The sequence below is a fragment of the Lolium perenne genome, chromosome 5 (assembly GCF_019359855.2).
Source record: "Lolium perenne isolate Kyuss_39 chromosome 5, Kyuss_2.0, whole genome shotgun sequence".
NCBI lineage: Eukaryota > Viridiplantae > Streptophyta > Magnoliopsida > Poales > Poaceae > Lolium > Lolium perenne.
In genome coordinates, this window is record NC_067248.2 from 212,003,092 (window position 1) to 212,073,856 (window position 70,765).

Genomic DNA, 70,765 nt, shown 5'->3' on the forward strand with positions numbered 1-70,765 from the left:
GGTTAATTAGCAAGCATAAGAGTCGAGGGAGACAAACAAATATACATGTGATAGAAACAATCATGCATCTTCCTCGTAAGCACAAACAATCTTGACTTCAGAATAATAAGCTATGAGCTAACAAGAAAGAAAGACAATGAAACAACTACATGTATTTCTCTTTTCTATTTAAACCTCAAAGTGTTGTTGCTATTGACCAATGCTAAGTTTGCCAAAACCAAATAGATTTATTCAGTGCTCCCAAAGTGATACCAATACTAACAACAAGGTAAATCATATAATAGAGATTGCAAACTAAAATAAGATGTGCAATATGTAAATGATAAGACTTCTCATTAATATTCCATAATGATAACTCACACCAAGGGATACATAGATAACCAACTAAAGGAGAGACACTTCCAAACTGCAACCCATCTTATATGATAACTTCCCTACTCATGATATGACACTACTTGACAATAAAAAGTAAAAGATAGTGATAATGTGATACCGCGGCACTCCCCCAAGCTTGGAACAAACCAAGGGGATGCCAATACCGATGATGAATTACTCCTTCGGCGATGGTGGTGATGAATTTCTGATAAGCTTCTCAACGAGCTCCTTTAGCTTCAGTTTCTCAGCTTGGCAATTCTGCACTAAAACTCGAAGATATTCATTGTTATCTGAAGTTGGCGATGATGACCTTGTGATGCGGATCGAATGGTATTCCAGTATTCTTCGGAGACGGCAATTCTCCTCTTGGAGTATCTCCACTTCTCTTCTCAGAGCCCGATATTGATCACAAAACTCATCGGTAGACCGTAGAGCTTCTTCCGACACAGGGAAAGAGTCGAGGATACGAGCGGGTGGTAAAGGTCCCTGCAAGTTATGAGAAAAAGAACGTCGAGTGTCAACAGATCCCACCAAGATTTGCTTGCTCCCTCCAGCTTGCTGCTCTTGTCTTGATGGCACCTTCTTCACTTCTTCCTCCGAAAGTCCCTTGCCCTTGTTGTTGGAGGCCATGGTGCTTCTAAACCGAAAACAGATCCTGGCAGAAACAGCTCGAAACAAAACACGTCGAGAAAATGATATACGGACCTCCAGGGGTCCGGGGGATTATATAGCAAAAATTTTCATGACAAACGGAAAGTACCAGATCGAACTAGAGTCGGAAAGGGGCGACGAGGCGGCCAAACCATAGGGCAGCGCGGGCCCAGGCCAGGCCACGCCGGCCTATGGTGGCACGCCCTCGTGCGTCCTTTCCACTCCATTTCGAACTCGTAATTTTTCATATTTTCCAAAAACAGTGAAAATATTGTTCGGAAGGTAAATTGCGTACTTTTCATTACCAGTACTGTTACCTATTCAAAGTCGAGTTCTAGCGGACTGTCAATTTGCCCTTTGATGAAAGCCTCCGGTGTTTCCACTTGAATAATATCAACATCAACATTATAAGAATCACCCGAGATATAATGCTTGAGTCTTTGTCCATTCACCACTTGCGTGGCATTGCCTTGGAGAGAGCTAATTTTGATTGCTCCTGAACGATACACCTCCTCAACAACATACGGTCCTTCCCATTTTGAGAGTAATTTCCCTGCAAAGAATCTGAGACGAGACCGATACAATAGGACTTTATCCCCAATATTAAATTCTCTTTTGATAATCCTCCTATCATGCCATTTTTTAACTTTCTCTTTAAAGAGTTTAGCATTTTCATAAGCTTCGCTTCTCCATTCATCTAGAGAACTTAATTGCAACAACCTCTTATCACTGGCAAGTTTAGGATCTTTATTTAATTCTCTAACAGCCCAATAAGCTTTGTGCTCTAGTTCTAAAGGTAAATGACAAGCTTTCCCATAAACCATTTTATAAGGTGACATTCCCATGGGATTTTTATAAGCAGTTCTATAAGCCCACAGTGCATCCTTCAATTTACTAGCCCAATTTTTTCTAGTTTTATTAACGGTCTTTCCCAAAATAGATTTAATCTCTCTATTTGATAATTCTACTTGACCACTAGTTTGAGGATGATAAGCGGAAGCAATTCTATGATTAATACCATACTTAGCAAGAGTTTTTCTAAAACCTCCATGAATAAAATGAGAACCTCCATCAGTCATAATATATCTAGGCATTCCAAATCTAGGAAAAATAATATCTAAAAGCATTCTTAAAGAGGTCTCACCATCAGCACTTTTTGTAGGTATGGCTTCCACCCATTTAGTAACATAATCAACAGCAACAAGTATATGAGTGTTACCTTCCGAAGACGGAAAAGGTCCCATGAAGTCAAATCCCCAACAATCAAACGGTTCAATAACAAGAGTATAATTCATAGGCATTTCATTACGTCTGGAGATATTACCAACCCTTTGGCATTCATCACAAGATAAAATAAACTTTCTCGCATCCTTGAAGAGAGTTGGCCGATCAAAACCTGATTGTAGAACCTTTTGCGCGGTTCTTTCTCCGGCGTGATGTCCTCCATAAGCACTACCATGACATTTACTCAATATCTCTTGTTGTTCATATTCGGGAACACATCTTCGCATAATACCATCCACTCCTTCTTTATATAAGTGTGGGTCATCCCAGAAATAATGCCTCAAGTCATAAAAGAATTTCCTCCTTTGCTGAGCTGAAAAGGTTGGAGGCAAGTACTTGGAAACAATAAAGTTAGCATAATCAGCATACCAAGGACTGTCTCGCGAGCTCACCTTTATTACAGCCAATTGTTCATTTGGAAAACTATCATTAACAGGAACAGGATCATAAGCAATATTTTCCAATCTAGACAAATTATCAGCAACAGGATTATCAGCACCTTTCCTATCTACAATATGTAAATCAAATTCTTGCAAAAGAAGTACCCATCTAATAAGCCTCGGCTTAGCATCTTTCTTTGTCATAAGGTATCTAATTGCAGCATGATCAGTATGAATAGTAACTTTTGAATCAACAATATAAGATCTAAATTTATCGCAAGCAAATACTACAGCTAATAATTCTTTTTCAGTTGTAGCATAATTTCTTTGAGCAGCATCAAGAGTTTTACTAGCATAATGAATAACATTCAGTTTTTTATCTACCTGCTGTCCAAGAACAGCGCCTACAGCAAAATCACTAGCATCACACATAATTTCAAATGGTAAATTCCAATCAGGAGGTTCAACTATAGGAGCAGTTGTTAAGGCTTTCTTTAGAGTTTCAAAAGCTTCCTTACAATCATCATCAAAAACAAAAGGTACATCTTTTTGAAGAAGATTAGTAAGAGGCTTTGAAATCTTGGAGAAATCTTTAATAAATCTCCTATAAAACCCAGCATGACCAAGAACACTACGAATACCTTTAACATCCCTAGGATAGGGCATCTTCTCAATTGCTTCAACTTTAGCTCTATCAACTTCTATACCTCTCTCAGAAATTTTATGTTCCAATACAATTCCTTCATTAACCATAAAGTGGCATTTCTCCCAATTAAGAACAAGGTTAGTTTCTTCACACCTCTGCAAAACTTTATCAAGGTTTCGCAAGCAACTATCAAAAGAATTCCCATAGACGGAAAAATCATCCATGAATACCTCTACAATACTCTCACAAAAACCATGAAAAATAGCAGACATGCATCTTTGAAAAGTAGCAGGAGCATTACATAAACCAAAAGGCATACGCCTATAAGCATAAGTTCCATAGGGACAAGTGAAAGTGGTTTTCTCATGATCTTTAGCTTTAACAGCAATTTGTGAAAACCCAGAATAACCATCAAGAAAACAAAAATGAGTATTTTTAGACAATCTTTCTAACATTTGATCAATAAATGGTAAAGGGTAATGATCTTTCTTAGTAACTTTATTAACTTTTCGAAAATCAATGCACATTCTATACCCTACAACTACTCTTTGAGGGATGAGCTCATCATTATCATTAGGCACAACAGTCATCCCTCCTTTCTTGGGAACGCAATGCACAGGACTAACCCATCTACTATCAGCAATAGGATATATAATACCAGCTTCAAGAAGTTTTAATACCTCATTCCTTACCACTTCCTTCATCTTCGGAATTAGACGACGCTGAGGTTCAACAACAGGCTTCGCATCGTCTTCCATATTAATAGCATGTTGGCAAATAGAAGGAGAAATCCCCTTCAAATCATCAAGAGTGTAGCCAATAGCTCCTCGGTGTTTCTTCAATATTTCCAATAGCCTTTCTTCTTCAAACTCTGAAAGCTTAGAACTAATAATAACAGGATATATTTTCTTATCATCAATATGAGCATATTTAAGATTATCAGGCAAAGGCTTTAAATCAAAAACAGGATCTTCCTTTGGTGGCGGTGTTGTACCCAGATCTTCCACCGGTAAATCATGCTTGAGAATAGGTTGGCGAAGAAAAATTTCCTCAAGCTCATCTCTTTCTTTCCTAAAAACTTCACTCTCGCTATCCTCCAAATGTTGCTGCAAAGGATTGTTAGGAACAAGAACAATAGATGCACATTGCTCCATTTTAAAATCAGCACTAGGCAAATCAGCTTTGTAAGGAGTTTTGGTAAATTTAGAGAAGTTAAACTCATAAGATTCACCAGGAAATTTAGTCAAAATTTTCTCTTTTTTGCAATCTATAATAGCTCCACAAGTATTTAGAAAAGGTCTACCGAAAATAATAGGACAATAATCACTAGCAGCAGAACCAAGTACCAAAAAGTCAGCAGGATATTTAATCTTACCGCATAAAACTTCCACATCTCGAACAATACCAATTGGAGAAATAGTTTCTCTATTAGCCAGCTGAATAACCACATCAATATCTTCAAGTTCACAAGAATCAATTTCGTGCATAATCTCCGTGTAAACCTCATAAGGGATAGCACTAACACTTGCACCAATATCACATAATCCATAATAGCAATGATCACCAATTCTAACAGATAGCATAGGAACACTAGCTTGTTTGGGTTTATTAGGATGTGAAACAATATTAGAAGCATCTTCACAGAAAATAATATGACCATCCTCCACATTTTCAGTCACAAGATCTTTAACTATTGCAAGAGCAGGTTCAACTTTTATTTGTTCTTCAGGTTCTACAGGTTTCTTTTCACTTTTATGAACCGCACTATTTATAACAGAGTACTCCTTCATCTTCGCGGGGAAAGGAGTTTTTTCAATATAAGCTTCAGGAATAACATGATCAGCAGTTTCAACTACAACGCATTTATTAATAGATGAATCAATTTTATCTTTATACGGTTCATGATACTTATCAAAATTCTTCTTTGGCAATTCATAATGAGAGGCAAAACCTTTATAAAGATTTGCAGCAACTTGAGAATCAAGACCATATGTAGCACTCATATTACGAAATTTATCAGTATCCATAAAAGCTTCAATGCATTTATAATCATAAATTATACCTGATTCTCTATCCTTGTCGTTCTCCCAACCTTCAGTATTTTCTTGGATCCGATCAAGAAGGTCCCTTTTAAACTCTTCCTTGTTGCGTGTAAATGATCCAGAACAAGAAGTATCCAGCAAGGTCTTGTCTTGAAAAGAAAGTCTTGCATAGAAATTATCAATAATAACATTACCAGGAAGCTCATGAATGGGGCATTTGAGCATTAAAGACTTCAATCTCCCCCAAGCTTGGGCAATACTCTCTCCATCATGAGGCCAAAAATTATATATGCGATTCCGATCCTTGTGAATTTCACTTGGAGGATAGAACTTAGAATAAAACCGGGGCACAATATCATTCCATTCAAGAGAGTCCCCATTATCCAGTAATTTATACCAATGCGCCGCCTTACCAGACAACGATAAAGAGAATAGTTTCTTCCTCACTTCATCCATAGCAATACCTGCACACTTGAATAAACCGCATAATTCATGCAAGAACAATAAATGATCTCCGGGGTGGACAGTTCCATCCCCTTCATAGCGGTTATCCATAACACGTTCAATAATTTTCATAGGTATTTTATATGGTATCACTTCCTCACCTGGCGCCTCATCCACTACCGTTGCAGTAGTAGTAGATTTCCCAAATAGAAATTGAAGAGAAGATCTCTCCATAATGACTTATAGCAGCAGGCAGAAATAAAATAAGCACAAACGGTAAAGGTTTTCCTTACCAATTCCACTTACCAATAGCGCTTCACTCCCCGACAACGGCGCCGAGAAAATAGTCTTGATGACCCACAAGTATAGGGGGTGTATCGTAGTATCTTCGATAAGTAAGAATGTCGATCCCAACGAGGAGCGAAGGTGTTGACAAGCGGTTTCGATAAAGGATTCACTTTGTAAATGCTCACAGACAAGTATTCAGGGGGTTTTGATGTAACAGTTGAATAAAGTACGAGTAAGTAAAGTGCGAGAGTAACAATTGCAGCGAGTGGCCCAATCCTTTTTAGCACAAAGGACAAGCCGGTTTTTTTACTTATAATGACCAAACGTTCTCGAGGACACATGGGATTTTAGTCTAGTGCTTTCGCTACATACGGCTAAATAATCTTCATTGTTATGATAAGTGTTGTGTGGGTGAACCTATGCTAATGTACCGCCCTTCCTAGGACTAATACACACTTGTGATTATACCCCTTGCAAGCATCCGCAACTACAAGAAAGTAATTAAGAATAAATCTAACCACAGCCTTAAACTGTGAGATCCTGCGATCCCTCCTGCATCGATATACCAACGGGGGTTTAGGTTTCTGTCACTCCGGCAACCCCGCAATTGGCAAACGAATACAAGATGCATTCCCCTAGGCCCATAAATGGTGAAGTGTCATGTAGTCGACGTTCACATGACACCACTAGAAGAATAACACCACAACTTAAATATCATACCATTGAATATTACTCAACCATAGTTCACTACTAACATTTAGACTTCACCCATGTCCTCAAGAACTAAACGAACTACTCACAAGACATCATATGGAACATGATCAGAGGTGATATGATGATGAATAACAATCTGAACATAAACTTGGTTCAATGGTTTCACTCAATAGCATCAACAACAAGTAGAAATCGATACCGGGAGAGTTTCCCCTATCAAACAATCAAGATCAAACCCAAATTGCTACAGCGGTGATGAGGTGCTGCGGTGGAGATGGCGGTGATGATGGTGGAGATGATGGTGATGGCGGTGGAGATGATGTCCAGCTCGATGACGGTGACGATGGCGTCGATTTCCCCCTCCGGGAGGGAATTTCCCTGGCGGATTCCTGCCCGCCGGAGAGCTCTTTTCTCTCTGGTGTTCTCCGCCCCGCAGAGGCGGCTGTAACTCTTCGTGAGGAACCCTCTGTGGCTTAGGTCTTCGGGACGAAGGGTTTCGCGAAGAAAAGGAGGCGAAAGGGGCTGTGGGCCCCCCACACCACATGGCGGCGCGGCCAGGCCATGGGCCGCGCCGCCCTAGGGTGTGGGCCCACCCTGGGTCCTCCTGGCTCCTCCTTCTGGCTTCCTTCGTCATCTTGAAAAATAGGATTTTTGGTATAATTTCCTTCCATAGTTGATCTTCCGAAATATTGCGTTCTGACGGTGCTTTTTCCCGCAGAATCCTGGCTCCGGTGCTTGATCCTCCAATAATGATGAAACATGCAAAATAGATGAAATAACATAAGTATTGTGTCCCAATATGAAATATATCAATGAATAACAGCAAATTATGATATAAAATAGTGATGCAAATTGGACGTATCAGCGCCTCGTCGCCCCACTTCGTGATCCTTTCGGTCTTCTGGAAGCTTCGTGGAAAAATAAGACCCTGGGCGTTGATTTCGTCCAATTCCGAGAATATTTCCTTTGTAGGATTTCTGAAACCAAAAACAGCAGAAAACAGCAACTGGCTCTTCGGCATCTCGTCAATAGGTTAGTGCCGGAAAATGCATAATAATGACATAAAGTGTGTATAAAACATGTGAGTATCATCATAAAAGTAGCATGGAACATAAGAAATTATAGATACGTTTGAGACGTATCAATGGTCGATGGAGAGGCGTCGGTGGCGATGATGGCGATGATCTCCTCCAATTCCCCGTCCCGGCAGGGTGCCAGAACGGAGTTTCTGGTCCCGAGATTGGGTTTATCGATGGCGGCGGAGTTCTGGATGTCTTCTGGAAAAGTGGTCGAACCCCCGTGCGTTTTTAGGTCGAGGGCTTTAAGTAGTCCAGAGAGGAGCGTCGGGGGCTGGCCAAGGCGTCCGCACCATATGGCGGCGCGCCCCCCTCTTGGCCGCGCCGGCCTATGGTGTGGAGGCCGTGGGCCTCCCCCTGGCTTGCCCTTCTGGCTCCGTGTGTCTTCTGTAAAAATAGGCCCTTCGCAATTATTTCCGGGGATTTCCCTGAAAGTTGATTTTCTGCACAAAAATAAGACACCAGGGCAATTTTGCTGAAAACAGCGTTAGTCCGTGTCAGTTGTATCCAAAATACACAAATTAGAGGCAAAACAATAACAAACACAACATGTAGCATTACAAATAGATGATCCTGATCATGATAGGCAACTCACAAGATCTAAACATGATAGCACAAGAGGAGAAGACAACCATCTAGCTACTGCTATGGACCCGTAGTCCAAGGATGAACTACTCACGCATCAGTCCGGAGGCGGGCATGGTGATGTAGAGCTCTCCGGTGATGATTCCCCTCTCCGAGGTAGGGTTGACGGCGGTGGCGTCTCTGGAACTATTCTCGTATCGTGGCTCTCAGTGATAGGGTTTTCACGACGGAAGGAATAAATAGGCGAAGGGGCAGAGTCGGGGGACGCCCGAGGGGCCCACCCCATATGGCGGCGCGGCCAGGGGTGGGGCCGCACCCCCTATGCTGTGGCCGCCTCGTGGATCCTCTTCGTCTCTCCTTCGGACTTCTGGAACCTTCCGTGGAAAATAAGGCCGTGGGATTTTGTTTCGTCCAATTCCGAGAATATCCGTAAACTAACTTTTCTGAAATTAAAAACAACAGAAAACAGGAACTGGCACTGCGGCATCTTGTTAATAGGTTAGTCCCGGAAAATGCATAAAAATGATATAAAGTATGACTAAAACATGTAGGTATTGTCATAAAACAAGCATGGAACATAAGAAATTATAGATACGTTGGAGCCGTATCAGCATCCAATCACCGCGGCGCTTCCACTGGCCACTGCCTCCCGTGCCGTACGAATACGTGCCCCAACTCCCATGCCTAAGCCCAAAGGTGGACACGAAGATGGTGCCTGTCCGTGGATGCACGGCATGCGTGGTGATGCTCTTGGGGTCAAACGGGAAGCCAGGCGGTTTGTTACTCCAGGTCCACAAGAATGGTGAAGCATAGGACAAGGATCGCCAGGTCCAGCTCTCCTTACCACACGCATCCGCAGCGAGGCAGTGGAGGCCTCCTTTTTTTCTTGTCTGTAGACGATCCAAACATGTATAGCCTCGTCTCCTCCGCTATGGCTACGTCGTAGCCGTGTCTTTGCAGGCCTCGCGGTAGAACGTCCGAAATACCGATAGTAAGCGTGGCGGTGTCGTAGTAGGTGATGGTAACGGTGGTATCGTGACGCGGATTTGTGGAGGGGCATGTGGCGATGATGTAGGTGCCGATGGTGGCAAACTGCGCGCCATGTCCAGACTCCAGGCGGAGGGCGGGTGGGTCGGGGAGGGGGAGCGGGGTCTCTACGGAGCCGGAGCCTCCGACATCCAAGGGCGCGTTTGGTAGCCCGCATCAGATTCCTGCACCACTGGCGTAGCGGGAAGAAGTTCCCTGCGCGTCGTAGACGGGCCATGGGCCATAAAAGCCACGTTGTTTGATGGCCTGCACAAAGTTTTTCGGGCCCCATGGAGATTTGGGCTCTGCCCGTTTGGTAGGTCGAATTTACGGCTTGTAGCAGCCCAGACCGGCGCCCTTGTTGTTTGGTTGCAACCCAGAATCTGCTTCTTCTTACCTGTTCCCTTCAGCGGTGAGGTTACCAGCGATCAACAGAACAAGCAAGAACACAATCACAATTCAGGCAAACTTAGCACGGATCATAGTTCAAACACGGTCATAGTTGACGACACAGGACGATCATAGTTCAGGACACACCAGAGATGATCATAGTTCACGACACACCAGATACGATCGTAGTTCAACACACGACAGGAACACCAGCTACACACAGACATGGTAGCAGCGACACAAAACCAGGTAAGCTTCATACATGACTTTGGAGGACGACACACCTGGTAGCGTCGCCATGGTAACGGCACCTGGTCATCACCTCACTGCAGGTGTGGTCGAAGATGACCACATTGTACTCGAAGGTGGACACCTTCTTGAAGATGAGGAACTGGCCTATCTGCAGCTGATGAGCCACGACGAAGCCCGCCCACCCCAGGTCGATGTATGCGTCATCGCCTTCTCTCACCGTAGTCATCCTCTAGTTGCAGCCAGTGTTGGTGGTGACGATGATGTTCGAAGGGATTTCTCCGAACCACCTAACGAAATCTTGAGGGATCCGTAGCTGGCTGAAGGTGGGCGTGAAGACGATGCGCAGGAACTGGTCCGACCCTACATTCGGCTGGAATTGGCCGACGTTATCCGCCCTTCGCTTCTTCAACGATCCCTCCTCGGGGGTCTCAGGTGACCCAAGCTTGAGCTTCTCAGTCTGCCACAAGAACACATGCCATTAGAGATGTGCCTGCTCACAAGTATATAGATGAAAACGAACATCGAAAACATGTGATGCCTCATACATTGGATCACACAGCACCTCAAGGGACTGCCCTCAAACTAAGTCCAGTGTGCGATTAATCAGACACAGACGACTAAGTTTAAGGGCAGCACCTTACCTTCCAGTATGTCATTGTTCAATCATTGGCCAATGCACTACACACAAAAAATGAGGCCTCATAAATTGAATCACACGACAGGCAAAGGAATTGTCCGCAAACTAAGTCTAGTGTGCAAAAATATGGCACACATGACTAAGTTTGAGGGCAGCACCCTGCCTTCCGTTGTGCCATAGTTAAATCATTGGCCATTGCACAACTGAAGAAGTACAAACATGGAAAGCAAGGTAGCATAGATCTCATACAATGAGCACATATGGAGATTTTGATCAAAACCAATGGCATGGTGATGTTCAGTCATGTCATAGGTTCTGATCAATCATCTCCTCACACTATGATTCCCGGTTACAATCATCGGCCTAGTTCAATCAGAAACAACATAATCTAGAACAAACGAGCGCGACTCATTCCGAACAGCAATCTGAACATGCTAAATCCCATCACAAAAAACCCTTCCCCTCTTTGCATGCACAGTAAAATCTGGCAGTTTCAGCAATCCACGCTCCGATCTAGGAAGGATCTACCGCAATCCGATATTAGAGTAACAGATATAAGCAAATCGAGACCGTGAACAACAAGAACTGGACAAGAATAGCAAGAAATGGCGACGAACGCCTTGCAAACATCAATCCGAACGCTATCCTAATGGAAACACTAGCAGATCTAATGTGCATATCGTTGCAAATGCCCGAGAATGGCATGTTCTGGAAGAACGAGTACGAAAGTGAGAAGGAGAGGTCGTTACCGCCATTGTTCCGGCCGAGGACGAGCTCGAGGTTGCGGGCGACCTCGAGATGCCGATGAAGACTACAAAGTAGGTTGCGGCCGATGTCGCGGTGCAGCTCGCCGATGTCTCCTCCTCCGGTACCGGTGCTCCTTCGTGCAGCGGTGCGGCGGATTGGTCGGCGGGAGGGGAACCGCCGGGTGATGTGACAGTTAGGGAGAGGTCGCGAGTGAGAGGAAGGACAGGGAGCGGTGACCCTAATTATGGCGTGTGTTCCTGAATGGATGCGGCGTTTACGCCCCCCTTCTCCACGCGTGAAGCCTTCTGGCGCAACGGGCCTGGCCCCGGAGAAATTACCATTTCGGACGTTCCTCCAGGGCCTGTTCCAGGGTGCTTTAAAAATCCGGTTCATGCAAGAACGCGGCGGCCTACAGGTATCCAAACGCCATTTCATAACCCAACCTATGCAAAAAAAAAAAAAAAAAAAAAAAAATCACCTGCAGGTTACCAAAGGCACCCCAATTCTTCATTGCCTATGTCGAGCTTGTGGATGCTGAATTCCGTGTGGTAGTAGTTGTCTAGCAAGTCCTCAAATAGTACTAGGTAGAGATGCTGCTGCTTCGTGGCCTGTTGTCGTTGTTGCTGGCCGTGTTCGGCAGTGCCGAAGTGGTGAGTCTGGCTTAACCTGGAAAGGAAGAATCTGGGTTGCTCTTGCAGGGCAAGGTTCCGAGCTTTCCATGTTGTCTGCCGCCTCCACCACCCTGCCGGCGCCGACGGAGATCGGGAAGAGGAGGTACCAGTGATCTGAGTAACGCGCCGGAGATCTGAAAGAGATGCCCGCCGCTGGAAAATCCACCGCCATGGCGCGGCCGACATCGCTACTTGTGCCGCCTGATATGGAGGAAGGCAGGGAGGGCCGGCGATCTGGGGAGGAGAGCTGGTCGCCTGGCCAGTTTCGTTTTGTATAGACTGGTCTCTTTCCAAAGCGCGGTTGTGCCGCACGGGCTGGTGGCCCGGTCTATTAAATCACTTTCAGACCTTGTTTATACTAGTGTTTCAGTGGGGATTAATGGGGATAATACTCTAGAGTATTGGATGAATCACTGCTGTCACCCAATCCCCACAAAACCCCATCCCCAATCCACTAGGTAGGGGTAGAGTATTGGGGGTTGAAAAAATTACACTAAAATTTAGGAAAAAGTGGGGATAAGTGAGAATTAAACTCGCTCATACTCTAGCACCAAACATGCATTGTAGATAAGTGAGGATTTAAAGTTTAAAGCGGATTATCTCTGCTAATCCCCACAAAAACTCTAGTACCAAACAAGCACTCACGGAGCGCGCAGCCTATTAACTAGTATCCGTACTAGTACTACTGAATGTCCTAAAAAGAAGGGTAAACACTCCAAATCAGAGTCCGATGGGAAGGAAATCGTCGGACCACTCCAACGTCGTTAATTTACTTTCCATCCAACGGCTGGCTCTTCTTAAAAAAAAAGGAAACCCCTTAACCCCGCACGTTGACCACCTAAATCCCCAAATTTCCGGCCAGTTAGGCCTCCACCAAATTGATCTGCTGCTCGGCGCCTGATCTCTACCGCGATTCTGGTATACTACGGCACCTCGCCTCTCGCTGCAGCGCCGCAGCCTCTCACCCAGGCATAGATCCGCGCCTCCACTAAGGATGGCAATTTTATCCATGGATCCGGGTATCCACGGATATTCGATCCGCTGGGCATGGGTTTGGAGGGCTAATTGTGTCCATGGATTTCATGAGGCGGATATCCAATAATTTATGGAGCAGGCACGGGCAGAGCTTTTGCCCCGTGGATATTCGATGGATATCCGACAGACATGTGGGACTCACATGTTAGTGACACATGCTACTAAAATAATGTCGAAATGCTGCCAAAATATTCATGTTAGCTTATTATTGCTAAAATGCAAGTGAAATATTGCTGAAATGCTACTGAAATTTTATGGGCATGGATATCCATGGATATCCGGGTATCCAGCGGATTTGGATTTGGAGCGACATCCATGCCCATGGATACTTTCGTGGGCAGGGCAGCGCGAGGCTGATGGATTTGGGCATGGATCTGGTTTTGCTATATCCGTCCAAACCCGCTCCATTGCCATCGTGAGCCTCCACCTGGATCGACTCCAGCGTCGGAGAATCATGGTGGAGCCTCCCTGACCGCCATCGGCCGGTGCAGAAGAGTTGGAGGTGGCTTTGCCGGGCCGACCAAGGTACGCTCCAGTGAAGCAGAAACTCACACAACCACTACTCCCCTCTAATTCATGTTCCTTACATACTTTATTGTCTCTCGTATACCTTGAGCGAAGGAATCTGCTACTGGAAATGATCTGTTTAGGTCGCATGTGTTCCCCTATTTTTGTTATATGTAAGCTCACGGGCTCTCCAATTAGAAAAATGAAACTGGTTATCGATGTGTAGTTTTCTCCACTCATTTCTTGCCTACAAGCATGTCACTATGTGAGTTTGCATTGTTAACTTCTTCTTTCTCAAATTTGTATGCTTCTATAGGATATTAATCACGCTCAGATTGCGTAATGTTGATGCTTCCAATTGTACATGCTTCTTGAATATTATTCAGCGTTTCTACATTAGAGGTTGTTGCATATATAGAACCATTATCTTTTAAACACGTCCTCTTTGCTTCCTATGTTTGTTAGGCTACCACCATGTTACAAGCCCACCATTGCTGTTTATATAATTTTCAGTAGCTTTGTGTTTTGAAATCTCAATCATGCTTCTTACATTTATCATCTATGTTTCTTATGACTCAAGTTAACATTTAATAAATTTTCTCTGCTTCTCGATTTAGTTAGTGTATCTATGCCCAGGGAAGAACTATTTTGGTTCAAACATGGCCTCATGCCTCCTACATTTGTGATATATGATGCATAGAGTTAGTGTCCATTTGATGTGTCAGTTCTTCTTTTGTCATCCGTACTTCTTCTATGACGTTGTCCTAATTACTACTTCATCACTGCACACATTCAGCAACATGTGTAGCTTATGTGCTTGGAAAGCGAATTATTATAGCTTCATTAGCAACCATATCATGCTTCCACATTAAAAAAATATAGCTTCCTAAGTAACCTTTCCATACTCCCACATTAAAAATATCGTAGTCCATGTAATACATGCGGCAAGTTAATTTGAAGCAGTGATGAATTTATGATGGACTTTGGTACATACTAGGTCACACTCTCCTTAGTGGATTTGAAGCAGTCTGGAGGCTACTTCCACTGTTCTAGGTCACCATCAACGACGACATGAATCGGGGGAAGCGGGTAAGTGCAAGTGACCTGGGTCACAGTCTGCTGATATATTTTCTAATTTTGAAGTTTAAATTTGTGTAATCCGCTTATAATTCAGCTCCTGAACACGTCCTACATCATTTTCAACTAGGCCTTCAAGTTGCAGCGTCTCTCAAGCATGGAAGAATTGGCCGGTGGTGTGTAACGAAGCACGACCACTATCTGAATGAAACATGATCACCATCAAAGGAGCATGGCGAAAACAGCTGGTGTCGCGAGACGAAGCATGGCCACCATTTGAATGGAGCACGGTCACGATCAAAAGGAAGCATGGAAATCATCGTGTGTTGCCATCTGCATCCTCCTAGACAGTGTAGTCTAGCCCCATATGACATATTTTTTGCTTTATGGAAGCAACCCTAAAGCAAGTAGCATATAATGAAAAAAAGGTGCTTCCATCGATTAAGGTGAATGCATGTGTCATCAACAAAAATGCAGATTGAAAATAGAAATCATAAATATTTATCCTACAACTAAATTGTTGGAAACGAATTACTTGAAGCCCGTTCACATTACTATTGAAGCAAATATATATTTACTTTAAAACATCAAATAATATGGAAAACAAAATCTGCTCTGCAAGGAACAACATAAAGAGGAGATTGAGATGCTAGGACGCACGATTTATCAGATAATGAGCACCCTAAAATCTGGAAGCATTTAGTAGGAAACAAAATCTAATTAATAATAAGTTCAGATCCCCTACACCATCTGTTCCATGGAAGCATGCAATTTGGCCCAGGTTTTACTGAGGCAGTCACGCGGGATTGGTTCAAAATCAGGACGGGATCGTATCACCAGCAGCTATTCAATCGTGCGGCCACAACCTGGTCCGACGGGAAGCGATCCATCGGGCTCCGATTCTTAGCGCTGCCCTAGAGTTAGTGTCCATTTGATGTGTCAGTTCTTCTTTTGTCATCCGTACTTCTTCTATGACGTTGTCCTAATTACTACTTCATCACTGCACACATTCAGCAACATGTGTAGCTTATGTGCTTGGAAAGCGAATTATTATAGCTTCATTAGCAACCATATCATGCTTCCACATTAAAAAAATATAGCTTCCTAAGTAACCTTTCCATACTCCCACATTAAAAATATCGTAGTCCATGTAATACATGCGGCAAGTTAATTTGAAGCAGTGATGAATTTATGATGGACTTTGGTACATACTAGGTCACACTCTCCTTAGTGGATTTGAAGCAGTCTGGAGGCTACTTCCACTGTTCTAGGTCACCATCAACGACAACATGAATCGGGGGAAGCGGGTAAGTGCAAGTGACCTGGGTCACAGTCTGCTGATATATTTTCTAATTTTGAAGTTTAAATTTGTGTAATCCGCTTATAATTCAGCTCCTGAACACGTCCTACATCATTTTCAACTAGGCCTTCAAGTTGCAGCGTCTCTCAAGCATGGAAGAATTGGCCGGTGGTGTGTAACGAAGCACGACCACTATCTGAATGAAACATGATCACCATCAAAGGAGCATGGCGAAAACAGCTGGTGTCGCGAGACGAAGCATGGCCACCATTTGAATGGAGCACGGTCACGATCAAAAGGAAGCATGGAAATCATCGTGTGTTGCCATCTGCATCCTCCTAGACAGGGTAGTCTAGCCCCATATGACATATTTTTTGCTTTATGGAAGCAACCCTAAAGCAAGTAGCATATAATGAAAAAAAAGGTGCTTCCATCGATTAAGGTGAATGCATGTGTCATCAACAAAAATGCAGATTGAAAATAGAAATCATAAATATTTTTCCACAACTAAATTGTTGGAAACGAATTACTTGAAGCCCGTTCACATTACTATTGAAGCAAATATATATTTACTTTAAAACATCAAATAATATGGAAAACAAAATCTGCTCTGCAAGGAACAACATAAAGAGGAGATTGAGATGCTAGGACGCACGATTTATCAGATAATTAGCACCCTAAAATCTGGAAGCATTTAGTAGGAAACAAAATCTAATTAATAATAAGTTCAGATCCCCTACACCATCTGTTCCATGGAAGCATGCAATTTGGCCCAGGTTTTACTGAGGCAGTCACGCGGGATTGGTTCAAAATCAGGACGGGATGGTATCACCAGCAGCTATTCAATCGTGCGGCCACAACCTGGTCCGACGGGAAGCGATCCATCGGGCTCCGATTCTTAGCGCTGCCCTTCTTCTTTTGTCATCCGTACTTCTTCTATGACGTTGTCCTAATTACTACTTCATCACTGCACACGTTCAGCAACATGTGTAGCTTATGTGCTTGGAAAGCGAATTATTATAGCTTCATTAGCAACCATATCATGCTTCCACATTAAAAAAATATAGCTTCCTAAGTAACCTTTCCATACTCCCACATTAAAAATATCGTAGTCCATGTAATACATGCGGCAAGTTAATTTGAAGCAGTGATGAATTTATGATGGACTTTGGTACATACTAGGTCACACTCTCCTTAGTGGATTTGAAGCAGTCTGGAGGCTACTTCCACTGTTCTAGGTCACCATCAACGACGACATGAATCGGGGGAAGCGGGTAAGTGCAAGTGACCTGGGTCACAGTCTGCTGATATATTTTCTAATTTTGAAGTTTAAATTTGTGTAATCCGCTTATAATTCAGCTCCTGAACACGTCCTACATCATTTTCAACTAGGCCTTCAAGTTGTAGCGTCTCTCAAGCATGGAAGAATTGGCCGGTGGTGTGTAACGAAGCACGACCACTATCTGAATGAAACATGATCACCATCAAAGGAGCATGGCGAAAACAGCTGGTGTCGCGAGACGAAGCATGGCCACCATTTGAATGGAGCACGGTCACGATCAAAAGGAAGCATGGAAATCATCGTGTGTTGCCATCTGCATCCTCCTAGACAGTGTAGTCTAGCCCCATATGACATATTTTTTGCTTTATGGAAGCAACCCTAAAGCAAGTAGCATATAATGAAAAAAAAGGTGCTTCCATCGATTAAGGTGAATGCATGTGTCATCAACAAAAATGCAGATTGAAAATAGAAATCATAAATATTTTTCCTACAACTAAATTGTTGGAAACGAATTACTTGAAGCCCGTTCAGATTACTATTGAAGCAAATATATATTTACTTTAAAACATCAAATAATATGGAAAACAAAATCTGCTCTGCAAGGAACAACATAAAGAGGAGATTGAGATGCTAGGACGCACGATTTATCAGAAAATTAGCACCCTAAAATCTGGAAGCATTTAGTAGGAAACAAAATCTAATTAATAATGAGTTCAGATCCCCTACACCATCTGTTCCATGGAAGCATGCAATTTGGCCCAGGTTTTACTTAGGCAGTCACGCGGGATTGGTTCAAAATCAGGACGGGATCGTATCACCATCAGCTATTCAATCGTGCGGCCACAACCTGGTCCGACGGGAAGCGATCCATCGGGCTCCGATTCTTAGCGTTGCCCAAAAAGAAGACCATATAGGAAGATTAAGTCTGGCCCGGTGGTCTTCAAAAAGAAAAAACTGGCCCGGTCCTACCTGCACGGCCTTTCTACAGTACAGATGGTCGGTGTCGGAGCACAAGGCTCCGCAGCACGGAAACACAATGTTCTTGTTCCCGGAATAGAAAATGGACGTTGCTACACAGTGCCCAGGCACTGTGTAGTCTTCCGGGGTGCCCCTCCCAAAAATAGAAAGAATCTGTTATGTCTACCCCACGTATTACTGAAAAAGGAAAGTTTGGTCCCCACGTGTTCTGCTTGCCCCTGCGTTCAATGCAATGCGCAGCTTTCCCACGATTTTGTAAAAGAATACCACAATGTGAATCCTAAGAACCTTACCCCTGATAGTACATGGCAGAGAAAACAGTATAAATCTTGTAAAAAATGCATTCACACATGCGGTTGGCAAAACCCAAAAAAAAACATCATATATACAACTGCACCATCGTCCTTTTAATGCAACAAAATACATCCACTGCTTTCAACCCGTAGATAATTTGGCCCTAAGTAATTGACAGGAAGCACCCTTCACTTCACCCAGGCCTCTCCCTGCTGCCACCTAGATGTAAATATATCAGCGTTATTATATCTGTGGGTTAAAAATAGTACATCCTATGACTAGAATAATACATCCCATATGCAATTTTTAATGAGAAAATACATCATGTTGAATAAAAAGAAGTTCAGGAAAGAACCATACTGTCTAATGTGAAGCAAAACTTCAAGGGATGCAAAAGTACTTCCTGTGGTATAATAATATACATCCCATATGCACAATATGATCATGAAAATACATCATGTTGGATAAAAAAATCAGGAAAGAAACCTATTGTTTAATCTGACCAAAACTTCAAGAAATATACATCCTATGATACAATAAGGACATAACAATACTACATCCATATGCACATGTTCACTTACTGTTGAAGCAAAAATCAGATGATCCCTTGCTGTTACGGTTGGGAATGCTTTCAAAACTAGAACGAATCCAACCCAAATTGTACAAACACATGTGTAGCAACTGATCCAAACCAAACTAAAAGCTGCATACTAGGATCCAGACCAAACCAAACTACAACAATTTTCCACCCAAACCCATCCAAACTAGTTCCCAGCTACAGGTTCAATCCACATTCTCAAACCCATCTGCATGTGTGGTCTACATCAGGCAACTACCATGCTAAGCTGCTGATGGTTGAGGACACAATCTACAAAAAATACAGTGCTAATTACTGTCTAGTCATATCACCATCAGACTTCCTCACTAAAGAATCTTGCAATCTGCAGTATCACTGGTACTTACAAGCAGTGCCATCCTTGCATCAGTAGCTCACACAAAAGATAGCTTGAAGAATAAAGAAAACCAAGGATGAAATAAAGAGTGCAAGACTGTGAAGATCAAGTGTTGGCAGCGGGATAGTTACCATGCCAAATAAGAGGCAGCTGAGCAACGTCATGTTGTATGGCACGCCGGAGAAGTCCCCCGTCGATTTCCTCTCGACGTTCCTCAAGAAGGGCAGGAAACCCTGCAACGCATCACATCCCACATAATTTCTCACCGGTCAAAAGAAACAACAGAGAAGGGCAGGAAAATGCGGTAGAGCTTCATAGAGGATGGAATTGGAAGCTTCAAAAATAATAATGATAATGGAGTGCGGAATCAGTTAGCTAGTCTCCAGATGATACATGCACTCAGATTCAAACGTATAACAGTGGGAGATGTTGCACTTTGCATATAGGAGAAAAATACATCCTAGGGATAGTATTGATAACAAAAAGGCATGTGCTTTAGGTGCAATAAATACATACTGCGGAAAAATGCAACTAGTATTTTTTAAGAGAGTAGCATGTATTTTAGGAGCAATTTTTACATCCTATGATAAGATAAATACAACCCACAAAACTAGTATTCTCTAAGTCTAACACATTGCATGTATTTATATGCAAATTTTACATCCTGTGAGAAACAGGACCTACAAACTTGTCTCTTTTTTTTTTTGAGGAAAACCTACAAACTAGTGTTACTAACACATGGGATGTATTCTAAATTCGGTATTTACATCATGTGAGAAACATAACCTACAAGTAGTATTCTCTAAATTTTATGCATGTATTTTATATGCAATTTTTACATATATGAAAAAATACACCCAGAGCGCAAAATTCAGAGAACCCCTCGTATATCCACACAAATAATTTAAATCATACACATTGTTTTTGGCATCAAATGTATGTAATTATTGAACAAAAACTACATGGATAACTACCTAAATGAACCTACTCTCAAATTGCCTTCAATGACTGCTCTGAGGTCCGCCGCCCATCTCGCCGGCGTCGAACCGTGAGGCTGCACCACCGAATAAACCCTCTCAACACAACAACCACCCAGCTCGGATGCGTCAATCCCCAGTCTGCGCCATTGACGCCCCTCCTCAGCTGCTCACTGCCGTTGACACTAATTGTATTAGAGACTTTAAGTTCAGAAGGTACACAAAATGATCACCCGATGTGTTAAAATAAAAACAACAGATATACTAGACATATGTAGTAAGCAGTCAAGCAGGCAACAGTACATCAGCAGCAAACAGCTGCGCACATGTAGTAGCATAGTTGCAGTACCACATCACGCCCGCAACAAACAAGAACAACAGGCACAAAGCAGTGAAGTGGTAGCAAAGGCCACACACGAGCAGGACTATAACTCTAGCAGCAGGTGGAGAGATAGAGCGGAGAGAAAGCGGGAGAAGCTGGAGCTCACCTAGCCAAACAACCGAGACAGGGAGGAGCGGACTGAAGCCTCCTCCGAGTCTGCACAGTCTCGACGTCGGAGCGTCGGCCCGGTCTTGACATCACCGTCCTTCTTCTCCATCCCCTGTCCTCCGACGCCTTATCCTCCTCGCCCCTCCTCCACTGTCGTTGTTCCCAAAGGCGGGCTCGAAGTCGTCCCTTAGGAGGAACACCACGGGGAGTATTACGAATGGGACGGTGGCGGCGAGCACGAACTGGAGGTTGGCAACGTCGGCGGTGACGAGGTAGGCGTGGAAGAAGGCGAAGAGGATCACCCTCACGGCGTAGTGGAATCGGAAGGTGGGGACGGCGCAGATGTCAGCGGCCTCGGTGCGGGGGCCGGCGAGAAGGTAGAGAGAGGTGCTCGAAGCGGGCCAGAGCGCGGCGATTCCGCGTCGGAGCCGTCGGCGGCCATCCCTCCCGATGGCCGGTGAGATCCGCTTCTCCTCGTGTGTGAGAGACGAGAGGATAAGGGGACTGAGAAGAAAGGGGAATCGTGAATTTGGGGATGTGTTCAATCGGGGATTCCAAAGCATGAAGTCGTGTGGTCCTCGTTGTCCCGCCCAGAGCAACCACACGATCAACATCGGACGCGCGAAAGAGGTGAGCACTTTGTAAAGCCAGAAAGTGCCCAGGCACGAATTAGATTTCCCGATAGAAAATATGTGTTTCGTATATGCAACATTTCTTATTTACCCAGTAGATGAGATTTACTTTTTGGATGCAATATTTTTATTTTTCAAGTAGACGAGATGATTTCCTCCCACGTAATATTCTTGTCCCTCGATGAACACATCTCGGTTACTTGGGCAACAAAAATATTGCGTCCGAAGAACACATTTATTCTACTCCAGGATAAGAATATTGCATCTGAGGAACACATCTCGTCTACTCGGGAAAAAAATACTGCGTCCGAGGAACACATCTCTTCTACTCCGGAAACAAGAATATTGGAGCGGCCCCTATGCATCGCTTTAATGTAGGAGCGACTCTGTCATGCTCGGGCGCTTTTCCTGATGGGCTGCTCCAATGCGGCCCAAAATACCAGGTACTATTTTGTTCTCTTCAGATCAAAATAAAAAAAAGTTTAAATTTAAAAAATTGTTTATATTATTGAAAATGCTCAAATCTGAAAATATATAAATTTGAAAATAGTTCAAAATAAAAAATTGTTCAAATTTCAAAAAGTTCAGATTTAAAAAGTGTTCAAATCTAAATAACGTCCAAACTTAAAAATTGTTCAGATTTAAAAAAAAAATCATAAATCCCAACTTACCAAACCGGGGGGAAACGAGGGACCCAGAAGAAACCCGTAACATAGACCTAACAAGAAAAATACCAGCCAAAAATCACGAAAACGGTACAGTACCTCAACTAAGGAACAAACACCTAATGGGATAGCCAGAATGCAGGAGCGCGCAGACGGAGCTTAATAATGCACGCTAATACGTAGGTGGCAAATAGGGTTTGCCCACGACACAAGGGGCTCCTATTCAACGCATTTGGCGGCCTCTATTTGGTTCGCCGCCCACAGGGACCAGCCGTTGGGCCACGCCTAGAGATCGTCGCTGCTTCGCACTCCACCGTTCTTTCTTGTTAAGTGCTCCGATTTTCTATGATGGTTTTCTATTATAAATTGTCCGAACTTGAAAAAATGTTCAAATTTAAAACGTGTTCATATTTGAAAAATGTTCAAAAATTTAAAAAATGTTCAAATCTGAAAAAGTTTAAACATGAAAAAAGTTCAAAACTATAAAATGTTCAGGTTTTGGAATTTTTTTAAAAAACAAACCAACAGGAAAAAAACGGAAGAAAAAAGCCGGAGAAACTCGTAAAGAATCGCCGAAAGAAAAAGAAAATTAAAGGAAAACTAGGGAGTAACCACCGACGGCCCTAACGGGCCTAGCCCAAACCTACAACGCCCTGTGTGGCACCCTATATTGGGGCCGCAATGGGCGGAAATATGATCCGCCCCACAACACCACGGGCGCTTCTAGAACAAAAGGTTGACGCTCGACCCTTTCGGAAGCGTGTTGATTCCTGCAGACCTAACCATGGTCATCTTCTCCAACACCCTTCTTCTTCCTCCAGACTCACGATCCCCCTCTTCTACCGCCAACCAATCTGCATGATGCCGTCACCCGCGGCCGACACAACTCCCATGGTGCCTCGCCGATCCGCCGCTGACAGACACCTCCCGCTAAAAGCCAATCCATCCATGGCTCCGGCGAACCCTGCACCCCCAAAACCCTTGGTTTTGCCGTCGGCAAGCTCCCACGCCCCCGAAACCCTATGCTCCCTCACTAGTGCAGCCAAAACCCATCCGCATTGTCGCCGTCTCCAGCGAGGTGCAGACCTGGCCTCGCCGGCGACATCGTGGCCATTCGTGTCATCCCCATCTTTGGCATCGTCGTCAAGGCTTCATCTTCTTCCTGCTCGGGGTCATCATCTTCATGTCTTACCACGAAATGAAGGAGACGTGGGCTGGCCTAGCAGCCCTCAAGAAGAAGGAGACGGGTACGCGTCAGTGTGCTAACGTTTGTGTTGAGCGTCAAATAGGAAACGCCCCAACACTACCAAGTGCCGACCGATATTCACGCAGATCTTCATGTTTGACACGTCAATCCTCGTGGGATCCGATCGATCAATCCCCTTAATGTTGAGTTCCAAGTGGTGAATGAGAGAACAAGCTCAAACGAAGAAGGTAATAAGAATGCTTGCTACGTGGTGCCGAACAGGACGCCGACTAGGGGTATTGAGTTCGATTCTTCCTTTTTGCGTTCAATCTCATTTTTATGCTAAATAAAGAAAAAAGAAGTTACTGAAGTATTAAGCTTTTATAGGAAGCAAACCTGGGCCAAACAATACGTTTGTAGTGGACAAACCATTAGGTGAGTAAGGTTTCTACGGAAATACCCATAGTCTTTTATATCCATTAGTTTGAGTTTAAATTTATTCAAATTCAAATAAAATTTCGTCAACTTGAGTGAACTAATTTATGAAGTTTCAGTAATTTCGTGGGTCAGCGAAATTTTTACCCAAAAGGAAAACTTTCCCTATGTCGTGTAGCATTACACCTTGTTTTCTAGTTTTTTGATGGACTTAAAACCCCAAGTTTAGCACTTTGGTGTCTCATAAAGTCAGAATCAGAATATTTCTCAATGACGACGTCACGTCGATAGCGTGATATCTGTGGTAACTTCATCAATCTCAAAACCCGTTGGATCAGTTTCATAGACTCAGTCTCTCTCACAGGTACACGTCTCCACTGGATCTCTTCCCCTTCCCGATGTACCCTTTATTTCGGGTTTAGAAGATGGGAAATCGTCTTTCTCTCTATAAAAAACAACGCGTTCCAAGGCGTGAAGTGGGAGAGAGGGAATGCAATGATTGAGGTTTTGAACAAGACAACATTTGCTATTTATATATATATTTGAATCTTTTCCGCATTTTAAAATAGTGAAAAATTAAAATAAGAGGCGTTAAGCTTTTTAGGATAGGGTGTGCCTGCTTGCGTCCATGTCCGTATTTGTGATTGTTTGCATCTGTATTGTATTTCATAAAAAGAATTTGGGTACCGGTAATGAAGATATAACTTACTACTCTACCTAAGTTGGAACTCTTTTGGGCTTTTGGCTTACCATTTGGAGCATCTAGGTGATTGGCAACATGCAGCAGCGTCGGATGAGCCACGTGGCGAGAGTTCTGTGCGTTTGACTTTCCGCTTAGACTAGTCCAACCTCCAGGTTGCTCCTCTGTCCTGTCGAGCCTCGGTGTCGCTGACCCCACGTAGAAGTCAGCCTCTACCTCAGCTGCACGCACGTCGTCGTCAGAGCGCGCGTCACTACCACCACTTTGTCCAGGCAGCAATCCACTGCACTGCAAGACCATCCAGAAGCCGCCAGCTCTGAGCTCTCCCTCAACCACACGTTTTCCACGGAGCCCCTGGGTTGGAGGACATAAGTGGAAATATCAACGACGTCGGTCCGAGCAACCCACGCCTGGCCCGGCCGTGTGTCCTCCTGGCGCCGCTCTGGCTACCACATATCCGCCGCGTGGCTTCCGATGTTTCCGAAGCGTATATAACCGCCTCCGTTCGCCCGGACCTCCTACCTCAGATCACTTCAAGCACAGAAGCACTCCAGTCTCACTCGACACTCCGACCTTAAGCAAGCGCCACCAAGCACAGCCATGGCCACTACGAGCCAAGATAACGCCGCGCGCTGCGACGATCGCGGAGGCGCCAGCAGTCAACCGATCGAGTTCCCCTCCGGCCGCTCGATCTCCTCCGAGCGGGAGCACGGCATCATCGTCGCCGCGCTGCGGCACGTCCTCTCCGGGTACAGCACGGCGCCGCCGGAGATCGTCGCCGCTGCGGCCTGCGGGGTGTGCGGCATCAGCGGCTGCCTCGGGTGCGACTTCTTTGCGACCGAGGCGGCGGAAGTGACGGGGCGGGTGGCGGTGGTACCAGCAACCCAGCAGCGGAAGCGGAGGAGGAAGAAGAACGCCTACCGCGGCGTGCGGCAGCGGCCGTGGGGGAAATGGGCGGCGGAGATCCGCGACCCGCGCCGCGCCGTCCGCAAGTGGCTCGGGACCTTCGACACCGCGGAGGACGCCGCGCGGGCGTACGACTCCGCCGCGCTCGAGTTCCGCGGCCCGCGTGCCAAGCTCAACTTCCCGTGCTCCGACCCTCTGCTGCCTGTTCCTCCGCACGGAAACGGCATTGCCGGTCATTCTACCGCGGTGACCGAAAATGAGGAGACCCTGACGCCGTCGCCGTGCAGCGCGGAAGCCGACGAGGGAACGCCGGAAGAGTGCCTCCAGCTGGGTGCTGACGGAACTAGCGACCAGCTGTGGGAAGACTTGCAGGATTTCATGAAGCTAGATGGAGACGACCAATGGTTCGCGCCATTTTCAAGTTCAGCATCTTGTATCTGAGCTCCTGTGTGTCGGGATGGTTAGATATAAGCCGTCGGAATAGAGTAACTGACAACCGCACTGATTTAATCGTGTAGCTCTAGTGCATATTTTTGGGACAACGCATAGCAAGTACTTACGTTCATTCGTTAGATTGAGTATGAGCAAATTGTCTCTAGCCCAATGTACTTTTAACATGTCATTTGAGAAAGGAAAAAAGTTTGTTCTAAGGACTTCTTCAACGGAGCGACGCAAATGGACGTTTTTCGTCCGTTTGCGTCTGCGCGGACAAAAAACGCGCTCCAGCGGCTAGATCCAAAACTTCCGCGTCCGTCCTGACGCAAACATGGACCAAATATGCGTCAGGAATGCGTTTGTGCGTCCGCGCATCCGTTTATGTCCGTTTGGTCTGCATGCAGCTCTCTCTCTCATCCTTTAATCACGCATGCGATCATTTCTAGCCACAGAAATAGAATCTTTCCCTCTCTCTCCTCTCTAATAACGCATGCGGTCAAATAAATGTGTCCCTCACGCTGGGAAGGGGCAGACGCATGCGGATATGCAGACGTTTTTTGTGTCCGTGCCCGATGCAAACGGACATAAATATGTGTCGCCCCGTTGGAGATGCCCTAACCAGTGTAATTTTAACATCTGATTTGAGAAAGAAAAAAAAGAGTAGATTAAGTCTGTGGTATGACTAACCAATAATGTTTTAAATAGCCGGCTAGAGGCCATAGCCGCGGTTAGCCGCACTATGCAGTTAGCGAGCTAATGCAGTTAGCCGCACTATGCGGGAAAGGCTATAGTGGCCTATAGTCCGGCTATAGCGGGCTATTTTAGACTATCCTAACCAATGTAATTTATGACGTGATTTTAGGAACAGAAAGGTTTCTTTAACAAAGTCTCTGACATAAACCTTGGACTTTCAATATCAGAATTTTGATGGTCAATCCCGTGCAATCGTTGTTGTCACTCACAGAATCATCAATATCAAATCATTATTCAAAGGTCCACACAGGTTCCCCTGTGTAGCATGTTTGTGATCTCTAGGCAATATATCTCTAACCAAACTAATGGATTGAACTTCTTTACCCACTAAGATAAATAATATGGAGAGAGCATGAACAATGGAATAGTAATTGCCACAAGACCTATTCATACCAGATCAACTATCAGCCTAACAGATCAATCACTCAAACATACAGGAAACGGCATCAACAATAACAATAATAACTAATGACTGAAGAAAGTGTGATGTTCAAAACAATAGCAAACAATGAGGAAAATGGTGATTGATGGAGTCGTGTTCATTGGTGTCGAAGATGAAGAGGTGGAGGTCGGAATCGGTGGCGGTGTGGAGCCCCTCCCCCTCCTTCCTTGAGAAACGTGGTGGAGTGTGTTGGAGTGGAGTCCTGGAGTTATGGTGGTCATTAGGGCATGTTCCTCCTTCATACCTTGATTTTTTTCTCCCCTTTTGGTGTTGGAGTTAACTCAAACTTTATCAATCCTAAGTAGGTTAATTAGTAGTAGTAATAGTACTAATTGGTGTAGGTAGTATCCGAGACCCACCATCGCTAACGAATAAGGAAAGGAAAAGATGTCATAGGTGTCGTATTATTTTGTCAAAGTAGTAATCTTTCCGTTTTATTTAAAAATCAAGCCAAGTAAATTTTGACATAACTTTTTTAAAAATCTATCAACAAATATGATATTTTATAGATATTATATGAAAATGTATTACATGATGTATCTAATGATATTGATTATGTATTTATTTTTTTATAAAAACTTAGTTAAACTTTACAAGGTTTAACTTTAAAAAATTAAGCATTATTAACTATACCGGAGGAAGTACTAGCTAGCTAGTAAAGTCTCCTTCGTGTTAGTGTTCATGTTTGTGTGATGTTGACTGAATTTGATCTCAGATTCACATATGGCATAGCCGATTGGGATGGGTCAACCCCATTACACAAACATTCTGGAGGGCAACATATCTAGAGTTGATGGGATATGTGTTCCTGAAGGCAATATATATAGTTGAACTTATTATCTTGTAAAGTGAATCATCATTATTGTTTCTAAATTGGTTTCTCATGTTAAATTCGTAGGGTAGTTATAGTGTTCTATATAGCAGAGGTTGGATATGCATGTCAACATGGGTTAAAACGGTTCTCTAGGAACTATCCTTAGACCATCAAAGAACTATGAAATTTCACACACCGCGGGCCTCTTTGATTCGCAGGATTTTCAGAACCGTAGGAATAAGAAACAAATAGGAATATGATAGGAGCGCATGTGCAAACTCATAGGATTATAAATGCACTGGAATTTACGAAATTGGATGTTTGATTCTTAGGAATAGGCAAATACATGAATCCTTAAAACCATAATCAAATCATGGTTAAAATAAATTAAAAAATGAGATTAGGTTATCAACATGCAATTTATGAATTTTGTCCCATTCTTTGTGCATAGGAATGTAAATAAGAGGTTTGAGTGGTCGTAGAATTGCTTTGTTTTTTCTTTACAACCTAAACTACAGGGAAAAAATCCTACACTTTCTCTATACTTCATTCCTTTGAATCAAACGAATAAATAGTGCCATCAATGGAAAAATTGATTCATATACTTTTCCGCCAACATTCCTATGAATCAAGGATGCCTCAAGCCTTAGGGTCACAACTGATATATGGGGAATAAAATAATATTTTTAAAATCTTAGATCAGTGGCGATTCCACACTTATCTAGAAGTTAACCTTATTAGGGATTGCATTTTTCACAACTGGATTCCAGGGTTTTGTTTTGATGAGGGTGTGTGTCAACAAAGGTGGATGTTGTGGTATACATAACGGATCAAGGGCACAGTATGTCACCCGAAGGTAGTGCCACTTCGGAAAGACAAGACGATTCAGTGAGCTTAGGCGATGTGGAGAAATAGTGGCAACCACAAGGACTCTGATCTTGGGGGCTACATCGTAAGCAGACCTTTCCGCTAAGTAATCAGAGTAATCTTGTTCTGCCTCCTCTCTAGTCATATACTTTTTGTGGAGGTTCTTCCCATAACCTATCACATGTGGGCCAACGTCCTCCGATGACCTGTAGACTCCTCGTACTCTCCCGTAGTACACCATTCGATCTCGTCCGGCCAGGGCGTTGGTCCTAGTCCCCTCTCCCTCTGCTTGCTGCTCTAGCGTGGCATGGGGGGGGGGGGGGGGGTCTCGTTCCTCCGTTCTGGCCTAGTAGTTAGAGTTAGATTTTATTTCCTACGGTGCGCCATTGGGGTGGTGGGAGCGCCGTCTGGGCTAATAAATTTGCCTCAACTCTATTTCTACACCGGCGATGACCTTCTGCGGGGCATCTCGGAGTTGATGGCAACGTGTGCTGATCGGTCCTTCAGATCGACAGCTTGGTCTTCTCGCTGCTCTTCAAATCTGGCGAGATCAGTATCTCGGTGTGTCACTGGCATTCGTTGTTATCCGTGACGATGCTGGCAGCGGGGCAAGGTGGTTCTTCTGAAGCGAAGATGTTGGGGTGTATTCGATTCTGGAATCATGAGGAATGAGATAGGACGTTTCCGCACCTAGCGCCCGTTCTTGTGTGCGGTTGGCAAGAGGATGGAACCGAGTAGTTCCTAGAAACAAAATATACCCCTAAGATGCGGAATGGACTCATCTGGCCAAATCGGTGAAATCCGGGGGAACGGCCCGCAAGCATTGCTCCGCGCATGCAAAGAAAAAAAGTCTGACTTGTCGCTAATCTCGCTCGGTGGCCAGCACGCGCGGCGGAAGCGCGGCAGCGGCCAAGCACGAGTGGAGGAAGCGCGGCCGCGGCCAAGCACGCGCGACAATGGCGGCGGCCAGCGCGCGCGGCGACAAGCACGCCGGCCGGCGGCGATGACCAGGCACGCGCGGCGGCGACAAGCACGCCCGGCGGCCTGACCGTGCTCCTCCCGTTTTGCTTGTTGATTTTGGCATATGTTGATTTTGATTTGCACAAAAAAATCATGTTTATGCTTGTATTGATTTTGATTTGGACAAAAAAATAATCAGATTTAGGTCGTTCCGTTCCGTTGTGCGATTCCGGAACCGAACAGAAAACAAAACCCTTCCGTTTCTCAATTTTTCTGGACTGAACATGGAGACGGAACCATCCCATAACGTTGGAATGGAACCAATGGAACCATTCCATTCTGTTCCTCCTGAACGAAACACACCTTTGGCTCGAAGATTATGGATATACTGTTCTTCTCCAACTTCGTCTACGGGGAAGACGTAGGCGTCCAGGACATGTAAACGTCTCCGGTCGACCTGCCACAACATGCCTCGCTGCTGTTCTTGGACTCACATGGCCTGGTTGGAGATGGTGTTTTTAATTCCGAACTATTTTGTTTCTATTTTGCTACGACAAAATATTGAGCGTCGACGGTCACGGACTAATGTTTAACCGCACCTGCGTCAGGAGTATCCCAGACTGGATCTTGCTGCTCGTCTCCAAATCGTCGCGCCGCCACCGTCACCGCGGATGCTGATCTCAAGCCGTCTCCCGACGCCGGTCTGCAGCCTACCCCGATGTTGTACTTCGTTCAAGCCACACTCTCCCCGCCTACCCATCAAATCCCCTCGCCGACGGTCTCGACGCCGATACCGAGCATAGACGCCACCCAGTGGCAACAGGGGCGGCGACGGGAGGCGATAGCTCCAGCGGCAGATAGGGATAGCACTGGAGGGAGTAATGTAAGAGAAAGTGGTGACGGCGGCGAAGGTCAGGGAAGTGGCGGCGCTCCTCGAGCTCTCGGTTCGCTTTGTATTTTGGTGTGGTTAGCCTCGTGCCCCGAATCTCATGGCCAGAGAATTGTGGAACAGCGGCAACGCCGTACCCCAAGAATAGCCGAGAGTTTACCTTTGGTGGATTCGGGGGACCTCCATGCTTGGCGCGCGGTATTGCCTCATCACCACCCCTATCTCTTTCTCCGCATGTCCTCTCCCAGCCCGAACTGCAACACGGAGTCTTCTTTCCCCTTCCATTGATGAACTTCTTGCCAAGACAGGAACAGAGGAGAAAGGGATTCAAGTGAGGTATTGCAATTTTCTCATTTTCCAACTCCTGTTTCTTAGGTTGATCTGTTTGCTCGTTCTAGTTTTTCGATACAACATGATTCTGCATTTATTCAATCTTGGAAGATATTGCCTGTAGTTGTTCACCTAGACGCAGTAGAATTTTCCTACTCCTGGAAAATACCAAATGTTTGCAAGACCCATCCGAAATTAACAATGTTGATGGGAATTTTAAGCGCGAGGAATTGCCAAACGGTAGGAATTTGCTCTTTATGTCTGAAGATACCACTGTTATTTGATAATAACATCTATGATACTACATTGTACAAATTGATACTTCTGCAATCAACAACAAACTCTTTACATGATATTATGCAATCGTACATAAGTTGATGCACAAGCCAGCTACATGTCAGAATAGCCCTCAAAAGTTCGTTGCAGCTATCGTGTTAGAACCTTCAGTATTTGGACAAATTATGCCTTATCTCAAGTTCATGGAAATACATAATTTATGTCTGTTTGCTTGAGATAACATGGCTTATCCTGTCAGTGCGCACTTGCTGACAACTTAGAATCTGAATAATGTGCATTGTTGCGAGCACAAAGGACCAGTAAACAAAAAAATGCATCTGTCATTCAATCTATAAACGTTATCAAATATGTTTATGTAAATGCTAAAAGTAATGCACCTGGAATTTTCTGGTAGAGTTCTACTGCTCCTGTCCTCTTATGAAAATTTTCAAGCATTCACTTGATAGATGAAAATGGTTCAGTTCGTATGAAAATATTTAAAAGTAGATGCTTTCCAGATGAATGCATCCCTTTCTGGTTTGACGGGCAAGCAATTTTAACCTATCTCATATACTATCGGTAGTCATGACTCATGATTGTGTATCAGTATTTTGTTTTCTTTAACTAACTTGCTAATTATTTGTCAGGTACCCAACAGTAACGTTATCCATGATAATTATTTGAACTCTCTATTGTGTAATATCCTGCATGCCGCGGGATGGAGGAACTGAATGTTGAAGGCGTGCAACAAGTATCTGTTGATCCGAACACTGTCGATTTACTGGAAAGCTTGGATGATCCAAAGCCTCTTATTTCATTTGGTTTACCTAAAAGTTCCCCAGATGGTCATACCAGGCATTTGAGTGAAGATTTAAGTTCCCTTACAATTAATGATTTACGTGTGAAAGGGGAGGAGATTTGCCACAACCAGCATGCCCACAATAGAAATTTTAGTGAAGATTTAAGTTCCCTTACAATTAATGAAGTACGTGCAAACAAAATAGAAGAAAAGTGCCATAGCCCGCTTGAAGAAAAGGTGATAAGTCGCCATAACTCAGCTGAAAGAAACATTTTTAAGGCTGCAGAAATTGCCGAACGTTTCATTCAGGCTCTAGATAATAGAGTCCTTGTTGAAACTACAGCACCGATTGAATCAGTCAAAGATGCTGTTAGCAAATTTGGGGGGATTCTTGACTGGAAAGAGGTGATGACTCTTCTTTTCAAATGTCATACGATCTTATTGTCTTGTTTTGGCCCAGTATACTTATGTCTTTATAACTTTTTTGTGTAGAGGCGCAAAAATGTTCAAATTTCTCTTGACAAAGTGCGGGAAGATGCCCCCGAGTACCAGAGAAGATTTGAAGTTGCAGAAGCTGAGAAAAGCCAAGTTCTGAAAGAGCTGTGTGGCATCAGGCGGATCATAGAAGGGCTGAAACTGAGCCTGGAGAAAGCACAGACTGAAGCATTGCAAGCACAGCAAGATTCAGAGATTGCTGAGATACGATACAAAGAAATACAACAGGGTATCGCTCACAAAGAGAGTGCTGCAGTAAAGGCAGAGATTGATCTTGCCAAAGAACGCCACGCGACTGCCTTAGCAGACTTGCAGTCAGTTAAATATGAGCTGGAGCAACTTCAGAAAGAGCACACTTCTTTAATTAGTCAAATGGAGAATGCCGAGACTAAAGCACGCGAAACCACCACCATGTCTCAGGAAATCGAGAAGAACGTCGAGGACCTTACCCTTGAGCTCATTTCACTGAAAGAGTCACTTACCTCTTCACATGCTACCCATATTATAGCAGAAGAGCGAAGAATAAATGTGGCTATGGCGTATGAGCAAGAAAAAGCTAATTGGCAGGATGAGCAGAAGGAAGCTGATGAGGAGGTTCAAAAGCTGAATGACGAGATCTCAGCCAGTAAAGATCTTGAGTCCAAGCTTGAAGCTTCCTCTGCATTGCTGGTGAATCTGCAAGGTGAGTTTACTGCTTATATGGAAGGAATACTGCCAGAGAAGGCAAGTGAGGATGGAGAGGAAGTGCCATCAATGGTTAGTGTTCGGATGACACTAGCGAAGACCACAAAGGAGCTTGAGGATATGAGGACGAACATTGAAAAAGCCAAGGATGAGGTTAAAGGGCTTTGGAATACTGCTGCTGCATTGCGAGCTGATCTAGAGAAGGAGAAGGCAGACATCACAGCATTGAGGGAGAAACAGCACCATGCATCTGTTTCAGCCACATCTCTCCAGGAGGAACTGAGAAAAACGGCACGTGAGCTGATGGTAGTGCAGGAGAGAACTAATGCAGCTAGAATGCCCCCAGAGCTACAGCAGGCTACTCAAGAAACCGAACGAGCTAAGGCGAAGGTTCGGTTGGCCCAGGATGAGGTTGCGAAGGCTAGGGAAGAGGCAGACCGAGCCAAGGCAGAGGTCAATGTCGTCCAGTTGAGGCTAGAAGCAGTGTCAAGGGAGATACTTGCAGTGAAAACATCAGAAGAAATTGCAATGGCCTCAGCAAATGCGCTGCAAGAGTACAAACATGAGGGAGAAATAGAACCCCAAGCTGAGAGAAGAAGTCACAACAACATGAAGGTGCCGATCGAAGAGTATGATGCGTTGAGCAAGAGAGCACAGGAAGCTGAGGACCTAGCTAAGAAGCGGGTTATGCAGGCGGTTGAGAAGATAAAAGAGGCGAAGGAGGGAGAGGTTAGGAGCTTGGATCAGTTGTATCAGTTGACCAAACAGATAGATGATAGGAGGGTTGCGCTGAGGTCGGCGCAGGAGAAAGCCTTTTCGGCACAGGATACCAAGTTAACAATGGAGAGCGAGCTGAGGAAGATGAGAGTAAAGCACGATCAACCGCATGGCGAGATGGATCTTCCGATTGCTGATATCTGCCTTCTGAATAGTGCATGCTCTTTTGATGCATCATCTGGTTCCAATCCTCAAATGCGCGGAACATGCCTGCCTAGAGCTGACACCATAGCGACAAGTTCAGTAGCAGAGTCAAAGGCGCGAAAGTCGTACTTCCCTCGGTCCATAGTGACGATGTTCATGGGTAGTAGGAAGAAGACACATTCGAAGTGAACCTCAATCCCTTACGTTGGTAGTTTGCTGAACTTCTCTGGTACGATTCTTCTGTACATGTAACAAGTAGGTTGCACATTTTTTTTGTTACCCTAATTGTAATTATTTTTTCAGAAATGAAATATGATTCAGTCGGAGATGTGTCAACCTTTGCACAATCCTTTCTTTCCTAAATGGAGATGTCATTGTACTGGGTTGCATTAGTAGCATCCTGCGCAACTCACGCGAGCATTTTCACCGATCGATTAACAGACATGAAATACCTTAGAGCATATTCACCGCTGACTCTCAAATAATAGCTGAAAGCACACATGCCGGCTACGTTTGAGGGTCGATAGCAGCAAGTGTCGGTCAAAAATTTCCAAACCCCCAACCGGCACTCCCCCATAGCCGCTTCCATCGACGTGAAAGTGGCGTGGGTTTGGTGCTGGTGACCCCAATAGCCTTCCTTGGCATAGGAGTTGGTTGGGGCTATTTTATTAGGTTTAGGATGACATGGAATTTGTATGGAAATTGCCGGTGTGAGCACTTTCTTTTACTAGGATCTCCAAATCGTTGCCGGCTGCGATTTAGGGCTCCTGGTGGAGATGCTCCTAGGAACTTTCTGAAGAATCCAATGGAAGGATCCACTGCTCGCACAATGCAAATTAAGTCAAAACAGGAATGCATCTCTGCTGTGGAGAAACATCCCTGTTTGTATATAGTAATAAAACAAAAATTGTTGGATTTATATTCCTTTTCTCAAGTAAATACATTTAGCAACAAAAAATGTCTTCTCCTTTTTCTCGACAAGAGATTGTCAATACATCTGCATACATCTAAAAACATCATTGAATTACTATGCAACTCTTTCCTGTTTTCAACTTTGTCAAACTGCTGAAAAGATTACCTGATCCTGAGACCATTGTCTTACATCTTCGCGGCACATGATGTGACGCAATGCAATTTTTTTGGTAAATCAGACCACTTACACCAGTAAATTGATAAAAAGGACCATCTCCCACTTAAATTATCAAAATTACCGTCATGGCAGGTCCGGCAAGCGCCACACGGAGCTTGCCGCCACCAGTTGAGGCGATAGTCCTTGGCGCCATGGGCTATGGCAACATGTCATCTGAGACGGGTGCCACGGATGGTAACGGAGTTTGGTGGGCCCTGGGGTGGGCGCCTGCTTGAGCTTACTCTTAGGGCATGTACAATGGAGACGCTTATGGATGGGCGCTAGAATTGTTTTCCAGTTTGATCGGCAGTTGTATCCTATGATCCCCGTCCATAGACGCTTAATTACGGGAGTCGACGCAAGAAGATGCGCCATGCACTTCACTTCGCGGCAAGAAATCGGACTGAAAAGGTTAGAGAAATAAGCGCCGGAAATAAAGACGCTTCCCGTTGGAGCTTTTGCATCATGGGTCAGACGCCAGGATCAATTTCCATTTTTTTCCTGAGCCCAAGCGCCTACACAAGCGCTTTGCATTGTACTTGCTCTTATTCTCCTATATAACATCATTTTCCTAGGTAAACTGATCCACTCTCTAATTACATTTTTTAATAAATAAAATATATTAATATCACGGAGATATTACATATATCCTCTGCAATAACACAATACCTAAAGACATTACGGATGTATACAACCAAAAAAAATAAGAAAAGGAAAAAAGGAAATCCAGCTACCGTGATCTATTCCTTGTAACTACACTACATCCACTAAGACAACACCTGAAATCTAAATTCTCCAAAAGCGACGTCTCCAAGAAAGAAACAGTGCATAAGTGTCATCATCACTTGATCATAAATATTAGGTTTTCACCGTGAAGAAAGTCCGCGCTCTCAGAACAATGACTTCAACAAGGACATTGCCACACACAACCAATTAAGAAAGTCCACCCTCTTAGAACAATGCTTTCAACAAGGCCATTGACATGCACAATCAATTAAGATTAGATCTTAGATTTTCACACTGAAAGGTAAGACTTTGTACTCCTATGCTGCCGCCCCCACATGACGATGCCGCCACTACGAGTTACGAATCACCAAGAAAGTTCCCCATCTCTCTAAAGATTTGATCCACCATTACTAGACATCAGAACCTCAGCTGTCATGCAATTCTCCACCGCTGACTTCACCATGGGACTCGAAACACATGTCCCAGGATGTCAACAGACAACGAAGTTTCGTTCCTCGCCCTCCTGAAACCGTACGGCCAGAAAATGGGTGCACACGATCGAATCCCATCCGATCCAGCAGACACCCAATGGAGAACGGCGGTAGAGCACGCCTTCCAAAACTCGTCGCCGACTAGATCAATGTGGGCAAGAAGCAAGCAGAACAACATCTTAGTGTAAGATGACCCTACGCCCGCCTCCTCTATTAGGCAAATTAGTATGCCTCCATGGTGTCGTCCCCTGCCACCACCATCCACACCACACGGAGATGACACCTCGAGCCTCGCCAAGTCCCCAAATCAGGCACCTGCCACCATTGCGGCCACATCGGTCGCTAAGGTCGCCGAAAAAATCCGGGGCCACCGCCCTGACCTCCATCTCTGCCGGACGATCCGCGTCGTCCAGGGCCGCTGTGAATCTCCGGTCGGAGATCCCACCACGCGACGAAGAAGAGACCCCCGCTATCGCCGGTCGCGCTCGGGGATGAGAGTCCGCCATCGCCGTCTGCCGTGTAGCCTTTGACCGGCGGCATCCTTCGGCGGTGGTGGGAGTGCATGGGTCGAGGGAAAGGGAGAGGCGGCTTATGTGGGCATTACCCTTCGGGTACCTAGCATTAGCCTACCTCCTTCGGCCCAATAAGGGATCCATGAAGATCATTGCAGCCCATTATGGACCAATGCGTCGGTTGCGATGGAGGAAAGGTAGAAGGAGACGGATTCTTGATGGACAAGGCGAGGAAACGTCGAATAAGGAAAGATTAGATTAGATCTCATTGTAACATAGTCGAATCCGAGCAGGACTCTCGGGACCTGGCCTCCTATATAAAAGCCAGGAGAGGGTATACCAGAGGACATCGAAATCATCCTACACAATCTTGTACACACCAAACCCTAGAAACCTTGCCTTCCGACGAGTTCACCACAACACAGTCTATCGGCTGCCCCATTGTAACCTTTTTCATCGATAAATCAAGATCAGACAAGCATGAGTAAGGGTTTTACCTCATCGAGGGTCCTGAATTTGGGTAAATCTCGCCTTCCGTCGTTTGGTATCTGATATCTCGTGCTAATTTGCAGGATTCCATCAACCATAAACCTCTAATGGTGGACATTGCCGAGGATCCCTAGCTGCCACTCCTAGGAGCGTCACTCCCAAATTACACTAGACCATTTAAATAATGCAAATTCTGCCGTTTTTGGTGGGGCCGATGAAGGGATCGATATTGGTCTAGTGCACCAATGATTGCCATGTTGGAGTGATCGACGCGGTGGATATAGTATGCGACAAAGCAGCAATGGAGCTGCAGCTAGCCTGTCCAAAAGTCTGACCCGCGCGAAATGAAACAGCGTGTCTACTCTATCCTCAGATTCGGCCGTGCTTGTCACCTCAGGTTCGTTGGGCAGTCGACGCAAGCACGTCTCTTGCGACCTGCGTGCGAGACGGAATCAAACTCCAACCAATCATCCGACGGAAAATGCAGTGACCCGGCTCGATTGGCACAAGCAAGGAACAAGGCATCCACCACCACCACCACGTCCGCGGAGGAGCACGCGACGACGCAACGAATCGATCCCACCCAGCGAGCTCACGATCGAGTGTCTGTGCCGGCCGGCCTCACCGTGTCTCTGTCTGTCCAGAACGCTTTCAGTGTCCGAGCAAAAGGCAAATGGCAACCCAGACCGGCATCACGGCCACACAAAAGACGGCAACTGGGCGGCAGTAGATTACTATGGATTTTATGGGCACTGCAATGCAGCTGCGCGAACTCGAACGGGTCGTGCATATCTGAGGTTTGTGAACACCAACCACCGGACGATTTTCTAGGAGACAAAACTTTCGAAGAAAACTGCCGCCCAGGCAAAACAACGCAGAGGTCGCGAGCCGGCTACCGCAGCTGTCGGGTCGTCGTTGCAGCATTTCCCAATGATCCCCTTCTCCCTCCTCGCCGTCGTGCTCGTCGTCGGCTTCCCAATCCATGGCGCCGACGCTCTCTCAGGTGAGGCTTCAAGCTTGACCAACCCCACCCAGCAGATTCTTTGCTGAACCCAGCGAGCTAGCTAGCTAGCAGCGGACCAACATCATGCCCGATCATTCTTTCGTTGACAGGGTACCAGATAAACTGCGGCGCCGGCGCGGAGCAGGTGGCCGGGAACGTGACATGGCTCCCCGACGCGCGGTTCATCGCCGTCGGCAACGCCACCGACATCCCGTCCCTCCCGGCCGCGCCGATGCTCGCCTCGCTCCGCTACTTCCCGGACGCGTCGGCCCGGAAGCACTGCTACGTGCTCCCCGCGGCGAAGAGCGCCAAGTACCTCATCCGCACAACGTACTACTACGGCGGGTTCGACGGCGGCGCGGCGCCGCCCGTGTTCGACCAGATCATCGACGGCACGCGGTGGAGCCAGGTGGACACGGCGGCCGACTACGCGGCCGGCCGCGCCACCTACTTCGAGGCCGTCGTGGTCGCGGCCGGGAAGGCCCTCAGCGTGTGCCTGGCCAGGAACGCCGCCACCGCGCCCGGCTCCAGCCCCTTCATCTCCGCGCTCGAGGTGGTGCCGCTCGACGACTCCGTGTACAACGCCACCGACTTCGCCTCCTACGCGCTTAGCACCATCGCGCGCCACAGCTTCGGCCACGACGGCTCCATCATCAGGTACGTAGCGCACACCATGGCGATCACCTTACCATGGCGATCTTGTCATGTCTCTCCGCTTGGTCATGATCAAGCGAAATGTGCGTTTTCTTATTCAGCGATGGCGACCAGTTCAACCGGTACTGGCAGCCGTACAGCGACGGGGTCAGCCCGGTGGTGGAGAGCCAGGGGAGCGTGTCGCCGGGGGCGTTCTGGAACAGGCCGCCCGAGGACGTGTTCCGGCGGGGCGTGACGGCCAGCCGCGGGAACGTCCTCGAGCTGCAGTGGCCGCCGGCGCCGCTGCCCACGGCGAGCTACTACCTGGCGCTCTACTTCCAGGACAACCGGACGCCGAGCCCGCTCAGTTGGAGAGTCTTCGACGTCGCGGTCAACGGCCAGCCCTTCTTCGCCGGCCTCAACGTCTCGGCGGCGGGGTCGATGGTATACGGCGCCGAGTGGCCGCTCTCCGGGCAGACCAAGATCACGCTGACGCCCGCGCCTGACTCGCCGGTCGGGCCGGTGATCAATGCGGCGGAGCTCATGATGGTTGTGCCGCTCGGCGGGAGGACTCACCCTAGAGACGGTAATACCCGATCGATGCAGCTCCCACCCATGCGCCGTGGCTGATTCAGTACCTGCTCACTGGAATTGTGTACTAGATCATCCGTGTATTTCATCAGCAAGCTTGCTGCAGTGATCGGCATGGAGACGCTCGCGAGAGGCTTCGCCAACCCGCCATCGGACTGGAGTGGCGATCCTTGCTTGCCTGTCGGGAACTCATGGACCGGTGTTTCCTGCACTGAAGGTCCGCTTGCTCGAGTAACCGCCCTGTAAGTCAACAATGGAAATCCTAGAATGTCATGTTACGCCTAAAAACCTTGCAAACTCTCTGAACAATGGCAATTGTGCATTTTTTCTGCAGCAACCTCACCAATTTCAGTGTTGGAGGCTCAATATCTGACCACATTGCCAATATGACTGCAATCTCGAGCATGTAAGCTTCTTGACACAAACTGATGTTAGATGTGCTTGCTAAATTAATGAAAAGTTCAATGCCTGACTTCAGAAATGTTTTATTGCAGTTGGCTTGTGGGGAACAACCTGACAGGACCAATTCCGGATATGAGCCCCCTACATCACTTGTCTTCTTTGTAAGTACAAACACACGCTGACACGCATGATTACTTTGCAAAATGATTCTTAAGAGGTTATAATAACTAGCACTACTCACAAAATGAAGATGATGTATGTTCCCTTTCACTAATTGGGATTGCATTTCTGAACTGAAGGCACCTGGAGAACAACCAATTGACAGGGCCGATGCCCCCATTGCTGGGAGACCTTCCCAAGCTTCAAGAACTGTAAGTGTCTTCAACATACAAGGAATTCCAACGTATAACCCACACTTGACCGAGTTGTTGCTACACTATCCACCTATAACCTAGCTAACCTGACCTGTTTCGTTCAGTTGAGGCAACCCGCTATTTTTTAACAACTTGAACTCTTCTTCCACAGGTTTGTGCAGAATAACAATTTACAGGGGACCATTCCGAACAACCTCAGGAACAGAGCGGGCATTGCATTCCAGTAAGTAACCGAAGAGCATTGTATTTAGATCTCAAAATCAAACGGTGTACTTTAAGCTTGTGATATCCGTACAATCCTACTACACCTGGGAATGATAATGATTTTTATCTTACTTTGACAGGTATACACCTGGGAATAACCTCAGCTGACAATAATCTTACAAGGAGCAGAGTATTACATGTTCATGGCCATCGACAGAAAGAGTATGAGAATGAGGACGCACATGTCCGACTGCAGATAATGTTTTCTTAAGGTTTTAGTATTTGCCAACGTTTTGTTCTTTTTCTCTATATTTTTTTGGGGGGGAGGCAAAAGTGTTCTGGTGTATATATAACAATTCTGCACACTATGAACTGCACAGTTCTTGAATCCATTTATTTATCTGTATATGTGAACATGTAAATTTGTTTCGAAGGCAGCAAGAAGATAATTAGTGCCTCTTTTCTCTTGGTTGTATTCATTAAATGATGTAGACGCCGATGATTTACAGGAAAAAGGAAGGTCGCTCAAAGAATCTTTTGGATGATTCCACTGTCAAATGTTTGTTTTGTAGGATTCTAGTTCATCAGAATTTCCCTCAAGATCATTACGTTGCATGTGAGAATCTCCATAGATCTGACCTGTTGTATCGACTAGAGAGGGTGAGAGGATTGAACAAGCAATTACAAAATAATTAGTCAAAGTTGCGAATTGTACCAATTTTTCTCATAAGGTGCCCATAAACATTCTAGCATCCAATTCTATAACGACAAACTTATGGAAACACCGTCTTCTCAAACATGCAGCCCCGTGGTTGTGTGCAACCATATTTTTTCGATAAAGAGAAAATATTATTATCGCGGAGATACCAATTACACCCAGTCTGCAATAATAGCAATACGGATGCACATATCCAAAAAAAAATTATAGAAAAAAGTCTCGCTACAGTGATTTGTTCCTTGTAGCAGCAAACCAAACACTACCAAGACAACATCAGGAAAAGGAACGGTGCACAAACACCGTCATCTCCGATCATAGATTTTCACCCAGGAGGAAATCCGCGCTCGCAAAACAATACCTTCAACAAGGCAATTGCCAGGCACAGCAAATTAAGGCCAGACCTTGGTTTTCACCCTACAAGTTTAGACTCTGAATTTCTCCTGTGTTATCGCCACCACTTATCAATGTTGCTGCTTCAAGTCACGAATCACCAAGCCAAAACCTCAACACCACCAGGACGCAAACCACCATTACCAGTCCTCAGATCTCGGCTTCCATGCCATTCTCCGTGACTGACTTCACCACTGAACTAAAAACATGTCCCACGATGGTAAGAGGCCATAGAACTTCGCATCGCTCCCTCTGAAACCAAACAGCCAGAAAAAAAGGATAAAATTACAAGGAACTATCACATTTAGGGCGAATCGATGGGTCAGTACTACTTTTGGTAATTTTTCATGCCAGTAACATTTCGAGGGTAGCCACAACATATAGGGCTAATCTTCGAGAATCAACGTACTAACCGTCGCAACCCCAGTGTTAGAGCTGATGTGTGGTGACTCAGCATACCACTGCATGTTGTGGTATGCAAGTCGTTGACATAACACGAATGAAACATCGTTCCACTAGGATTACATCCCTCGGAGTGGTACACCAGAATCATATGTGGCTCCAAGGCATGTCTATAGAATTACATACAGACTCTTTACAGAAGATCAGCATTGTCTCCTAATTCATAATGAGGTAAAACTGTAAATAAACTTCGAAGAACAACTCGTAGACTAGGATTATCCTAGCTCTACCTATCGAGATATTTGGCTTGCTACAGAAACTAATCCTAACTTATCTTTTTCATGTATTACGTAAATCAATGTTTTTACCATGATTCTCATGGTGTATATTTAACCCTAATAGTGAACTCATGACAAGGACATCAACAAAAGCCTTGTATATCCTGCTTGTTGATGTCTACGCACGCTTCTATTCTTGTAGATAGTGTTAGGTCTCCAAGTGCAGAGGTTTGTAGAACTCAGGAAGGTAGAGGTCAAAGATATTTCTCTCAAGCAACCCTGCAATAACGATACAAGAAGTCTCTTGTGTCCCCAATACACCCAATACACTTGTCAGGTGTATAGGTGCACTAGTTTGGCGAAAAGATAGTGAAATACAAGTAATATGGATAATTATGAGTTGTAATTGCAATCTGAAATAAAAATGGCAGCAAATAAACATGTAGCAGAACTGGTTGTAAACGGTGTTTCAATGCATGGAAACAAGGCATAGAGATCATACTTTCACTAGTGGACACTCTCAACAATGATATCATAATTGAATACATAAATATTATCTCTTCACTACGCTACTCTGAACCACTCTCCGGTTGGATAACAAACATAAATTCACTGTGTAGGGCTGCATAAGCACTCCTTAAAGTTCGCATTCTCAATCTATGGACGCCCCACGCTATCACTTTGAGCATACAAAGATGGTACTAACAAGACACTACAATTCATAAGTACTGAGACACACACGGTATGCAAACCGTTACCTTCACACCGTGGGACAAGGTGTCCCCGGAGATCACATAATAAAACCACTTGAGTAGCATAATAGTTGAAGAATAACATCTACTATTCAACTATATTACAAAGCTCACGATCACATAAAGATCACACCATGGGAGACAGAGATTAACCACATAGCTACCGGTAAAGCCCTCAGCCTCGGGGGAGAACTACTCCCTCCTCATCATAGGAGGCAGCAACAACGATGAAGATGACGGTGGAGTCGATGGAGATGGCTTCGGGGGCGATTCCCCGTCCCAGTAGGGTGCCGGAACAGAGACTTTTGTCCCCCGAAACTTGAAGGCGACGGTGGCGGAGCTACGGAACTTTTCATGGACGGAGGCTAGATGATTTAAGGTTTTCGTGTCGGGAGGCTTCTTATAGGCGGAAGGGCGATGTCGGTGGGCGCTAGGGGGCTCCACGCCACCCCTAGGCGTGGCCAGGGGCTGGGCCGCGCCAAGGAATGGTGTGGCCCCTCTCTAGACCTCCTCCGTCTCTGCTCTGGATTCCGTCTTCGCCTCGGTAAAAATAGGAGGTTTGGCTTTTGTTTCATCCAATTCCGAGAATATTTCCTGTATAACTTTTCTGAAATACAAAACAGCAGAAAACAAGGAACTGACACTGTGGCATCTTGTCAATAAGTTAGTTCCGGAAAATTTATAAAAGTGTCACGAAGTGTAAACAAAACATATAGCAATTGGTGTAAAACAAGCATGGAGCATAAAAAATTATAGATATGTTTGCAATGTATCACTTGTCTCTATTCCAAATCCATCTACATCAAACCCTAGCCAATGAAGAATTATATCAGATGATATCACCATCATCCTTTGAGCTAAACCCTTGGATATATATAATCCATATCATTGAGAAGTGGTGAGGTAATACAACTTTAATGGGATACAACCACATTCTTAACATTCAGAAGTAACATAGAAACTAATCCAAACCAAGCTATCCAAGTGGAGACTTAACCTATATGCTTAAGGAGTGAGTATATCATAAACACTAGTGTAGTCCTTGCATATATAAGAGAGATCAAGATAAAGCGTTAAACTCAAGTTAGTTGAGCCAACACTTGGTTTTGAGGGAGAGAACTATCCATATATCCATATGATCATATCATCATTCCTTGAGTAGAACTCTAAGTTATTATTCCGTTCATCTTCAAGATAAGTTATTGATACTTGTTGGATATAGTGCCCTAGAGGCAAATAATAAAGTGTGTTTATTATATATCAATAGGTTCATAACAAGTTTTATGGCATGCTAGAACTGTATTAAGCGAAAACATTAATGCACGTGTGGTATGTAAACAAACCTCGTCCCTATTGATGTAGTCCATTGGTTAATAAGACGGTCATGGTTTGTTGATCAGGTGACATGTAGTCATTAACAATGGAGTCTTGTTGGTGAACATGATGAACTCACACCCATAAGGTATTGCAATGTGGTAAAATCACAAAGATTAGCATTGTGATACCATCATGAATGTTGTAACCTAATCCTTAAACCGTGAGACTATATTTAATCACCATCTATGCGGGTACTTTGTTATCATCAACCGCTACACCGTGGGAGGGTAGTCATAAAGGTGTTTTCATGTATGCTAATGGGATGTGTAGAGGCATACGAGTCAAGAGCCGAATTTGTACAATCATGTGAAGGATAGATACGGTAAAGGGCCCACTCGGTAATGTCATATCAACACTACTTGCAAGTACATCTGGGCATGGGCAGCCCGGCCCGGACGGCCCGGCCCGGACGGCCCGGCCCGACCCAGCCCGAAAATCCCGGGCCGGGCCGGGTCGGGCTTGCACTTCGGGCCGGGCTCGGACCTGAAATCTGAGCCCGAACGTCGGGCCGGGCCAGGCTCGGGCCTTCATTTTCGCGCATTTTAGCCTGGTCGGGCCGGGCTTCTCAGGCCGGGCCGGGCTTTTTGGTCGTTCGGGCCGGGTTCGGGCTTAAATTACAGGCCCGACGGTCGGGCCGGGCTCGGGCTTGACTTTTTTACCCGCGGGCTTTTTTAAGCCCGGCCCGAAACCTGGCCCGGCCCGAGCTTTGCCCAGGTGTACTTGCAAGCACGTGACTAGGTCACAAGGGATACGATATTATGTGAACGAGTTGAATTGTGCTTGGCGGTAATGAGATGGAACAAAGGTATAGCGGATACCGAAGATCAAGTCTCAGACAAACAAAGGTATCGTGATACAAAAGGAATATGACTCGACTTTGAGGTTCAAATGATAAAGTTATTCATGTATGCATAGGAACCATTATGTTTTTTCAGAACCCTTGATGGGCATTGATCGGAGAGGTGTCTCGATCATGTCTACGCATTCCCGAACCCGTAGGGTGGCACACTTGGTATATGACGCCTTGTGATCGATTTGGTATTGTTAGAAAATAGGGAGAGAACACCGAAATTTTTCCAGAGAGGAAGCGGAATAAGTTCTGAGGTCAAAGAATAGTTCCGAGACTTGCATATATGTTTATTATTTAATTTAGTGAATTTAATGAATAAATATAAAGAAAAAGGGGGCCAATCTGTTGCGGGTGGCGAAACGGCGCGTTGGAGCATGGCTGAGACGAGCGACATCGACGTGTGCAGTTTGGGATGGGCGGTGCAACGGCTTGAGTAGGTTTGCATCCATGTGGTGTGTGCAGCGGTAGGTGGCCATGTCCTGATTGCCTGGTTGGTTGGGGAGAACTAAGAAGAGTATCCGTGGGTGGTCTGGGCACAAAATATGATATGCGCCAAAGAATTGAGTAGTTGGGCTGGGTTTTATTGTTTTGCGGATCTTTTTAGTAAGTTTTTTTAATGGGTGTGACTATTTCTCAGTCTATTGAGAACTAACTTCTTTTTCAGTCAGATTCATCAAAGTCTAGTTAACTAGTATAAATCACGATGTAAATCGAATGATGTAATACTTGACTGAGCATGAAGTTTGTTTGAGGATATTCGGATTGTTCGGGTTCTACGTGTTGAAACCCGAATATTTGGAGATTTGGAGATTTAAAAGACAAATAAGTGAAAATTTGGAGATTTAAAATATGCATACCCAGATCCACATGTTTATCAACCGATTTGTCATTTTTGTGTAGCCCAAAATGTTATATATTTAAAATTGACATTTTGCTGTTTATGGGATAATTCATTGGCTACACCATGTTTTTTTCTAATTTTTCTGAAACACATAAGTGTGATTTTTCTATTTTTTTAAACGACAGGAGCACTGGTGCTCCAGGAGCCAAAATCTCTTTCCATTATGCAACCTCATGGTAAATGAAAATTTAGGCTCCGTTGCAGGCGAGGATGGAAGAGATTGGACTCCTCGAGCGTGACGGGGACCGCGTGTTACGGTGTTAGTGTTTTACACGCGTGTCAATCGTGGAACGTGGCCACACACACTCGCCGCTGCCGTTGCCGGTGTGCGGAACGTGGAACGCTGGCCGGAGCGTGACCGCGTGCCGGAAAACAAAAGAGTAAAGTCTATTTTAAACCTTTAACTTGTAGACCCGGGTGAAATCAAACCCTGAAGTTTCAATCCTTGAAATTGGCACCCTGTAGTTACCGATCCCGGTCAATCTCGACCCTGTAGCAGCTTAGACTGGTTTGTCTCACCAGGAAAAAGATCCCGACCCATCTCTTTCCAATTAAATCTCACTCTGTAGTGAATCAAGTACACACGCATTGTCCAGTTAATTCAGTTGAGAAGGGAGAAGTGTATGCCAGGTTGCACGTTCGTGCCCCCGTACGTGTGTGTGGGGCACAAGGAGAGATTTCAGAACATCTTCGGTTGTGGCCCTCAAAACGCTCTGAAACACGCTAGATTGAGTATTTGAGGGATGTTGTTGCTTGGTGCTGTGTTTGGGCGTGTCGCTCCCCAGTTACATCCCCTAAATAGAAATTTAGAATTTTTAAATTTAATTGAAAACGGGTTGAATTTCTTCAAATTTGTTATATATTATATGGATTTGAACGAAATTTGATGAAATTTAAACTTAAAACTATACTCTGTGCAAGCGCGGCCGATTTGAACGAGATCGACGAGTGGCATGCCGAAGTCGCGGATGGACATGGTCACGTCGTCGATGTCGCCCCTCCAGGCGTCTGTGTCGTTCAACGACGCCCTGTAGCCGCATTGTACCCCGAGCAGTCCTTGGGGTTGTCGCTGTTGGCGATGAGGCGTTGCCGACGGAGGCCTTCACGGCCTCCGCGGACTCCTCGTCGTCGTCCTCCTCCTTCACCTCCGGCTCCCGGGCAAGGAGGGTCCTGCCGCCGGAACCCACGCGTCTATGCTGCTACAACGACGGTTCAAGGATTGTGATTCCACCGCCGCTGCCGCACCTTCGATTTTGGGGCGGTGTCGCGTACTCGACCTTCACCTCGCGCTTCGGCACGGTGTAAGGGCAGGCGGTGGGAGGATGGCGCTGACAGCACCGGTCCCGAGGAAGAAGAATGGGATGAGGACAAGCTTGTTGTCCTCCTCGGCTGTCAACGCGAGGAAGGCGTAGGCGACTCTGGCATTGCTAGCCTATGGCCGCCGTTGCGAAGGTCGTCGATGATGGCAGGGAGGGTGCGCTCGGGTACTCCCCAAAAGCGGATGCGGCCCTCCCTGTTCCAGGTGTTCGACCTCCCGATGAGGCTGACGTTGAGGCTGCCACGCCTGAAGTCTTTCGCGGCGAGGATGTTCTCCGGGGTGATGACATCGGCAAGATCTAGGCCTAGTTGTAGGGGACGGTCGAGAGAGCGGAGCGAGTGGTGTGTGGAAGGGACGGGAAGGAAGGAAGGAAGGAGGAGTCACCTCTTTATATATCGGTGGCAAGCAAACCGACAAGAAGCATTGGCCGTAATAACGCCGGCGCGGATAGCCACGTGGCCATACGCGATGAGACGCTTCACCGTGTCGCTAGGTAGGCGATAGGTTTAACCTTCCATGTCAACATTTACACTGCGTCTACCTGGGTCCACCACACGTGAAGCGTTTTCACGCTTTGTCCGGTGCGCTCCCTGTGGAGCGGGGATGGTCTCTGAGCGCTGTATTGGACCACGACATGCGAAAAGACTATTTGAGACAAGCGATGGGACCAGCTATATGTCTGATGCACCCTAAAATAATTTGAGAACAGTTTCAAGGAACACGAGTAGAGATGCTTTTAACATACGTAAAATCAGAGCTAAGCTGCACAGGAGCATAGCAAGGCGACAGTTTAAGCGATCCACCGCAGGCTGCAGAGTGAGCAGCACCATGCTCTCCTATCGCCCTGCAGTCTAGGGGCAACCTTTGTCATTGAGTGCATGGGTTAATGAGTTAATCCCGGTTGGGATCTTTGAGCCAAACTCATCCAAACCGATTGAGGGTCTAAATTGACCAGGATCAATAAATCCAGGGTGCTGATTTCTGGGATTAGAAGCTCAAGGTTTGATTTAGACACCCTCTATAACTTGAAGGTTTGAAATAGACTTTACTCAAAACAAAAACAACCGTCCAACACCAACCCAAACTCACAAACGGTTCCATTGCAGGCCGTGCAGAGCCCGAGGTTCTCCGCTAGCCAGCCCGTCGCCCGCCCGCCCGGCCAACCTGACCCGCCAAGATATCTCTCCTCTGTCGTCTCCATCCATCCCACTCCTCCCACCGCGCTCATCGGCATCGCCACTTCGCCGGCGATGAGCCCTCCGAACCCCACGCAGCTGCTCCCCCTGCGCCCCAGCAACCCCTCCACCCCCCTGCCCCGCCGCCGCCGTCCCCGCCCGCCCCCGCCCGCGGCCGCCAACACCACCGGCGCCGCCTCCCCGCAGGATTGGTTCCGCCCGCGCCGCCCGGCCGACTCCGACCCCTCCACCTCCGGCGGGCGCGTCGCGGCGCGGGACCCGGGCGTGCGCGCCAGGGCCAAGGACGGCGCCGACGAGCGCAAGAGGAGGTGGTGGGAGCGCTGGTCCAGGGACAGGGAGAGCTACCTCGTGGACGGCGTCGACGCGCTCCCCATACCCCTCACCGTCCCGGACACCGACCCCATGTCGCGGGAGGAGCTCGACCGCCGCCTCACCTGCGACGTCATGGTCGATGTGGGTGCCGCCGGTGCTTTCTGTATTTTTGTTGATTTATTTGAGGCCGGATTCGGTTGCCAATTCTGAGATGCCTGTTTATGTGGCTTCAAGGAGTGCAAAACTGTTTCGTACGAGTGGACGGGCAAGTGCCGCAGCTGCCAGGGCTCGGGGCTCGTCACCTACTTCAGGAAGAAGGGCAAGGAGACAATCTGCACCTGTGTCCCCTGCGCTGGAATTGGTCAGATTTCTTCTTGGTCTCCAGTTCTTCGTTAATTCTTACTATTGTTAGCAATAACACGGGGGAAACCAAGGGGAGGTAGTAGCAAGGAAGTTGCTATCACGATGTTGGGAACGATTTAGCTTCACCTACGGCTTGCTCATTTGGTATTAGCTGCCTTCCCAGCACTAACATTGTTGGACTCCCATGACTGTTTAAAACTTGCACACGCTAAATTATAAGTGTTTCTGGCACAGCAATGGCACCAAATTTGATGGCAGATCTAAACCGTTGGTACTAAAGCGATATTAGAGCACCTGCCATCTAGAATTGGATCATTAGTCACTGTGTTGCCCCAGTCCCCCTTTTCTTATTCTCTATAACTTTGCTAATTGCTGTTAAGTCGACAATTTGTGGTGTTGTAGAGTCAATTAGGGGTTTTTGAGAAACCTTGTGATTCGCCAATACATATGGTGCATAATAAACAATATTCCTCCCGCACCTGAAGTAGTAAGAACGATACCAAATTATGAGGCGCTGCATAAACTTAAGTGCAATGCCACAATTATTTAGCTCTTGGCATTTTGATGAAGTAACAAGTCAACTATGGGCCAACTGTGATTTCTCTTAACCTCATTATTCTCTACTGTCTATGTATCTATTCAGGGAATAGATAGACTGCTAAACTATCTTATTTAAATTTAACCATGTGATGCGGTACAGAAATATTCCAATGAAAGAACAATCAAAGGCACGTGTTCTGCAACCTTAACTAAATTGAGAAATCTACCAAAAAATGTGACAACGAAAAACATCGGGCACACTTTATTATGTGGACATTATGGGTAGTAACAGATAGCCGCCACTGGCAGACGTTATTTTCCTTTTCAATCTATGAAGGTACATCCTGGTCATGGACTTCTCTTTGGTTTTCACGACATGAAAACACCATCATATAAGGAAATTAATCTTCATAAAAAAAATAAACATAAGGACTTCAATGATACAAGTCTGAATATAAATCATGCATGTCTCATGCCCCTTCGTCTTTCTACGCATAACCTCTCTTTCATATCCCCTCCCCCTCTCAGTTACACACTGGAACAAGAGTACGGTGATGAGAGATGGTGCTGTACATTTATTCAGCAAACAAAGAGAGCAAAATCAGTTAACACAAGGAATCCCGGACTGAATAATTGGCATGTTAGCGACACCTATCATTTTACCAATAGATCTATGCGTTTGTATAACATGAAAGAATGGTGACATATAGCAGAATTGCAGAAGTTCAAGACCACTTCTACACCTTACTGGCTTATGATTATTTGGAGTGCAATCCTTGAGAATTATGGAAGTTCATGAACACTTCTACACCTTACTGGCTTATGATTATTTGGAGTGTAAACCTTGAGAAAAAAATATTAAAGTGAAGAAAGATTACTCCGGTTGGATATCCCATAATCAAAATTTCTATCAGGCAAACAAGTGATAGTTTACCCCTTTTGCTCTACAGGGCTACAGAGTATACACATATATGATTGAACCCCTCACCTCTGATTGAGTTAACCTAAGCTAGCAAGGACAGGAGGCATCAGCTTATTTTTATTGAAGTGTAGGAAGGCATCAGCAGGCCCACAGTTGCAGACGCTTGACATCAAAGCCCATTTCTTGCTTTTGACATTTTCTTGCTTGTAGGACATCCTCAGGACATGCTATTAAGGAAATGTTCACCATCAAGGCCCATTTAAACTGCTGCCAGTACCAGTAATAATATAGAATCACTCACTCTATTATAAAGCCATTTGATTTTCACAATCGAGAAATGTCGTAAAAGTTTTTCCAGTTACAAGCAGGCATTTGTGATGCTCAATCCGCATGGTGCAAGCGCAAAGCTTCATGGTTGCCCTGTCGTAGTAGACATGCATTTTGTGGGTACTAAAACACCATGTATGAGTAAAACGAAAGGAAGTGAATTTATATGTGACAGAATAAATAATCACAAGTTAATGCTTGGATTTTGCATTGAGCTTTGCCAGCTTCAAAACTACCATCGAGATTGTGGCCTGGTTAGGGACATATCTCATTTATAACTTCGCTCAAAAAGATCCATACAAGAGTGATCTGTGGTTCAGAAGAGAATTGCACGTGCCACATCAGAATGAAGTTGCACAAAAAATACAAGATGAAGTAATTTCCCACTCACATGTGTCATTAGAGCTTGCAGCGAACTCCCATCCCCATGTTTGAGGCCAGACAAGGACCCAAACATCTCTGTTGCGGCCACGGTGAGATGTGCCTTCCCCCGCACCATGTAATAATCATCACGCCCCGGCCTCCGAGGCTCCAAGCGCCCAGGAGGTGAGCGCACCACCCCGCGACTTCGCTCCTCCGGCCAGTCTAACCACAGCCTTTCCACCCCAGCACTCGATAGCCTGCCTCCTTGCTAGCTCACCTTAAAAATGAGCTAAGGTACGATGCAAGCATAACACAGGACACAGACCTCCTGCGATTTTTTGAAAAGCTCACCTTAATGGCTGCTTGAAGGTAAGGCCAATGTGTAAGAAATGAAAAGGCAGTTGAGAGAATTTCAGTAGTGGAAAAGGAGAAAGAGAAAGAAGTGGATAGGGGAATGAGGTTCGTTCACCTAGGAGGACAGGAGGAATCCTCAGCAGTGCTCCCTTGCGAGCCGTCCATCAAAGGTACCTCCATCTTCCATCCCCCTTTTTTTTCCACGAAGAAGTACTATTTCACACTTTCTCTTTCCTGCCTGCGCCTGCTTTCCCATTGCCGCACCTTCCTGGTTTCTCTCAGCCAAACCAAGGAATGAGAGAAACTATCGGCCGGAGTTAGAGAACGGCACATTTGAAGCTGGGCTACGAGAGAAACTTGCTTTTGATATTTTCTTGCCGGTAGGATATCCTCAGGACATGCCATTAAGGAACTGTTCTCCATCAAAGCCCATTTAAACTGCTGTCTGTACTAGTATAATGTGGGAGTATGAATTTGTGAGTAACTGGAACTTTGATAAGAAAATGAGTCCCTGCTCCTCGAAGTCTAAGTCAGTACTCCCACTCACGCGGAACTCGACACTTTCCCGTGGTTGAGTCCGTGCAAATTATCACAGTGCATCCTTCCCCACCAAGGCAATGAACTAGCGTGTGCTTCTGTGCAGGCTTGATTAAATTGTTTCACGGAAACCTGATTCTCTGAATCCGACCAAAACAGTGGGAGTGGAAGTTATGGTCTATATCCCACAGCTACAGGTTAAGTGGAGATGCTTGAAAAATTGCAAACATACTAAAAGTATGAAACAATGGCACAAAGAAGAAATATAGGGGGGCTTCTAAAAGTATCAAATTGTTTTAACACGCCACCAGGTTACTTAGCCGACTATTTTTCATTTCAGCGGAAGCTTGAAAATTCATCAACTATTGAGCTTAACGGTAAGGGCACGATATTAAGTAATAAACAACCAAAAGTAATACTTAAAATATCCTGACCCGATAGATAGAACTATTTTTCCCACATTCTATCACAAACCGCAGGTACATGAAATCGGATCAAGTTGGTCTTCCGGGTCAACGAATGAAATGAAACAACAGCTCTAAAATAAGGAGAATTAGCTCAAGATAAAAGGGCAGATTTCTTTAAGAACTAGCCGCCTAAGCCTCGCTAGTAGTATTCCTGCAGTTCTCAAACTCACCCGGAGGGTGATAGGTAGAAGGTTTTCTGTTTCTATTAAAAAATAGAAGGTATAACTCAATTTTATTTCAACAAACTGCAAAGTTTAGAGTTCAAAGGTTGTATGGTGCGAGGGATACAAAAAAGGAGAAGTTGTTCGACAGGGGAAAAAAAAGGCTAGCGCGGATCTGGATGCATCTATGAAGAGCCCAGATAGGGGTGTGAACCTGAGTGCCTGCTCAGAAAATCCTGTCATGTTAGTTATGGAACAGTAAACTGCTTGTGCTTATCATATCTTCCAGTAGAGCTTGTGGGGTTAACTTATTTTCTTACAAGGAGATATTGGCATCTTGTTCATATCATGGTGTTTTTTTCCCTACTGCATCTACTGCACATTTCTTTTGGCAGAAATTTATGTGCTGACTTCTTCATTGTGTCTGTCGTACGGGCATCTTATTTGTTTTGTAGGCTACGTTCGGAAAATTACATATCGGGAGGGGGCTGAAAATATGGATGAGTTAGACAATGGGAGACCACCATAATTTGATGTCGCTGTCTGTTTGGCAGTGGTAATTTTGTTAACTGGTGCTGAATAGATTGTGTTTACAACCTTCGATGGTTGAACATGAGATTCTCTTCACTACACAGTCTCTATTTCAGACACGGTATAGGGCAGGATGCCATTCTTTAAGCATTGTAAACTTATCTTCGTAGTTATATTGTACGTTTTTGTTTTTCACTTACAGATGTATGATCACAGTTCACAAAGAAGGAAAGAATAAATGTATAAGAGATCAATTGGACCAGCTTTGAAAGAACCTTTTGGGTTTGTATCGTCCGGAGCAGCTAGAGATCAGATTCTTGCTTTGCATGTTGGCATGGTCCATCGCTTGCCCTCTTTTCTTGTTCGAGTCTTTGAGATTGCTTTCCGTGCACTCTAGAAGAATCTCAACTTTTGTAACTTTCTTCTGCCGTCAGGCATTTGTATTCTGGCCATACTCTGTTCAGCGCACAGTACATATAAAACCATCATGAAGGGAATGCAGAATCTGCCTGAAGAGACGAGTTAAACTTTTTCATCAACTCTGGCTAGCTGCAGCAAATCAGTTGCAAAATGTCGCACCTGAGCATTCTGACCTTCAAATACAATCTGGCCAAGCTCCGGTTCAAGCCTGACCGGCCAGCCGGAAGGCTGCTGTCCTCCAAGGACCGGCTGCCCTCTGACCTCTCGATGTACAAGCTTGAGGACGACGAGATGAGGAAAGTGTTCAAAAAGATCGCCGGTGAGTCTGGCCGGGTCTCCAGGGGCGATCTTCAGGCGCTCCTGCAGAGGTTCGAGAAAGCTGACGCTGCGGGAGAGGCGCGGCAGATGATCTGTGCTGCCGACACCAACAAGGACGGGTACATGGACCTGGAGGAGTTCATGGAGGTCCACAGGAATGGCGTGCAGCTGGGGGACATACGCCGGGCCTTCTTCGTGTTCGACAGGGACAGAGATGGCAGAATTACTGCAGAGGAGGTGATGGACGTGCTGCTCAAGCTGGGGGAGAGGTGCAGCATCGAGGAATGCCGGAAGATGGTGAAAGAGATCGATAGGAACCATGATGGATTCGTGGACATGGATGATTTCATGGCCATGATGACTCGCCCAAGGAAGAGGGCTTGAGCATCCGGATCATGGACATGCCTACTTATTATAGTACTATGTAGTAACGTCAATAATCTACCAGACTGAAAACAATGCTGGTTTAGCTCGTCTGGGATGCTCATCTCTAAACATGTTGTGTGTAACAGAACTGGGCATATGGTTGTGGCCATGATAAAGAAACGTAATAACAAAGCGCCTCTATATTTAAAAACTTAACCATCAAATGGAATCGCATAGCTAAAGCCGATGAGTTCAGGAACAAAAAAACAAAACAGCGATTTCTGCAAGTGCTCGGTACAGTTTGCATGGAGAACTGTGTGTGAAGCCAGCTAAGGGGAGCCTATTCTTTAGCAGAACAATTTCTTATCAGAATTCCTTTTTTTCATAAACTGTAACATTAATACTCTGCCCAGAATTCCTATTCTTTAGTAGAATAATTTCTTATTAGAATTCCTTTTTTCATAGACTAACACTAACAATCTGCCCAGTATTTAGATTCTTCATCAGCGCGAAAAGAATGAACCATTTAGTCCGAAAAATTCAAAAATCACATTAAGTTTCAAAAAATCTGAAAATATTGTGAAAGTAATTCACCACGAATAAATGAATAATTGAGGGAGTACTCACACTCAAGCTAATCCTCACTTGACGGACCGTCCATGCCTACAAAAAAGTAGAACCACTCAGAGCATCTCCAGTCGCGTCCCCCAAAGCGTCCCCCAAAGGGATTTGGAGCGCGCCGGACAGAAAAATGCGTTCCAGCCGCGTCCCCCAAAGCCCATTTTTGTCCGGCGTGGCTCGATACGGTGTCCGGCGCCCCGAGCCCGTCCCCGTCCCACAGGGGACGCACCGGGGACGCCGGACACACCGAAAAGCGAGGCGAACCGACGCGGGCCCGACCCGTCAGCGGCACGGAAGGCTAAAACCCCGTCGCCTATCTTTGGTCAAGTGACGTTAATGGCGTCCCTGTTTTCCCAGGCGACGCAGGGACGCGTCTCGTCGTGCATGGCCGCGTGGCCGTCCGCGCCGGAGTTATTGCGTGCAACCACCCGCTGCCGCCGCTGTTTTAAGACGCCCTGCAGTTCTCGCCGCTCACAATCCTTCTCGTCGCCGCCGCCTCCCCCCTCCCAGATCTTCTCCTCACAAAAATGTCGAGCTCGTCCTCCCGCAAGATCGCCGCGGCGAACGGCTTCAGCCGCGACAGCCTCACCGTGCCGGAGGCGTGGGCGCTGTACCACGCCCGGTATCCAGTCCCGCCGGACATGCGGCTGCCAAGCAGCGGCGGCTGGCAGCAGCAAGTTTCCCTTAAGTGGATCACCCAAGGTTTATCGAACTCAGGGAGGAAGAGGTCAAAGATATCCCTCTCATGCAACCCTGCAACCACAAAGCAAGAAGTCTCTTGTGTCCCCAACACACCTAATAGGTGCACTAGTTCGGCGAAGATATAGTGAAATACAGGTGGTATGAATAAGTATGAGCAGTAGTAACGGCGCCAGAAAAGTGCTTTGCTGTCCAGGACTGGCGTGTGGTTGATGGTGGTAATATTGCGGACAGTACAGATGCAGTAGAACAGTAAACAAGGCCCGCCGAAGCCGCGCACGGACCAATGGAGGGACGCCATCAAGGCTCGTCGGGCTCAATTCACCGCCGAGGAGCGGTTGGATCCGACGTGGGCGGTCAACGACAACGACGCCTGGTGGACGACGTACTTCCAGGCGAAGTACGACGTCGAGATGCACAGCACCGACAACCTCGTCGGCGGCCCCAACAGCTGGAACAGGGACGGCCGCGCCCTGTTCTGGGGCGTTCCGGGGCGCACCCTCGAGAACATCATCCGCGGCATCCGCAACGGCGCTCCAAGGCTGGAGATGCCGTCGCCGCCGCCGCCGTCTCCTCAATGGCAGCCGAGGAGGACGACGTACTCGTCCTCCTCGCACTCTTCTTCCTCGGGACCGGCGCGATCGACGCCGTCCTCGTTTTACCGGTCGGTGCCCTACACCGTCCCCAAACGGGAGGTCAAGGAGGAGCCGGCGACGCCCGTGAACACGAGGCGTGGCGGCAGCGGCAGCCGGCGGCAGCAAGGGAGGCGCGGCGGTGCCCTCCTCATCCCGAAGCCGGAGGTGAAGGAGGAGCCGGAGGAAGCGTCGCAGGCGGCGCTGCTGGCGGAGTACGAGCGGCAGCAGCGGCTCATCGCCAGCAGCGACAACCCCGAGGACTGCCCAGGGCTGCGGGCGGCGTTCTTGGCGTCCATGGACGACAAGGACGCCTGGAGGGGCGACCTGGACGCGGCGATCGCCATGTCCATCCGCGACTCCGGCAAGCCGCTGGTGGACCTCTCCGACGACGGCGAGGCAGGACCAAGCGGCTTGGTGAAGGACGAGCCCGTCGACGAGCCCGTCGATGAGCGCGTCAAGCAGGAGGTCGTCACCGACGACATGTAAAACTTCCAGCAGTACTACGACGCCTCCGGCCGCCGCAAGTGGTTCTAGATTAGGTTTAGTTTAAATTTAGTCAAATTTCGTTCGAATCTATGTAAGTTTGGACGAATCTAATCGAATCTCGTTAAGTTTAAAATTTCCGAAATTTTGTTTGGGGGACGGCGACTGGGGAGCGACGTCCCCAAACGCGGCACGAACGAAACACGTCCCCCAAACGCTCAATCCGGCGCGGTTTGAGGGACACGACTGGAGATGCTCTAAGGCCTCATTCGGTGCCAGCGTTTTTCAGGGATGGTTCCCCTGCATCTATAGAGTAGATGTATTAGATCTAGCCATGGCAGCCCGGTCCAAAGATCTCGAGCCCGGGCCTTGCTTTGTTGGCCTGATGACCAGGCTGGACCGGACCTGGCTAGCCTAAAATCACAATTTAACAAATTGGCCTGGCCCATGGCCCAATGGCCCGACGGGATTTCCAGGTTTTTGGGTACATCGTGTTGGGCTTGGGCCTAGATTTTATGCGTCAGGCTTTTCTTGGTCCAGCCCGACAGATGCCCAGGTATGAGATGGATTGAGCTCTTTAGTGCAAAATTTAGATTGTCTCATAGGTGCATATGAATCCATTGCACGAGAACATATTTTAAAATATTAAAGATTTTAACATAAAATTCCGTATATATACCTCAATATTCTATGTTCGCACCAAGGTTTAAAATAGCGTGCCAAATGAAATAGCGGCAACCTCCTTGGTTTCAAATAGCATTTTTCGAAAAATACCAAATATAGCCTAAAAATAAAGGATTTCGCTAAAATGGTTGTAAAAATGACTGATACATAACCACATACAGAAAATAGATCTTCAATTTTTCAGAAAGCTAACGTCAGCATTGCACAAAGCAACAACATAGGATAAATTATTTATTAAGAATCATCAGCATGAGCGATATTATCTTCTTATCCAAAAGAGGAACCAACAGATTGCAGTTCATCACCACGAAAAAGTGAAAACAACTTAGCTTGAAAAATAGCGCGCTAACTATATGAAGTTTTAGCACGATATAGCATGCTATTTCACAAATAAAACCATAGCAAGCAAAATTACTAAAATTTAGCGTGAACCCACCAAATATGTTATATCGTGCTATTAGCGGAGAAATAACGCGCTATTTTAAACCTTGGTTTGCACACAAGTTTTTTTTTTGGAAAGAACATTCTATTCACATGAGAATTTTCTTGTTTTGTCCAGTCTATGGAACAAAGATTCTCAAGACTGCACTCATATGCAAAAGAACCAAATTTAACAGCCAAACAAGTCTATGATTGTCCAGTCTTTACAGATTTGTTTCATTTGCCCTTGTCTGCTCAGGCCTATGAGGATTTCCAAAAGGTTGATGCGATTATGAGAATTTCACCTTTATCTGTTGCAGATGATGTTTGGCAATACAGCTGGGGTAAGTCCTTCACTGCATCCAGATATTATCAGCATTTATTTGCACAAATAACAGTAATGCCAGCCTTTCAATAGATTTGGAAGTCAGCTTGTATAATGAAGCATAATTTTTTTGCTTGGATGCTGCTCAATGATAGAATCAACACCAGAGATTTACTGCAAAGAAGGCATTGGAAAGTAACAGAAGATACACATTGTCTGTTATGCCCAGGGAGGCAATATGAGGATAGAATTCACTTGTTCTTTAATGCAACTTTAGCCAGAGGCTTTGGAACTATTTGCAAATCAGTTGGACGCCTGGTCAGGAGGTGCAAAGAATTTTTTCTGCGGCTAAGCTAAATTTTGGTAAACCCTTCTTCATGGAGGTAGTCATCTTAGCATGTTGGAATATTTGGAAGCAAAGAAATGGAAAAATCTTTCAAGGGGAGAGGCCCACGTTTTTGGGATGGAGGAGAGGCTTCTTACATGATATATCCTTGCTTGAGCACAGGATAAAGAAAAAGCATCTTAATTCTCTTTTAGCCTGGATAGGCAGCTTGCAGTAAGACCTTAAAGTTTTTTATGTTAGTTTGTACAGGTATAGGGTTTTGTTCTCTTTCTCTTTTTTCTCTATGCTTGTACATATGGTTTGAGGTTGGTAATAAATTGTTGTGGGGCTTTTTGCCTCACAGTCTTCTTTTTCAATTTTTTTTCTTGTTTTGTTTGCTGATGCCACATAAAATGTTCCATTCCCCCGAAAACTTGTGTACGAACATAGAACGATAGGATGTCCGTTGTCGTTGCCTAATCGACGGTACCTCGGAGGAGGGATCCTCACGAGGGGGAGAAGAAGTAGGGGCCATAGGGCGGAGTGCACACGGGACGGTGGTACGCGAGTTACCCAGCTTCGGAACACCTGCACGATGACAGGGCCTACTGCTGCTTGTCTGGAATTATCTGGGCGCTTTCGCGTTATTACAATGAGTTGTGGTTGTGCCTCTAGGGCTCCCGGGATCCGGCTTATAAAGGCGCACGGATCTAGGGTTTACATGGAGAGTCCTAGCCGGATTACAGACAGCCTAGCTACGGTACAATATCTTGCCGTGCACGTCACGGATCCGCCTTCCATATACATCGTACTGGATCCGGGTTCCTCATGGGCCTCCATGGATCCGGGTTACTCCTATGTCGGTACGGATCCGGCTTACTGATCCTGGGCTGGACTTCTTCCTTCATGATCAACAGCAACTGGGCCGCCCGATGGGCCACATGCCTCATCACCGTCTGTGGGCCACCCGGGCTTGCCGGATCTAGGCACTGTCGATGGTACACCTATGAAGTATACCCACAACAAGAGCTCCCTGTGAGTTCTCCGAGTTTCGCCTGCAGTTTCCGCCATGCTTGCACCTTAATTTCCGGCATCGGTGGTAACGCGGAGAAACTTGAAGAGCTCCAACTTCGCATTTTCTTCTTTTTCCAAAATGCTCCCATCCCGCGGGACTTCATCCATCGACGTTCCAAAGAACATTTCCGGGTTACTCCCTGCTCGCGAATGAGAGTCAACTTATCTTTTACGCACTCACCCGGAATCTTAAAAGACTCAAACGGTTCCGCCAATTCTGGCGCCATTTTCGCGCGATTTGCGCGGTAACTTATCTCTAGCCATTTTTACCGCTAGGGTTTGGGACACGTGTCACGCATCCAACGGCGCGACGCTTGCGTTCCGACCACAGGATGCGGAGCACGAATCTTATCCCCTCAGCCTATAAATATCAGCCGTCGAGACCCCTTACCCTCATTCACCCCCCCTTCTCACCTCTCTCCCGAGCGCCGCCGCGAGCCTCCTCTCCGCCGTGCCGGAGCCCGCCGGAACAGTTGCCGGAGCATCACCGGAGCGAGCCCACCACCGCAGTGTTCTTCGTGTTCTTAACTCCGGCGAGCCACCGCGCGGAAAACTCGTCGCCGGCAACTCCGACCACCGCATACGCCATTACTGTAAGCCTTCGAGCTTCACTTTCACGCCGTAGTTGGTAGGGGTGAACCTGGGGAAGACGATGTGGGATCCGACTAAAGAAAGTTTCCGCCAAACCTTTTTCTTCAGATGTCTTCAACGACTCCGCCTCCGACCTCGGATCCAATCATGGCGACCCCAATCTCCTCCGCCCCTCCGCCCTTCGTTCCAGTCAGGCTGGATCCTTCAAAGGATTCCGGCAAGGAAGCTGAGGGGACCTCTGCTCACCCGGAGAAAACCTCCGGGGCGGGTCAAACGGAGCAGCAGGCGGAAGAGGTCGCTAAAAAGTCGAAAGCTCGGAAGCGAGACTCCGAAGCTAAGGGAAAATGGTGGCCCTGTACCACCACCGAGATGGAGCTGAAGAACCTCGAGGCGGAGGGCTTCCTGCAACCCGGAAGCTGGAGGTCAGTTCCAGATGAACCAGCTCCGGCTCCGAGGGACAACGAGATGGTGCTGACGAAGGCACTGGTGGAGCGCGGATTTTCATTTCCGCCTTCGGACTTCTTTCTGGAGATTCTAAAGACGTATGGTCTCCAACCCCACAACATATCTCCGAATAGCGTGCTCGCCATCAGCAACCACGTCGCTCTCTGCGAAGGCCACCTCCGGGTAACTCCAGAGCTTCCCCTCTTCCAATACTATTTTTCTGTCAAGAAGGAGAAGATCCGCCAGACTTCCGAGTTGGCGACTTGCGGATCCATCACCTTCATAATCCGCCCGGGCCGCGTCTACCCCCCCACCGACCGCCACGAATCCGCGAGATACTGGTCTGGGGGTTTCTTCTACTTGAAGGACGTCTCCGACCCCGCGAGTGATAAGAAGCTGCCGCCTTTCAAGAACTGCCCCGCCACCGAGCTTCCGTCATGGACGCACTGCCCCCACTTCTCCGACTCGCCTCAGCTGACCCGCGCTGTCAGGCGGATCTGCAAGCTCACGGAGGAGGGGCTGACGGGGAAGGATTTAACCCTTTCCTGGTTCACGAAGCGGATCCAGCCACTGCAACGTAGGGACCGCCTGATGTTTGAATACACAGGGCGCGACGATCCAATGCGCGCCACCAAAGACAATCTCTCCGCCGACGCCATCGACAAGAGGATCCGGGTCCTCATCAAAATCCCACGTGAACTCCATGTTCACGTATGCAACAAAGACATCCACACGGAGGGATCCGGAACCGCGGTACGTCGTTTTGACTTGGTCTATTGTTTTTCTTCAAACTTTTTTGTCTAAATATTAACTTTGCATTTAGCTCGAGGCGCTTGAGGAAAATGAGCTCGGAACTCTCCTCCGAGTCCCATCCACCGGTAACGCGGATCCGGACGCCGCATCGGAGGCGGAAGCTCCTGAAGCCCCACGTCCTGCGAAGAGGAAGAAGCCAGCCCCTTCCAGCCCCTATGCGAAACGCCCCCGCGAAGCACTCAGCATTGCGGCTACCCGGAAAGCGGAGGCGGAAAAGAAGCGCCTCTCGCTGATTAATACCAGCAACAAGGGCCAACCTGCCATCCAGCATTTCTTCAAGCCTTCCGGGTAAGCGTCTACTTCCGAGACCCAAGTTCTGGTTTCACGCTCGCTCTTATACTTTTATGTTTTTCCTGAAGCTCCGGAAATCAGCCCCCCAAGGCCCCAAGGGTCCCGAAGAAGAGAGCCAAGCCATCTCCGGCTTCTTTTCCTATCACTCCTGAAGTTGAAGTTCCACCCAAGGCTTCATCCACCTCCAAGCCGGATCCGAAAGACGTCATTGACCTTGATGACATTCCTGAGGATCCCGCTCACCAGGGCGACTCCGCCAAGGGGACCTCCTCACCCATTCCTCCGCCAGATCAGCCAAGCTCCGCTTTCGCGGGGCCCACTGGAGAAGAACAGGAGCAAAAGGCAAAGCTCCTCCAAGTTACCAACGCGACCCGAGTCAACCTCCAACCAACTCCGTCCCTCCAAAAGCTTACCCTTGCACAACGTCACGCGGAAGTTTCCGCGATGCTGAACAAGGTATGGGGAAAGCCGGACGAGGAGATGCGAGAGCTCGCGGACCTGGAGGACAGCCTGAAGGATTTTTTCGCCAAGCACAAGGAAGTGCGGCAGGTAATACTAGCCCCCAAGCATTGGGTGATATAGTTCCGTGTAACATGTATTAGCCGATGCTTACCCAAAATATACTGTTAGGCGGAAATTTGAAATTTTTATCCAAGACTTTGAAATCTTCGCCAGCCCCCCAGATTTTAATATCCGACTAACTCTCTGCTGCTTCTCAGACCACGCGGAAACTGCACGAAGATCTGCGCGTGCACGTGCTGGAGCAAATCACGGAGATCGAGGGGCTGCGCCAGAACGCGGAAAATAGCCAAAAGGCTATCCAGCTGCTTGAGACCCGCCTTCAAGGTACGAGATCCGGGTCTTCACTTTTTATGCTGACAGTTGTTCAGGGTGCATAATATGTGCAACTCTGCTTTCAGAAGAAACTGCCAAGCACTCCTCGCTTGATGAACTATCCGCCAAGGTCAAGGTGCTTGAGGCGGAGAACGAATCCCTCAAAACCTTCATCCAAGAATCCTCTAGTAAGGAGACTGAGGCGAGGAAAGAGCTCACCGAGAAGCATGCCCGCGACCAGGCGGAGCTGATTGACAAACTGGAGAAAAGCCAGGGCCGCGTGCTCTCCGTGATATCCAAGAACAGAGTTCTGGAGGAGGAGGCGGAGGCCATTGACAAACTTATCTTCCGTAAGCATTTTTCCGCGTCGTTGCTCCGACCATCTTGTATGTTTTCTCTCTAACGGAACTGAACCTCCTTCCACAGCAAGCCTTGGCTTTGAGTGGTCCAAAGAGTCAAACCTTAAGAGGACGGAAGCATACGATGAAGCGAGGATTTCAATTGACGCGCTATTTGAAGCCTATCGCGGAATCGCCACGGCTCTGTCTCTGAAGAAGGCTAAAACCACAGTCATCGATACGATGACCAAACTTATGCGACAGGTGCCGGATTTCATCAAGGACTGGCAGAAGTCTTCAGCACGCGGAGCCGCCTCCCTAGTCTTGGCCACCTGCAAGGCTCACTTCCCCTCGCTCAACCTGGCGGATGTTGCACGCGGAGCCCCCGAGAGTTCCGACATGGGTGCCCTCCTCGCGGAAACCGAAGGCTATGAGCAATTGTTTGTCAGGCGAGTGGATCACTCGTTCTGGTATAACAAGCACAATCTACCCGAAGGATTTTCCGATGCAGAGGAAGAGGCAGGCGAGCCAGAGTATTATGGGGAAGGATCCGGGTCCAGCAGCGAGCATTCCGGAGGAAACTCTGGAGACGACTCTGAAGCCGGATCTGGTGACAGCGACGACGGCTCCACCTACCAGCAATCTGAAGAGGAGGACTCCGAGTAGAGTTCCTGTTTTAAACAATGAAACAAGTTGCATCATTTTGGCCCCGTAGTGGGTTTGTAATAATACTTTAAATTCTTAAGTAGCTAGGAACGAAACGATTATGCATGGGGCGGAAACACTTATCCTGCTATCCGTTAAATATTATGTGCATGTTTCGTTTTATGTCGGAAAGCAAGTGCTGACTTCGTTGTTTTCCGGCTTGCCCGCTTGACCTTCCACGAGCCGGAAAACCTTAGCCGGAAATGCTCGCCAGCGGCGACGAAGCCCAATGGCAGTCCGTCCATAACCGCGGAAACAAGCCCCCAGGCATAGGTGCCGGAAATCGCTACTAGGAATCCACGAGTTCGCAACAGATAACAACTTAATCAGAAAACTTAAGCTTACGTCCTAAAGGACGGTTTTGGAAATCACAACTTTCATACACGCCTAGGCGGAAACATCCAGCTCTGCGGTTTTAGTCGGAAAACATACACGATCTAAAAATGAACAAGTAAAGGAGGTAAAAGACTCAAAGAGTGAACCATAAGCTTTATTTCATTGATCATGTATAACTATTACAGAGTTTGTAACTCGGAAAAAGTATGCTAAGTGTAGAAAGGACGTAGCTGTGCAATGTTCCAAGGGCGTTCTGTCTCGTCGTAGATATCATCCGGATCCTCACGCTTGCGTTTCCGGTGCCAATTAGCAGGTCTGTCCCTCAGCTCGCGGAAATCAACAAGGTAGTACGACCCGTTATGAAGCACTTTGCTAACGATGAAGGGTCCTTCCCATGGAGATTGCAGCTTATGATCTTTCACCTGTCGAAGGCGGAGGACCAGGTCTCCTGCCATGAAGGAGCGTTTCCGAACTCGACGACTATGATAGCGTCGGAGCTTCTGCTGGTAGATGGCGGAGCGCTGGTCAGCTAAGTTCCGAGCTTCCTCGATCAGGTCCACAGATAGCTGTCTGGCCTCGTCAGCTGTTTCTTCATTGTAGGCGGAAACTCGCGGTGAGTCGTGGATGATGTCGGAGGGAAGCACGGCTTCGGATCCATATACCAGGAAAAATGGGGTAAACCCTGTTGATCTGTTAGGGGTAGTTCGTAAACTCCACAGAACAGCTTCCAATTCATCAGCCCAAGCTCCAGCTGCTCGTCGCAGCGGTTCTTCAAGGCGCGGCTTAATTCCTGATAATATTAGACCGTTAGCCCTTTCAACCTGACCGTTAGATTGTGGATGAGCCACAGATGCAAGGTCCAGTCGAATCCCCATTGTGTCACAATAATCCCTCAACTCGCCTTGAGCGAAGTTTGTGCCATTATCTGTGATTATGCTGTGTGGGATGCCGAATCTCATCACGAGGCTGCAGACGAATTTTAGTGCCGTAGCACCATCGGCCTTTCTCACTGGCTTTGCCTCGATCCACTTGCTGAACTTGTCAACAGCGACCAGGAGGTACTCAAAACCGCCAGGAGATGATCTTTTTAATTTACCAACCATATCGAGCCCCCAGACCGCAAATGGCCAGGTGATAGGTATGGTCTTCAGCTCTTGGGCTGGAGCGTTTGGTTGAGTAGCGTAGTACTGACAACCTCGGCAGGTTTTCACCAGCTTGTCAGCATCTTCTTTAGCTGTGAGCCAGTAGAATCCTAGCCGGAAAGCTTTGGCAACGAGGGATCTGGGAGCGGCGTGATGCCCGCAATCCCCTGCATGGATCTCTCTGAGGATTTCAATGCCATCTTGATTGGAGACGCATTTGAGAAACACCCCTGCTGCACTTCGTTTGTAGAGCTGTCCATCAACAATTGTGTAGGTTCTTGCTCGTCTGACGATCTGTCGTGCGAGGACCTCGTCCTCCGGCAACTTCTGATCGATGAGGTAGTCCAGGAAAGGCTGTGTCCAAGCCGGAATGATAGCCATCACCTCCCTAGCCGGAGACACTGCCACCTCTGGGTTTTCCGGATTAGCGCCCTTAACTGAGGGTATCCGGAGATGCTCCAGGAAAATGCCAGGCGGAATTTGCTTCCTGCCGGATCCGAGCTTGGATAGCATGTCTGCCGCTGTGTTATCGTCTCTCCTGACGTACTTGACTTCGTATCCGAGGAAGCACTTGGCGATTTCATCAACTTTGTCTCTGTAGGCCGCCATGACGGAGTTTCTGGCGTTCCAGGTTCCGGCTACTTGTTGTGCCACCAGGTCGGAATCTCCACAGCATATGATGTGCTTGATCCCAATTTCCTTAGCGATGCGCAGACCGTGTAGTAGAGCCTCGTATTCCGCCATGTTGTTTGTAGCTTCGAAGTGGATCTGCAGAACGTACTGCAGTTCTTCTCCGGTAGGGGACTTCAGGGTGACTCCGGCTCCTGAGCCTTGATGCTGCTTGGATCCATCGAAGTGCATGACCCATGTTTCTGGTTCCGGCTCCAGACTTGCATCTGGAGCTTCTGTCCAATCTGCGACGAAATCTGCCAAGACTTGGGATTTAACCGCAGTCCTGGGCTTATAAGCGATATCGAAGGCGGATAATTCGATGCCCCATTTAGCTGTGCGTCCTGTTGCGTCAGCGTTGTTGAGAATTGTTGACAGCGGAGCCTTGCTCACAACTGTTAGTGGATGCTCTTGGAAGTAGTGTCTCAGCTTCCGGCTGCCTAGGAACACTCCATAGGCTAGCTTCTGAAAGTGAGGGTATCTTTGCTTTGACTCCGTCAGTACCTCGCTAATGTAGTAGACAGGCCTCTGGACGTCATATTCATGACCTTCTTCCTTTCGCTCCACCACGATGACGAGACTGATGACTTTGTTGGTAGCTGCCAGATAAAGGAGCATTGGCTCTGACTCTGCTGGAGCTGCCAAGATAGGTGGGGAGGTGAGTATTTCCTTCAACCCTCGAAGAGCTGCGTCAGCTGCGTCGTCCCAGACAAATTTGTCTGTTTTCTTCAGCAGCTTGTACAGGGGTAGTGCCTTCTCGCCAAGACGGCTAACAAACCTACTGATTGCTGCGACGCAACCAGTTAGTCGTTGCACATCTTTGAGACAAGTTGGCCTTTTGATGCACAGGATTGCCTTGATCTTTTCCGGGTTAACCTCAATGCCTCTGTGAGAGACTATGAAGCCAAGGAGTTTTCCGGCTGGCACGCCAAAGACGCACTTCAGCGGATTCAACATCATCTTGTACCTGCGGAGGTTGTCGAAGGTTTCTGTGAGGTCGCTGATCAAGTCGGATCCTTTCCGGGTCATGACCGCGATGTCGTCGACGTAAGCGTGCACGTTCCGGCCAATTTGGTCCTTTAGGCACCGCTGCATCGTACGTTGGTAAGTGGCACCTGCATTTTTCAAACCAAAAGGCATAGTAACATAGCAGTAAGTACCGAACGGGGTTATGAATGAAGTCGCCTTTTGGTCGGATTCCTTCATCCGGATCTGATGATACCCGGAATACGCATCAAGAAAACACAGAAGTTCCGCCCCCGCCGTCGAATCAATGACTTGGTCAATGCGCGGCAAGGGGAACGGATCCTTCGGGCAATGTTTGTTCAAGCCAGAGTAATCGATGCACATTCTTAGTATTTCAGTGTTCTTTTTGGGTACAAGGACGGGATTCGCGACCCAATCGGTGTGGATAACTTCTATTACAAAACCTGCTTCTAGTAACTTTGCTAGTTCCATTCCTATGGCGCGGCGCTTCTTATCTCCAAAGCGTCGCATAGCTTGCTTCACTGGTTTGGCCCCCGGATTTATGTTGAGGTAGTGCTCGGCGAGTTCCCTAGGTACTCCGGACATGTCAGAAGGTTGCCATGCGAAGATATCCATGTTAGCGCGGAGGAACTCGACGAGCGCGTCTTCCTATTTGGGGTCCATGTTGGCTCCGACCGAAACCTGCTTGGAAGAGTCGCCTTTAATGAGGTCGTGCTTCTTGGTTTCTATCGCGGCCTTGAAGGAGGTTTTCTCCTCGGAGATCTGCTTCTTGGTGGTCTGCATCTCAGTCGCATCCACCGCGGCTCTGTAGCCTTTCAGCTCTTCTCCAGATATCACAGACTCTGCGAAGGCGGCTTCGCCTAACTCGCACTCATGAGCCTTTTTGTAGTCTCCGGATACGGTAATCATACCTTTAGGAACCGGAATCTTGAGCTTGTTGTAGATGTAGCATGCTCTTGCGTGGAACTTGTGGTAGGTGGGCCTGCCGAAGATGACGTGGTAGGAGCTCTTGAAGGGCACAACTTCAAACGTGATCTTCTCTTCGCGGAAATTATGAACATCGCCAAAAGCCACGGGAAGTGTGATGCTGCCGAGGGAGTTCGCCTTCTTACCCGGAACCACACCATGAAACTCAGTGGTGCTGTGCTTGAGCTGTTCCTTGGTGAGGTTCATCCGCTCAAGAGTCTCCAGGTACATGATGTTCAAGCTGGCTCCGCCATCCATGAGGCACTTGGAGAAGTCATACCCATCTATGCGGGGACTTACAACCAAGGCGTAGCATTCCTTTGGCACAATTGCGGGGTGATCCTTCCTATCAAATGTGCACGGGATTTCCGACCACCTGACGTACTGCGGCACAGCCGGAACTATGGCGTTCAGGATCCGGGTAGCTGACTTGGAGGCGCGTACTGTTGGAGTCCCGAGGAAAGTGTGGTAAGCCCCCACGCTCTTTTTGTCGAATGGGTTGGATTTTCCTGCGGATCCTGCCTTGGGATCCGGCGAGTTATCATCCTCATCCATCGCCTCGGAACTATCATCCTCTTTGTCCTTGTTCTTGCCCTTGCCACCTTTGCCGCGTGGGCGGTGCTTCCGGGCGCGCTTGTATCCTGCCTCCGGGTCGTTCTTTAGATCATCGACCCATTTGCAGTTGCGGTTGGTATGAGTGGACTTCCCTGTAACCGGATCCAGGTGGGCCAGGCAGGGCATGTCTCTGTACTCCTCGTAGGTTTGCGGAGCGCGGGATCCGCCTGCAGTGACCTCAGAGGTATGCTGCTGACCCCTGCCGGCTCCGCCTCCACATCCGCGTCCTCTTCCGCCTCCTGGACCTCCGCGTTGAAACGCCATGGCGACCATCTCGGATCCGCCACTCTTCTGGTCATCAGGGTTCTTGCGCTTATGACTGCTGCTGCTACCGTTGTCACGGTTCTTCTTTTGTTGATGCAGGGGGATTGCTGTAGCTGCGAGATCACCGCTTGCGTCGTCATCGGCGGCAGTGTGATCGCTGGCGATGGTGATCATGTCGTCCAACGTCACTTTATTTGCATTGACCAAGCAAGTTAGCTTGTGTCGCAGCAATCCTCCTCGCTGCAAGCCCCCAATGAAAGCGTGCATTGCTGTGCGGTTGTCGACGTTCTCGCACTCGTTTCTGCATGCCAACCATCGGGTGAGGAAGTTCCTCGATGTTTCGCCCTTCTTCTGGATGCATGCCTGCAGGTCGCTTGTTGTGGCAGGTCTCTTGTAGGTGCCCCTGAAGTGTTTCTCGAAAGCGTTCTTCAGGTCGAACCAGCAAAAGATGGAATTCTTCTCAAGGTCGCTTAGCCAGATCTGGGCTGGACCTACAAGGTACAACTGAAGCATGCGGCAGGCGATGTTAGGGGTTCCTCCGGCGAAGGTTACAGCATTATAGTAATCTTCAATCCAGGTATCCGGCCTTTCGGTGCCATCATAATGCTTCAGATTTCCGGGTAGCTTGAGGTTCATCCTTGGCTTTGGTTCCTCTCGAATCATCCTGCCAAAGCACTTCGGACCAATGTAGTCGGTTCTGTATTCGTTAAGGCGATCCCGTGCGTCGCGCGAGCCGTGGCGAGGGGACTTTGAGCGAGAGCGAGATCTCCGACCATTGCCTCCGCCTCCACCTCCGCCGCCACCGCTAGGTGGTGGTGAGGGAGACCTGCGAGGTGGGCGGTCAGACTTCTTGCTTCCGCCATCTGAATCTCCTCGACCTTCCTGGTGCTGGCTCCGGCTCCTGTGGCTGCCTTCTGAAGGAGATATGCCCTAGAGGCAATAATAAAGTGGTTATTATTTATATCTTTATGTTTATGATAAATGTTTATATATCATGCTATAATTGTATTAACCGAAACATTAGTACATGTGTGATATGTAGACAACAAGAAGTCCCTAGTATGCCTCTTAAACTAGCTTGTTGATTAATGGATGATTAGTTTCATAATCATGAACATTGGATGTTATTAATAACAAGGTTATATCATTATATGAATGATGTAATGGACACACCCAATTAAGCGTAGCATAAGATCTCGTCATTAAGTTATTTGCTATAAGCTTTCGATACATAGTTACCTAGTCCTTATGACCATGAGATCATATAAATCACTTATACCGGAAAGGTACTTTGATCACACCAAACGCCACTGCGTAAATGGGTGGTTATAAAGGTGGGATTAAGTATCCGGAAAGTATGAGTTGAGGCATATGGATCAACAGTGGGATTTGTCCATCCCGATGACGGATAGATATACTCTGGGCCCTCTCGGTGGAATGTCGTCTAATGTCTTGCAAGCATATGAATGAGTTCATAAGAGACCACATACCACGGTA

General features: G+C 46.8%; 5 protein-coding genes and 1 long non-coding RNA gene across 7 annotated transcripts; 5 read left to right on the forward strand and 1 right to left on the reverse strand.

The window, feature by feature from the left end:
- Window positions 1-25,245: 25,245 nt before the first annotated feature.
- On the forward strand, window positions 25,246-26,275 carry LOC127301843 (uncharacterized). Its single transcript, XM_051332121.2, has one exon. The coding sequence runs from the start codon at window positions 25,320-25,322 to the stop codon at window positions 26,064-26,066; it is 747 nt and encodes a 248-aa protein (XP_051188081.1). The 5' UTR covers window positions 25,246-25,319; the 3' UTR covers window positions 26,067-26,275.
- Window positions 26,276-30,487: 4,212 nt separating this feature from the next.
- LOC127301844 (protein WEAK CHLOROPLAST MOVEMENT UNDER BLUE LIGHT 1) lies at window positions 30,488-34,637 on the forward strand. Of its 2 annotated transcripts, XM_051332123.2 has the most exons (4): window positions 30,488-31,121; window positions 31,240-31,355; window positions 32,039-32,595; window positions 32,683-34,637. In XM_051332123.2, exons 3-4 carry the CDS (start codon window positions 32,110-32,112, stop codon window positions 34,477-34,479), a joined length of 2,283 nt encoding a protein of 760 aa, XP_051188083.1. In that variant the 5' UTR covers window positions 30,488-31,121; window positions 31,240-31,355; window positions 32,039-32,109; the 3' UTR covers window positions 34,480-34,637. The 2 variants fall into 2 exon arrangements, with proteins under 2 accessions (XP_051188083.1, XP_051188082.1); XM_051332122.2 differs by lacking the exon at window positions 31,240-31,355 and having other exon boundaries at window positions 30,489-31,121.
- A 3,689-nt stretch (window positions 34,638-38,326) lies between these two features.
- LOC127301845 (probable LRR receptor-like serine/threonine-protein kinase At1g67720) lies at window positions 38,327-41,306 on the forward strand. Its single transcript, XM_051332125.2, has 9 exons — window positions 38,327-38,640; window positions 38,751-39,297; window positions 39,396-39,859; window positions 39,971-40,106; window positions 40,199-40,270; window positions 40,359-40,427; window positions 40,566-40,637; window positions 40,792-40,863; window positions 40,985-41,306. The coding sequence occupies exons 1-9, from the start codon at window positions 38,568-38,570 to the stop codon at window positions 41,010-41,012; spliced, it is 1,533 nt and encodes a 510-aa protein (XP_051188085.1). The 5' UTR covers window positions 38,327-38,567; the 3' UTR covers window positions 41,013-41,306.
- Window positions 41,307-48,975: 7,669 nt separating this feature from the next.
- Window positions 48,976-54,165, forward strand: LOC127301847 (protein disulfide-isomerase SCO2). The gene is made up of 3 exons (XM_051332127.2): window positions 48,976-49,479; window positions 49,573-49,699; window positions 53,828-54,165. The coding sequence occupies exons 1-3, from the start codon at window positions 49,081-49,083 to the stop codon at window positions 53,899-53,901; spliced, it is 600 nt and encodes a 199-aa protein (XP_051188087.1). The 5' UTR covers window positions 48,976-49,080; the 3' UTR covers window positions 53,902-54,165.
- LOC127301848 (uncharacterized) lies at window positions 50,478-52,020 on the reverse strand. Its single transcript, XR_011745487.1, has 2 exons — window positions 51,882-52,020; window positions 50,478-51,799 (listed from the first exon to the last, which is right to left on the reverse strand). It is a non-coding gene; the product is annotated as an uncharacterized lncRNA (long non-coding RNA).
- A 135-nt stretch (window positions 54,166-54,300) lies between the features above and the next one.
- Window positions 54,301-55,231, forward strand: LOC127301846 (calmodulin-like protein 30). The gene has a single exon (XM_051332126.2). The coding sequence runs from the start codon at window positions 54,474-54,476 to the stop codon at window positions 55,023-55,025; it is 552 nt and encodes a 183-aa protein (XP_051188086.1). The 5' UTR covers window positions 54,301-54,473; the 3' UTR covers window positions 55,026-55,231.
- Window positions 55,232-70,765: the final 15,534 nt, after the last annotated feature.

Excerpts from the sequence above, each read along its gene's own strand:
- LOC127301844 (XM_051332123.2), top strand. The coding sequence starts at position 32,110 with ATGGAGGAACTGAATGTTGAAGGCGTGCAACAAGTATCTGTTGATCCG. Across the intron at positions 32,596-32,682 it reads GGATTCTTGACTGGAAAGAG|AGGCGCAAAAATGTTCAAAT; the intron begins GTGATGACTCTT and ends TTTTTTGTGTAG.
- LOC127301847 (XM_051332127.2), top strand. The coding sequence starts at position 49,081 with ATGAGCCCTCCGAACCCCACGCAGCTGCTCCCCCTGCGCCCCAGCAAC. Across the intron at positions 49,480-49,572 it reads CCTGCGACGTCATGGTCGAT|GAGTGCAAAACTGTTTCGTA; the intron begins GTGGGTGCCGCC and ends TGTGGCTTCAAG. Across the intron at positions 49,700-53,827 it reads TGTCCCCTGCGCTGGAATTG|GCTACGTTCGGAAAATTACA; the intron begins GTCAGATTTCTT and ends TTTGTTTTGTAG.
- LOC127301843 (XM_051332121.2), top strand. The coding sequence starts at position 25,320 with ATGGCCACTACGAGCCAAGATAACGCCGCGCGCTGCGACGATCGCGGA.
- LOC127301845 (XM_051332125.2), top strand. The coding sequence starts at position 38,568 with ATGATCCCCTTCTCCCTCCTCGCCGTCGTGCTCGTCGTCGGCTTCCCA. Across the intron at positions 39,860-39,970 it reads GAGGACTCACCCTAGAGACG|TGATCGGCATGGAGACGCTC; the intron begins GTAATACCCGAT and ends AGCTTGCTGCAG. Across the intron at positions 40,107-40,198 it reads CTTGCTCGAGTAACCGCCCT|CAACCTCACCAATTTCAGTG; the intron begins GTAAGTCAACAA and ends TTTTTTCTGCAG.
- LOC127301846 (XM_051332126.2), top strand. The coding sequence starts at position 54,474 with ATGTCGCACCTGAGCATTCTGACCTTCAAATACAATCTGGCCAAGCTC.